Source organism: Ursus maritimus, unplaced genomic scaffold (assembly GCF_017311325.1).
Source record: "Ursus maritimus isolate PB19 unplaced genomic scaffold, ASM1731132v1 scaffold_3, whole genome shotgun sequence".
Classification (NCBI taxonomy): domain Eukaryota; kingdom Metazoa; phylum Chordata; class Mammalia; order Carnivora; family Ursidae; genus Ursus; species Ursus maritimus.
The window spans coordinates 26,179,925-26,252,013 of record NW_024425563.1 but is presented as its reverse complement, the minus strand read 5'-3'; the positions used below and the strand labels follow the sequence as shown (position 1 = coordinate 26,252,013).

The window sequence follows — 72,089 nt, the reverse complement described above, 5'->3', positions numbered from 1 at the left end:
ACAAAGTAGAGAGTGGAATGGGCATAACAAAGCGCAGAATGACAAACGTAAAATGTCTATTAGAGAAATCTCATTATAAGTGGAGAAGAAACATGAACCATTCATTCAAAAGGGGTGATGGAAAGAAGGAAGAGAGAAAGGAGAAGGTCAGAGGAAGAAAGAGAAACTAAAACGTGTTCAGAATCCTCCACGGGATAGGCATTTTTAAATATGTTTCCTTCCCTTTAATTTTCATGTTAACCACTCTAAGCACAAAACATCTTAGAATATTAGAACAGATGATTTTGAATGGACATTGTTTGCTTGCTACACTGGAAGCATTCTGCATATTACTTCTAATTTAAACAATTACACATGCTTATTGAAAGAAATGGGAAAAATTTTCTAAAATTTCCTGTTGCTTTCTTTTTACAAAGAAAATGTTTGTACTTGTGAACTGGAATGTATTTTTATAAGGCTAATAATGACTTTTTTTGTTTCCATTTACTATAAAGGAAGGTCTATACTTGAAATGAGGTCTATTAGACCTTGGTACAGATCCCTGTCTGAATCTTTTGGGTGCAAAGGAAGAGGAAAGGGAGACATCTACTTGACCAGCTGAGAGATCCAACAGACTGAAGGAAATAAAGAGGTGCATACTTCTCCTTTGAAGATGCTATGTTTTTTGTTTTGTTTTGATTGGCAACCAGAAATCAACTGGTATAGGGCACTATTTTTGTGTGCACAGTAAACCAGGACAGATTAACTGCGGAGGATGCAGCATACTCATTGTGACTTTAGCACCAGATAGTGTCACAGGCTCTGCAGATGGTGAGCATCAAGGGTTTCTTTGAGATGTTCTCCACTTATTCCCAGGTATACTTTCCTAAGAAGTGGCAGTGTACTGCCCTTCATTCTTCTCCTCACTCTACATGGAAAAAATCTCTTTTTCTGGAGAGTAGCCCTCACTATTCTATATCTAACTGCACTGGTGAAGGGTTTCTTTTCTTTTTTAATTTACATATTTGGTTAGATAATCCGCTGTTCATTTTAATGGCAATCTGCATAGAGGAATTAGATACGTGGTAATGTTGCCATCTTAAATCTAAGGCACTTTTGAGGAGACTGTCTTCATACATTTTTAATAAAATTAAGTCTCTCAAAACTAACAAATATTTGTGGGAAATCCTGTGAGGGCTTTTTTTTTTTTTTTTTTGACATATTTGCAAACCTAGAGGATATCTCAAAGTACTTTTAAGTACATCGTATTAATGCAAGAATCAGATTGTAAATGTTCAAATAAACAGATCTAATGTTTTTGTGTACCTTGTAATTATGGGTCACAAATTTGATTAAAATCTCATGGAGCCTGCCTGTATAGGAGGCTAAACACAGTGGGTCCTCCATACCTGTTTGCAGAGTTTACAGAATAGGAAAAGCACTTTTTTTTTTCTTTAGATATTGACTCAATCTACATGTTATTTAAAGAATTTTTAAAAAGTCATTCTAAAGAGTTATAAAGGAAGTCAGACCCTAAAAAGTTCTAAGCAAGTATTATTTATGAAGTTTGTTTACTGCTCACAGGATGGTTACCGTTCTTCTATCCATTTTGTTCTGTACCACTCAGGAGGAAGCACTTAAGCTCCCTGTTAAATGGATAATCTGTCAATTCCCCCCAAAGGCTGGAGTTCATGTTTTTTACAGCGGCGCCTAAACATTCTCACAACTAGTCCAAAAGACATGGACATACACTTACTGACTTCAATTCCTTTCCTTTCTCAGGATTTCCAGCCCTCTTTTCTCCACTGAACTCCTTCCATTTTTAAATTTTCTGCTCCTCATCTCTATATATTTCTTGGGTCTATTTGTTTTTTGTTTGTTTTTTTCTTCAGATAGCGTCTGAGTTTTCCAAGCACCTTCATCGTGTGTTTCTCCTCGTCTTCCTTCCCTTTTACGTTGCCTGCATTTATCCTCTTGTCTTTTTGTCCATCATGCTACTTTCTATCTTCGAGTCTTATTGCCCACATTCCGTGTTTTCTCCTTCCTGACCTCAAGCATTCATTTTATCCCTCTCCTTCCCCCGCAAGATGACATAGTGCTATCATTTTACCTCACCTCCCATGATACATTTAATTTCCACTGTAGTTTCTTTTGCTTTTATAGTTCTATTTTCTTTCCAAGGAATAAAAAGGAATAAACATTGAATTCGTAGGGAAGATTTATCATTTGCTTTCATATTAATTATGCTTGACATTTCCCCCTGATCTTTAATAAAAGAAGGATGCTTTATTTGGCCATATAACATACATTCGATTTGTATGTTCCAGAGCAGATCTCCCAGGAAATTGCTGATGGGAAGCAATGTTTTTTCCTGTTATAATATAAACTGCACTCTTCCTGGGAGGCACACGTGTTTCCTTAACACAAGCCAGCCTTCTCTTTATCACTCTTGTCTTATTGCCCTTGAGTATCTCCAGGCTCATCAGACTAGATTCCTGCCTCGTCTTGCGTGACTCTAGTAGCCTCACTAAACTCCGGGCTGTCATTACTCCTGGGAACTTGAACTCCCTACTCTGAGGAAGTCCTCGCTTCTTGTCTCTCTCAGAATTTGGCTTCCTCCTGCTTCACAGTGAACTCAAAGCCTTTCAAGTTCTATACCTTGAATGGTCCTCCTACTGAAACCACAAAAATGCTAGCTGTAACATCAAAAAATCTTTTTCAATGCCCACCTGACCTGGCACAAAATTGAGGAATAGAGTCAAAAACTGAACTGAAAGCAAGAACACAAGGAGGTAAGTGACCAAAATAAGCTTTATTATCAGTGGTTTCTGACAAAGCTATGGCAGGACTGGGTGGAAGGATGCGGGACGTAAAGCTTACAGCCTGAACACAGCATGGACCTCAGTATACTAAACTCTCAAAGTAAAGATGAATGAGAACTAAACTCTCTCTTTAGAAGATGATAATAAAGAACTTAATGTCTTTGCTGAGGATTTATAATCATTAGCAAGCTTTCACCTGAGCCTCTAGTCCAAATTATCACTTTTGTTGTCTGAAGAAAGTCTGAGTGGAAATTTTCATTTAAAGCACTTCTGGTTTTAATAAAAAAAAAAAAAAAAGTAGAACTTTGAGAAATTGAAAAAACAAATATTAAAGAAACCCAATAAAAGGATTATATAGCAGATGAATTGTTCAATGAATCCCAAGCAGAAAATGATAAATAAATTCATACCTCAAAATCTTATAATAATGTGGTAGGGACCCCCTAACAGCCAAGTAAAGATAGTGAGACACAATTTTTGCTTTCAATGGTCTCATTGTTCAGAGACATGTAAAAGGCCCTGCCTTCCTCATTTTATAGAATTTACTTGTGGAATGAGAGGCCCTCATGCTAATTGTTTCTATCAATACTATTTGGCTCCTGCATCTCACTCTTGTTTCTCCTATGCTCCTGTTAACAGAAAAATACACCCCTGCAGACCCCTGATTTCATTCTGGCTCCTGTCCTACGAATGCGGAACCTCAAGGATGGAAGTCTATCTAAACTGGGGTAGACACTAACCATCTCTCCTCTCATTACTGCTCTTTGTGATCCTCTGACTTCTTACATTTTCGATCTTCGTGCTTGTCTATGTCCATCCTGACTACATGGTACTTCTACCCTTGTCTATATACTGCTGACTACGTTTGGATACTTCGCTGACCTCTCGTTGTGGATTCATCTTCTTATCTTCACAAATAATCATCACTTCTATGAGCCAAAATTGGGACACAAAAACCATTCAGGCAGAATGAACATTATCCCCCAGTCTAGGGCCCCCAACACACACACACACACACACACACACACACACACACACACACACACAGAGGCACACATGCTTGCACACATTTCCCAGGATTTATACATGTGAGAACAGGGGAAACCAGTGGAGTAGGACTCCAGGAGGACTGGGATTCAACAGGATCCTATAATGGTGAATCAGCAGAGGCTAAATGAGGTAGAGATGTCAAAGATGTAACTAGGCAGGAAAAGCAGCACTGCACTCATCAGCTTCCATCTGGGAGACTTGGCAAGCTAGAGAAGAATGTCACCGAAGGAAATTTTTTTCTGCCTGCTCCGAGTTATAGAGACAGGCTCGCTTACTATCATGTCATTCAGTCTATACTAACCTCTACGCCTCCTTACTTCTGTCATCTATGGACTTCCGGGTAACTCCCTCTCATTCACTGAAGCCTTTAGTGTCTGACTCACGGTTTTCATTTCAGCCTCAAATTTTGTTTTAAAATTGAAAAGAAATGTGCTCTTCTAGTGCTCCACCTCCTGCCTCCTTGGCTCTCTGCCTCCCATGACCTTCACCTCCACTTCACTTCAGTCACAAGCTCCCAATGCCACATCCTGGGCTTTATCATCACCTGACTTTCCTCCACCTCTGAAAGCTTGACTTGAAAGTCCCATCTGTGCACAAAGTCTTCTTCTCCCAGCTCTCGTAATCTGTTACTTTCATTAAACATTAAGTTTTACTTCACAGTGACCTCGGTTCTCTTGAAACCACTTCTCTGAAGTCCTTTAGATAGTCACATCTTTTATAACACTTTAGATTCCAATGACCTTTTTTTTTATATTCCAAGTCCTACAATTCCATTTTTTAAATAGTTCAGGAATCTGCACTCCTCTCTCTATCCCATTTCACCACCCCTTTTCAAGTCACCATTACCTTGCACACAGATTAACTAACAGTTCCCACATAGGTCTTCTTGGCCTTAGTCCTTCCAAACTTACCATTCAGCCCATTCCCTGCAATACAGCCAGAGTGATCTTTCTACAACACACATCTGACCATGTCAGTCCCCTCTTTAAAACACTGTAATGACTTGAAGTTGCTTCAGGAATAAACTACAAATTCCTAAATATCACTTCTACATTTTTCATGACTAGGACACACTTTCTTCATGCCTCTCTCCCTCTCTAATTAGTTACCTTCTCACTCTACCTCACTCCATATTTTAGGTGGATTGAGTTATTTTGGGTTTATTGAATTTGCCATGCCCTCTCCCATCTATAGGCTTTTGCATGTGTTGGCTTCTCTTCCCGGAACATTCTTCTGTACTTTATCTCCTTCCCCTGTTGCTTCCCGAATCCTAATCATTCCTTAAGTTTCACCTTTGAGATCCCATCTCTCAGGAAGCTGTCCCTGACCTCCCAAGTCTGAATGACATGCCCTTTCCTATGTGCTTGTACTTTCTTATCACAGCACTTCACACAGCATTTCCTAACTCTAACTGCAGCATCTCTCATTAGATTGGGAGAGGTAAGGATAGGGATAATATCCCCATGGACTAGCACAGTCTGAAATACATTAGCTACTGAATAAACATTAAGTGAGTGAAAAAAAAAATCCCAACTCAAAGAGTCAGAAATAGAGACATTAAATTAAGTAGACATAACCCTAAACCAGGATATTAAATTAAGAAACTAGAGGATTCCTATGAGATTATGTACCTGGAAATATGGAACCTTATATGCCATCCTAGAAGGCTACTGGAAAAAAAAAATCAGTATTTCCAAAACGATTATTAAAATTGCTTTTACTTTATATTACATTAAGCAAGCATTTATAACCCAAATTTTCTACCCTTTTTAAAATCCACGTTGAGATTTGCACGTGTAATCTTCATGTTCAGCACATGCACATTACCACTATAAATTACTCTCATGACTTCAAATCAGTATATTTCCTGAAGAGATTTCTTTTACATTTTTGCCTCAACATGATGGAAGGTGACATCTAGAGCACAAGAAATAGGCTTATATCAAATCTCTCATGACTTGCCTGATGATGTACTGCAGGTCCCACTGGACTGTCTAGCATTTCTGACAGATTCTCCATCTTTCACACAGCTTTGGTTTTATATAAATATAGTAAGTGCCACAGTCATGTCTCCTTAAAGCCTCAATGCCAAACCTGCTCAGGCCATAAATGTGTGAGTTGACAGAGAACACTGATATTCCCTTGCAAGTCTCCTTTTCCTGTAAAAATGGAAGTGTCAGATTATGATAATTCTCTCTCCATCAAATGCCTATAAAAGGCAGACAAATTGAGGGAAGATAAAAGTTAGCAAGTGGTATGTAAGAATAAAAGAGAAAATATCAAGCTGTTAAGCTCTCCAAGGCTGTCGTAACTGCTGTCATTTTGATAACATAGTTCTTGCTGACCATCGGGCCATATCCAGCTTCTTCCAGCTGACAAGCCTGAGGTTCCTGCTGCTTTTAAAATTGAGAGATATGTCTGCATGGAGAGAATAGCCCAAGAGAGGCCTTGTCCTCTTGTCACAATCACAAGAAGGTTGGGGAAGTCGATTGACATCAGTAGTTTCAAACATAAGTGATCATCGTATTTGGGGGAAGTGAGTGTTCTGTAAGTTTCTGAATCCCACTCCCTAATTCTGATCCACTAGAGCTATTTTTGTTCTTTTTATTTTGTATTTTTCTAATGTTTTATTAGAGTAAAATTTTACATACAGTGAAATGCACAAATCTCTTTCTAGCCCTCCTTTGGGTTAACTATTAATCATCATTCTGTTTCAAATCTTTTAGGCTCTTAGCTCCACCTCTGTGTTGTTGTTGTTGTTTTTTCAGTAACTTACATATAATTACCAACTGCATCTCTAAGGTATCAGTCAACTTAGAGTAACATTTTTCCACTTGAATTATAATGCTAGAGCCTAACAGCATGACTCTCTTTATCTCCATTTTCTCTGTTATTGTTGACATACATTTCAAACCCTGCAATACAAGCTTATAATATCTGCATCAAAAGGCAGTGGTCTTTTAATACAAAGAGTTAAAGGGGGAAGAAAAAGATATTCTTTCACATATATGGCTCTATTTATCTTTCTTGCTGCTCTTCAATCCTTCCTGAAGATCTGAGTTTGCTAGTCGTTACTTTTCTTCAAACTGAAGAAAATCCTTTAGCATTTTGTCTAGTGCAAGTCTGCTGGTAGGAAGTTATCATTATTTATTTATCTGAAAAGTCTTTGCCTTTATTTTTGACATATTTATTCTGAAGATAGATTTTGAGTTGAGAGAATTTCCTTTCAGCACTTTAAAGATTTTGTTCCGCTGTCTTCTAGCCTCCACTATTTTTGGTGAGATTTCAATCATCTTTGAATCATTGTTTCCCTGTATATAATAATATTCCACTACGCGCACGTGCACACACACACACACACACACACACACTTCTGACTGCTTTCAACATTTTCTCTTTATTTTTTGTTACCAGCAGTTTGATTACGATGTCCTCAGTTATGGTTTTCAATGTACTAATTCTACTAGGAATTCTCAAAGATTTTGAAAACTGGAGTATATGTTTTTCACCAAATTTAGAAAATTTCAGACATTAAGTTTCGATATATATCTTTTCCCATCTTCTCTCTTCTTACCAGCTGGGATTTCACATGTACATACATTAGACAACTTGATATTATCCCACATATCTCTGAATGTCTGTTCCTTGCCTTTAAACTTTTTTTCTCTTGCTTTTTAAACTGGATAATTTTTACTGATCTCCCACCATCTTCAATCTACTCTTAAATCCATCATATGACATTTTTTATTTCAGATATTTTAATTTTCAGCTCTAAAATTTATATTACATTCTGTTTTCTGGTCAGCATTTTTCTGCTGAAATTCTCATGTTCACTCAGTATGACCATCTTTTTCTTTAAGCCCTTGAACATATTTATAAAAGTGGTTTTAAAGGTGCTTTAAAATTGGTTAAAATTAAATTAAATTTAAATACATTAAAATTATTAAAATAACTCCAGCATTTTATTCATATCTGGATCTGTTTGTCTGTTTCTATTGACTGCTTTTCCTCTTGATCTAGCATCATAATTTAATTTTGCATATTTAGTGATATTTGTTATATTCTAAACATGGTAGATAATACATTGGTGAGAAACTGGGCTCTATATTTTTCTCTGAGTGCTACTTTTCCCCCCGAGCAGTTACATTATTGGTTGCTCACCTTGAACTTGTGAATGTTTTCTTTTACATATTGTTAAAGCAGGCCAATTTTAGACTGTTTATATCTCAGGGAAAATCCCATAGGGCAAATCCTGTGATACAGGTTTTAGTCTACAACTATGGTGTTTGAATAAAACACCTAAGGTATTTATCAAGCCCTTTAATTTGCCACATGATTCTCACTCCAAATGTTTGTCTTCCCTATGGTGGGCAGCAGCTAACTTCTCTATTGAGCCTTTTAAACTTTCAAGCTATTGCTTTCCACTGATCTCCTTGGATTCTCCCTTATGATTACACAGTTACCAAGGATTTTAGGGAAGTTTATATTCATAATGTGGTGCTCCCTTCTTTTTTTTTTTTTTTTTAAGATTTTATTTATTTATTTGACAGAGAGAGACAGCCAGTGAGAGAGGGAACACAAGCAGGGGGAGTGGGAGAGGAAGAAGCAGACTCCTAGCGGAGAAGCCTGATGTGGGGCTTGATCCCAGAATGCTGGGATCACGCCCTGAGCTGAAGGCAGATGCTTAACGACTGTGCCACCCAGGCACCCTGTGGTGTTCCCTTCTTTGTAACTTTTTCCTTACTGGGGGGAAATTCTCAGACACATAGGCAGTCCTACATCCTGTCTCTTGACACTTAAGCCAAAAATACTGCAGCTCTCTGCTTGAGAGCTGTCTCTTGTTGCTCTGTACTATGCAAAGTAGTAGAAAAGAAGGACAAATGCAGTCCCCTTATGTCAAGGATCAAATTCTGCTTTGGTCATTCTCCAGTGGCTTCATCATTTTTCTTTAAGATTTTATAGTTTGTAACTATGTGAAGTGATAGATATTAAGTAAAACTTACTGTGATGATCATTTCACAATATACACACATATCAAATCATTGTGTTGTATACCGTAAACTTATACAGCGTTGGATGTCAATTATATCTCAAAAAAGTGGGGAAAAAAAGATTTTATAATTGTTACATAAGGTGCAGTGGGGGGGGAATGTCAATCAAATAAAACCTACTCCACCGTTACCAGAACCAGAACATCTGTTTGGTCAGCTGGCTGGTAGGTTTTTAAATATAGCTTCTCTTTTCTTCATTCCTTAAAAAATTTTTATTTGTTGAGCACATCTTACATGCTGGTCACTCTTTCTGACTGTGACAATGGAACAGTGAACAAAATAGAGAAATTCCCCATTTTTAGAGAGCTGAAATTCTAGTGAAGCATGGAGATGTTGTATTCTCATTTTAGCTTAAATGCTCCATGTGTCACACATAAGTAAAACTGTGAGTAAAAGAACCACTAAGAGAATAAATAAATAGATTTCTTAATTAGGGAATTCTTTTGTACTACCATAGTCCAAAAATATTCCCTGTGGCTATTGCTAAGGTGCATGGTGAAGTGGCAATGTATGTTTTGTTCCAAAAATAAGCTATGGGAAACAAGTCACTTTCTATGTGGCTTGGTCTCTTTGACAAGATGCGATAATTGATCAATGAAACAACTGTCATTGATTTAAGCTCCAAGGGGCTCTGACATTATTGCTGCATGCCTCCCTTTTGCTGTCCCACAGGATGAGAACAGTGAGGGTAAGTGACTCCCAGGACAAGCAGCATGGGTTGTTCATTACAAATCGATCCCTACTTTTGGAAACAACTTGAATTGCATGCCCTTTGTGCCTGCTCTGGTCACGTTTGCCCTTGTCCTCAGTTCTGCTTTGTATCCAGGGAGGTGCTGACCCCTTCAGTCTGCTTTTCCCAGGCTCCAGGACCATCTGCAGGAGGAAGGAAAAAGCCAAGGAGCTCCTTTTTCGGCCTTTGCAGTGGCTATTTTCACTTTCAAGATTCCACTTCCTGCCAGAAAAGCCCACCAGCTGCAGCCTTCATCTGGTAACTCACAACCATGGGTTACCATTATATCTCTGGCTCCTTTGTCTTTCAGCCTGAAAATGGTGTGAGCTTTGATTTTTGCCAATCTTTGGATAGCCTCATTGCCTCTGGATAGCTTCTCAGCTCCCTCCATCACCCATGAAATCCATTTCCTACACTAAATTCCTTATTTTAAATACTGAGAATGGTTTCTCCTTTTTTTGTTTGGTCCCTAAACAATTACACACTGCTAATGGAGGGTAAGGTTGTCTTTTTTTTTTTTTCCTTAAGAAGAGTTCTTTTTAAAATAGATCAATAAAAACCCATATCGACACACACACTAAGAAGAGGTGATAACACTTTTAATGCATTCTGACTAAAATGTTGCATAAGGTCATTGTACTTTGCTCACACTAAATTCTGTAACAAGATGTATATAAGAAAGAAAACTATAAGATGACAAGTTTTGTATGTGATAGATGGAATACATCCAAATCGAAAACAAGATCTATAGATTCAAAGAGTTGAAACATAATTTTAGATTTATGGTCAAGTGAATTATTCTAACCAATAAAAGATTAAAATTGCAAGAAACAGGACAGTTTTCTTGAAATCTGCCTGATTCTTAAATTTGAATATAGTTCTTACATGTTAAACAGATGATTGGTTTACAGATAATTAAATACAAAGACTCTTCAGGGGTAAACCGTATGAATCAGTGAAGGGATAGCTAAACTTTAAGCAACTGCATAAGCCCCAGCACGGAAGAGCCTGGCACCAATATTATGGCCATCTTTTCATAAGAAGCTATGTTGTTTGCCTAAATAGATTATAAGATTATATGTCATCAACATTTCCTTCCTTTGTAGAGTCAATCACACAATGCCTACTACATAGTAGATGCTAAAAGATCTATTACTATACGTGATTTAATAAATGAACTGACAAGGCCTGTCAGACACATGTTCTGTGAGTGTTTGCCTAAAATTGCTAATAGAAACATTACAAATAGTCCAGAATTGCAGTAAAACTATGTCAGAGCTTTTAATAGCTTTCAAGTTAACCCAAATCTTGAGGTTATAAATGGGAAAAGAAAAAATGAATGGACTCATAGACCCACTCAGGCTTACTGATGAGAGATGAAGACAAGAAGGCCTCATTCTTTCTTACCCATATTTTTAGCAAACATGTGCCCTTGATTGAAATGTTAACTATAAGAAGCACAAATTTTTATTTTATTTTATTTTATTAAATTTTTTAATTTTATTTTTAAATTTGTAATTATTAAAGTAAAGTAAATATTGTAGCTACCTAACACATTTTAAACACATTTTAAAAGCCTAACACATTAAAAAAATGTATCCCATTTTTGGGGGATTTCTTGGTGATCCTATAAGACTTGAATGTTTAAGTATTCATATTAAGAGTTGTTTTAGGAACAGATCAGAATTTATTACACAGAAAAATCACATAGCCTTATTTTAAGAGCCTCTCTTAGGTCTTCAAAACCAGTGCCTGAAAACTTGGCAGAAGTAAGTTTAAAAGGAGGCAAAGAACTCAGAGCACCTGGCCCTCCTGGCATGCATTAGCCTCAGGATCACATCATGAACTGCTGGCCCGTTTCCCTCTGCCCTCGGGAGCAGGTGTAACATACTTATCGTTAAGATCATCATCCTAACCCGCAATGTAGAATGCATAAAAAGGAGAAAGAGTACAACTTTCTATGGATAGACTTCCAATATCTTGAGAATATACATCCCAAGGCACTCTGGCTCTATACCTCCTTTACCTTCCCCATAAACCCTCCAAGGTCTCCTAAGTATTATTCAAAAGTCTTTGGACAAAAAAAAGTGAGAACATATGACAAGCCATTTTTGCTTCCTGCTCAGTCAATGCTCCTCTGAAGAAATGAAATGCAGACCTTGGATTTACTTAAACTGTGGATGTTGGAGGCAGGTAGATAAACAAGAAACATAAATCATAATCTCAAAACATTATCCAGCCTTTGTTCTGCCGATTTACTGAGCTGTTTTGATTAGTTCTAATAATTTTCCAGTTAATGCCTGGATTTTCTAATATCAGAGAATTTTTGCATATATTTAAATTTTTTTTCTTTCTCTATGTTTATGCTACAGGACCTGTTTATAGCTTAATACAGCAGCCATAATCTCCAGAATCTTAAAAAGCTATAGAATTTCACATTCTTATATTTTTCCTAAATAAAACAAAAAGATTTCCTATAATTCTCTAGGAGTTATCATGTTTACGATGCTGACTACAGTCATGAAAGAGATACTCTTTATCATGAGATCAACAGAAGGGGAACAGAAACTTCGGTTATAGACAAAATATATGGGATTTTATCTTTGTTTTGGTTCAGTTTTTGCACACGGTAGCGGTGGCATTCTAGTAAACTGGGAAAATTGCAGTCTTACCTCATGTTTTACACCAAAATACAGTTTAGGTAGATCAAAGATGTAAAAGGAAAGAATTAGACTATAAAAGTACTTAAATAAAATGATAGGATAAGTATATTTTTCTTAGACATCTAAGAAATTTCTACATATGATATAATAACCAGGAAGAATGAAAGAGATTATTACTGAATTTAACTTCATTAATAAAATTATTAATTATTTTGCATGACAAAATAAATAAAAGAAAACCCTGAAGCAACCGAAAATTACAATGACAAATAGGAAAGAATGAAAGAGGTTCAGCCCAATTTCTCATAATAGGAATGCTCTGATAGAAAAGTGGGCACAATTCACGATAAAGACAAATGAATTTGAAAAGAATTTCAGCATTGCCATAAATCAAATTTAAGTAAAAATGAGCTTTTTTAAGTCATGGAAATTAGAGAGCCACGAAATTTGGTAATATGACTGACATTGTTTGAATTCTAGTATTGCCACTTACTAGCTATGCAAAGTCACTTAACATTTCCGTGCTCCAGTTTCATTTGAAAAATCCATTCCAGTCACGCAGGGATCCATCCACTCATATACCAGTATGTTATCTGCAGTGAACTGTCACTATCCTCATGGCCGTCATGTCACTGAAATTAATTAATATATATGAAATACTTAGCACAATGTCTGGCACATAGGTACTCAATCAATAGCAGATAACTGAAAAGTTTAAAATTGTAAATTGATTAGGAATGAATGCAGCTGCAAATTACAAAGAACAAAAATAGAAGTTTAAGCAACAGGAGCTCATTTGTCATACAGAACAGTAAATCCAGAGGCGGGAAGTTAGTTCAGTGTCCCAAAGATGCTACTGGGGGCTCAGGCTCTTTTTTGATGTTGAACTCCACAATCTTCAGTGTGGAGGTTTCTATATTCATACTTAGTGCCTCATGATTGTAAAGTGATGCTGTATCTTTGGGTATCATGTCTCCATTCCATACAGGAAGAAGGAGGAAGGAAGGAAAGGCATAAAGGTTAGGTGGAATGCCAGCTCAGCTTCTTTTTATCAGGAAAGCAAACCCCTAAAAAACAGTAAACTACTACTTATAGCTCTGACTCAGAAATGTATTATATGGTCATCACTGGCTGAAATGTTGCTGGAGAGAAGGGGCTAGTATAGATAGGTATTGGGGCCACTACCCAATTGTGTTCCCCATAAACAGAAACAGTGAAAAAAAGACACTTAGCAGTGGCTTCACCTTTACACTCTTATCAAAACTCTTCATTGCTTCTCCCCCACACCTCCTCCCTACTCCAACCTCTGTTAACCGCTAACCTCTTTTTTGTATCTATCAGCTTGGTTGTTTTAAAATGTATATATATTTTTAGACTCCAATTATATGAGAGATCATACGGTTTTATCTTTCTCTGACTTATTTCGCTTAGCATAATGCCCTCAAAGTCCATCCATGTTGCTGCAAATGGTAAGATTTAATTCTTTTTTAATGACTGAATAATATTCCATTATATATAATAGTCTATTATATATATCTAATATTCCATTTACTTATATATATATATTCATCTATCCATGGACACTTGCATTGTTGCCATACTTTGGCTATTATAAACAATGTGGCCATGGGAGTGCTGATATCTTGGTATCTTTTCAGTTAAGTGTTTTAATTTTCTTTAGATAAATACCCAGAAGTAGAATTGCTGGTTCCTATGGTGGTTCTATTTTTAACTTTTTGAAGAACCTCCACACTGTTTTTGATCGTGGCTGTACCAATTTAAATTTCCACCAACAGTGCACATGGGTTCCCTTTTTCCACATCCTTGCTAACAACTGTTATTTCTAATCTTTTTGATAATAGCCATTCTAACAGGTGAGGGGTGGTTTTGATTTGCATTTCCCTGATGATTAATGATGTAGAGCATAGTTACATATACCTGTTGGCCATCTGTATGTCTTCTTTGGAAAAATGTCTGTGTGGATCTTCTGTCCCCTTTTTTTTTATGATATTGGGTTGCATGAGTTCTTTATATATTTTAGATATTTGTCCCTTATCAGATATATGATTTGCAAATATTTTTTCCCATTCAATAGGTTGCCTTTTCATTTTGTTGATGGTTTCCTTTGCTGTGCAGAAGCTGTTTAGTTTGATGGGGTCCCAATAGTTTATTTTTGCTTTTGTTGCTTTTTAACAGTAAGAACTAATCATTTAAAAAAAAACCCTCTGATATTTACACTTCTCTATAACCCTAATCCCACCTCATACCCACCTCACACACGTATCCCTAAATAAAAGGGAAAATAAGAAAAAATATATTGCAATATCATTTTGGAACTTGAAGATATTCATAGATTTTAATCTCTGTTGGCTGTAAAGTATTAGTGATTTTTTTTTTGTATTTGTGAGATAATAAGAAAAGTGGAGGCCACTCCCTCATACCAGACACATATATCTTTCTCTATAATAAATATGAGAAAATAAGACAAAAATATTGCACATGTACTCAACTGATTTCCTTAGTAAAGTTTCCCTCTGTTTCAAAATCCCACTTCAAGGATAAAGACCTGAGGAATTTCATACCTAAACCCCAAATAAGATTATACAGTGCAGTTTCTCACACTGAATTTTAATCTGATTCATTTTTAAAATTTATTATCCTAATTCCAGTATAGTTAACATACAGTATTATATTAGTTTCTGGTATAAATATAGTGATTCAACAATTCTTCACATTACTCAGTGCTCATTATGGTAACTGTACTCTTAATCCCCTTCACCCATTTCACCCATCCCCCGCCCACCTCCCCTCTGGTAACCACCAGTTTGTTCTCTATAGTTAAGAGTCAGCTTTTTGTCTCTGTTGGAATCCCTTCTTTACTCCTCTCCCCTCCATATTTTAAGTACATGGTGTCATCCTTTACATTCTTTTGTTCTGTGAATTCCTTGATTCATTATTTTTTTAAAAGATTTATTTCTTTTAGAGTGGGGGGAGGGGCAGAGGAAGAGGGAGAGAAAGTTTCCAGCAGACTCACCACTGAGTGAGAAACCTGAGACAGGGCTCCATCCCACCACCCTGGGATCACTACCTGAGCTGAAATCCAGAGTTGGATGCTTAACAGACTGAGCCCCCCGGGCACCCCTTCCTTGATTCACTTTTATAGCTATACTTAATTGTTTTTGTGCCTCCTACTTTTCTCACTCCTGCTTATGGTCTTTCTTTTCCAAAGAATCCCCTTTAAACATTTCTTGTGAGGCTGGTTTAGTGGTGATGAATTCCTTTAACTTTAATTTGGGAAACTCTTTATCTCTCCTTCTATTCTGAAGGACAGCCCTGCTGGATAGAGTATTCTTGGTTGTAGGTTTTTTCCTTTCAGCACTTTGCACATATCATGCTGCCCCCTTCTGGCCTGCAGTTTGCTGAAAAATCAGCTAATGCCCTTATGGAATTTCCCTTTTATGTAACTTTTTTCTCTTGCTGCTTTTAAAATGTTCTCTTTATCACTACTTTTTGCCATTTTAATTTCTATGTGTCTTGGTATGAACCTCCTTGGATTGATTTTGTTGGGTGCTCTCTGTGCCTCCTGGATCTGGATTTCTGTTTCCTTCCCCATATTTGGGTAGTTTCAGCTATTGTGTCTTTAAATAAATTTTCTGCCTCCTTTTCTCTCTCTTCTTCTGGGATCCCTACAATGGGAATATTAAGCTTAATGGTGTCACTGAGTTCCCTAAGTCTATAGACCTAAGTCTATTTTCATTTTTTATTATTTTCTTCCTCTCTCCTGTTCAGCTTGGTTGCTCTCCATTACTCTCTCTTCCAGGTCACTCATTCATTCTTCTGTTTCCTCTGGTTCGCTGTGTGAGGGGAAAGCTCCCACCAGGTGCTGGGTTGGAGGAGGCAAGTCCACAGGAGAACATGGGGAACAGGGCACACTGTTAGCAAGCTAGGTGGAGAGTGGTGGCACTGAGCTTCTTCCCACAGGTGTCCATGTGTCTAGCCTGGGGAGTAGGGGAGGGAAATGGTGCCCACCAGCTCCTTTGTTCCTCAAGTCTCCTAAAATTCCCTGCCCCTCTAGCACATGCTCTAAGATTAGTAAATAAATCTCTCTCCCATATAGCCCCAGTGTTTTTCAAACTTCTATGCTTTATTTCTGAGGGGGGTGTTTATTGTGTTGTCTCTTTAAGGGTGGGGACACAGTTTCCTCTCACCTTCCAGGCTCTCCCAGAGCAGAGCCTGCTCATTTTTAGAGCTACACCTGTTAAACCCCACTGATTGCTGGGCCCCTCTGTTTTTCAAAGCCAAATGTTATGGGGATTTGTCTTCCCTGTGCCTGGGGTGTCTGACTTGAGGACAAGTCTCCATGTCTGCAGCATCCCTCTCTCCTATTGACAGTCTCATGGGTCCATTTGACTCCTGACCATGTCTCCACCTTTGCTACACACTTTGATGTGGCCTCTTCTCTATATTTAGCTGTGGAGAGTTTGTTCCATCAGTCTTATGGTTGTTTTCTGGGTCACGTGCACTAATATGGGTGTTATCTAGTGGTATCCATGGGATGAGGTGAGATTAGGATCTTCCTATCCATCATCTTCCCTGGGAGTCCCATTCTGATTCATTTTAATCAGAGAATCTCTCATTTCTAAGAAAAGGTCATGAAAGAAGAGAATGACATACTGGAGAACCAGAGTTTCAAATAAATACATTAAGAGAGTGGAGAGAGGTCTCATCAATTGTTATGTGTGGTGAGAAACATAAAGAGTAATTATTTGATGTGATGAAGGTGTTAACTAATGCTATGGAACTAATCATTTTGTAATATACAAGTGTATCAAATCAACACATTGTATACCTTAAATTTACACAGGGTTGTATGTTTGGACTTTAAAAAAGGATGACTGAAGAGTGAATGGACAACCATCAAACTAAATTAGGCTATCTCTGCCTCTGCTTATCTGAAATAAAATCAGTATTAAACAAATCAACCTTAACACATTTCTTCTTATGTGAAGGAACACACCCATAAAGTATTTATTTTGCTATTTTGTTCTACTACTACAGAAGAGCAAAATCTGGTATTTAGGACAAAGTTGCAAATAATCTTTGTTATTTTTATTTAATTTGTGGGGGAAATTTAAAGGCCAAATATATTTGCATATGAGATCAGAAAATGAAGATTCCTGAAACCTTGAGAAAAGTTTTCTGCTGACCTTAATGAAAATGGTTTGCACTAATTTTGTAACAAATAAATACCTTGATAAGCTTTACAAAAGCATCTTCTTTAATTCTTATAAAAGTTCACTGCAGAAGACAGGTAGTTAATACTGCTTCAAAAGATGACATGACAAATATATTTACACCTGAACCTGGAAAAAAATGCAGCCCAAGGGAATATTCTTCTGTGGTAGATCACACAGTAAGTTAATGCCAGAACCAATAAGATATTTGAGTCCAACTGACTTTTCTCCATTCTAAGACCATTCCTGGCCTACTAGAGATTTCCATTCTTACTCAGAATCTCACACAGAGTTGCTGAGTTTGTGCATGATAACCACAGCGGATTATGAATTATTATTGTTCCAGCAGATACTCATGCATACACGTTAAGTGAAGGGACAAAAGACTCTCCTAAATGAACCACGTAAACTATTCAGTAAAATTCACTGAGTAACAAAACTTTCGAGACTAAAACTATGGAATCAAAGGTTCCTAAACTCATCTAAATTCATGCCTGATTTTCAAATTTTAGATGAATATTGGCTTTCTGATAGACACAGTTTTCTTGGGTTTGTTGTTGTTGTTTTAGACTATTTATCTGGATAAGATCGGGCAAGAACAAGAACAATTTGGGTTGAGTTTAAGGCAAGACTAATCTCATAAAACTTCACCTATGATACTTTTACTCGGATTTATTTGGAATCAAAAGGAGTTGCTCTCTAAAGAGATATGGATAGTTGCTGTACAGAAAAACTGGTTAGTATTCTGACCTTCATTATACTCATGACTCAAATGTTATGCATCTGAAACAAAGTATTTTAAAGTTTGAAAGCTGAAGCACATCTCTGTTACATGTGCAGTAAGTTTTTATCTGGCATCACAAGCCCCAAATATATCCCCTTTTCCTTGGGGAAAGCAATTTCAAATAAATTTCATATGGAGGAATAAACAAATCCATAGTACACAAAACACACACATCTGCTCAGAGTCAGTGAAGCAGCAAAATTTGAGTATTGCAGAAAAGATCAATCTAATAGATTATTTTCTGCCTATCAAATCCAAAACCACTAACGTGAAGGCAATGACATATATTAATAATCATAATTTCATGAGTAAGGCTTAAATGGCCTATTGCAAGCAGAGATTTGAATTTCTTTGGTGATTTCAAGTGTAAGTGTTATTTTTCTCTGTAGCATGATTTTGATACCTATTTAAGGGTATAGCAAAATTTAATCATTAAAATCACAGCCTTATTCACAACTAAAAAAGGCAGCAAAAATTCCTGTCAAATCTTTTAATATTAACTTGAACTTCTATTCATCCACAAAGTCCTAACGAAAATTAACTTCATCACCGAGGACATAAGAAATAATAAATTTTGCTTAATGTTAACCTTATGAAAAATGTGTAAGACTTATTTTACATAATGCTAGCTTAAAATCAGCAATGTTTTCCTTGAATTATGCAGTACATCTAAAAGCCCAGTGGAATCAAAAGAGTTTTTCTAATGATAATTATGAATTGATATTTCAACTATTTAGTAACATCTTTAAATGGGATTTTCAGCTTAATTAAAAATGATAGACCATACATAGTATTCTACTTTATTGAGTGGATATTAAATTAGTGATTTTACGCAAGTTCTGAACAGCCCAAGCGTTAGTAATATATTAGAGTTCTTCCATCTTCCTATCAATTCTCCCTGGAACATTTGATTCATTTTAACATAATGCCTCTCTTAGGTGAAAAATGGAAATACCAAAAACCACAGTGCTCTTTTTATTCGTTTCTCTATCTTAGAGAGTAGCAACATGTTGTGAAGACTACCATGAACACTATGATACACTGAGGTTGCTTTTCTCAAGCTGCTTCAGAAAACCACTTTTATTCTGCTAGGGTCTCTTCTCAGCTATGCATAAAGTGACTAAGGTTACAACATGTTTATGCTGTAGTCCAAGTATGAGTTGATACCTGATCCTTCTAGGATCCTGAAAAATATAGATAGGTTTAAAAAAGGAAACGGACACCAAAATCCCAAGCTGTCAACATTCCGATTGGTTCTGCCTGTAATTTTTAGCATGCCTGTGATTTTGAGGGAAGGGACTGCCTTGTTTACTGCTGCATTCACAGTTCTCATCTCATCATAGTGCTCTAAACAAAATAAATGCTCAACAAAATTTGCTCACTGAATAAATGCATTTGATTTCCATGCCAAACTGTTAATATATTTCTTTTTTCACATAACAATAAATGTAAGAATGTTCTTAGATTCTTCTAAAACATGATCTTTGAAGGTTGCATTATATTCCTTTTTTTTTTTCCTTAGGTGATCAATAATTTATCTAATCAGCATTCTGGGGACAATATAGTTGCTTCTATTTTTTTTAAACATCATTTTTTGGGCATTATAGTCATTCTCAATTTTTCATAGTTTGTAAAAAAGGAAAAACTGACAGCAAGAGGACAGTTTTTAAAAAGCTTGAAATTTCTGCCAGTAAATAACCTTACAGAAAAAGTCCAACTCCTAACGATACATGAAGGTATTTTTAAAAAATCTATCTTCAGAAAAAGAATTTCTGATACATAGATGGGAACAAAAGAGCACAATATTTTTTTATCTATTGTCATTGGAATGAAGGACCTTTTGAAGGTTTTCTCATGATCTCCTAAAGAGGTAGATTCTAAATAAACACTGTAATATAGTATTTATCTCTTTATTTAATTCATACCACATGCCACATACATAGAATCATACTTGTGAATTCTTTCTTCAAACAGAGAAAATCAAATTAATTATTGTTCCAAGGTTGGAGGAGGTACCTAAGAGAATCTGAACACTATAAAAGTGTATTATAAATTGTAAAGGGTCATTCAAATGTACATTATTATTTCTTTAAGTCTGTACTTTTCCATTTAAAATATCACCTCCTTCCTAAATGAACTGCCAGGAACTTAAACAGTATTAATGATTACATTTTGGTTTGCCAGAACACTGGTGTTTGACCTACTAAGATTGGAATCAATAGTTTAAAAAAACCTCCATTCAGATGAAGAAGGAGCTAAGTAATTGATTTTCTTCTTCCTTAAAACACTGAAATGACTGCGGACAACTTAAAGTTCTCCAAGACAGATCCTTCAGATGCCAAAGAGATATTCTCATTTTGGAAGAGGAAAGAAATGGTTTTAAAAATCATCTGGTTGGCTGGTTTACATTCTGAATTTCTGAACTATTGGAGGATTTTAGAAAACCAACAGGGAGAACAGTGAGATTTTTAAACTATTTTCCACATTTCAAAAAGCTTTAAAAATTGTAAAATTACCCATGAGAAATCTGCACCGATTCCTTGCTTTTGCTTCGGATTAGATGAATTTAGTTAGCACTAGTTATGTCAATCAGACCAAGAGGTATGAATCAGGTAATGAATGTTTGTAGTTTGGATTTCCATCATAAGGGCAGTAACTTGGATTGTACCACGGGGTTTAACCACCTCTGCCATGATCCTATGGGTGTAGTCCTGTCTGAAAGATGTCTTATCACTGCCTTACGATAACCAAATGTTGTGCCATGAATTTAAAGACTGAGGAATTCATGGAAGCCAGGTTTCAGTAAATTTTAAGTACCTAACGTGTCCTCTTTATAAGAATGAAATCTTATTTTCTGAGGTAGACAAATTAGGTGTCACATGTTCTTTTTGTGATCTTAGAGTAGAAAGTAATTTTGCACATTCAATATTGGAAATTCAGTGCTTTCAAATAGGTGTCAGTTATGGTCTGTGGAGCCATAAAATAAGCATTAAAGTATCTCACCAAATATCCTGGCATAAAAAATGCATTTTGATTTGCATTTAGATTTAACTAAAACCATAGGGACTCAACACTAGTAGTGTATTACATCATTATTCTTTGTTTAAACCTCTATTAGAAGAAGAGACAGGTACACGGACTCACATAAGCCTATTCCAAAATTAGATCCTACCAAATATTAAGAAAAAACTTTCCTGAGGACTTTCTGAAAAACAGGTGATGGCTGGTGAATGACATTAAATATAACCTCTTTTGAGTAATGAAAGCACTGGGAAATCCATAGCTTTATTTGTATTTTAGCTTTAAGCAACTCGAATAAAGAAACTGAAGAGACTTTTATAGACTGACTATACTGCCAAAGATTTTCCACATGACATAAAATTTACACATGACATTTTCTTCCTTTTCTACCATTGTTTCAGAGTTGTGTATTTTAATCAGAACAAAAATACTTCCATTTTTTTTAGTGCTTGCACACTGTTCTATTTTCAAATTCCTCTGCATGTCAGTCAAGCTATCCCCTATTTTAAAGTAAGTATCGGCCTTTCTGGCACATAATGCTGGATGTTTATCTTGAACTTCTTTTATTTCTGTTCCTTCTCACAGTAAGAGTGAGATATTGAGAAAATGGGATTTGAAATAATGAAACTATCCAAAATGACCATCTCAGCAGAGGATTCTTTGGTCAATTGGTCCAATGCTATTCACTCTATTCCCTTCCCATTTTTGTAGCAGCTTCACTAGATTGGACCTGAAATGACCCCAGTATGTAGCTGTTTCCCTCTGTCACCACTGCAGCTGGGTTTGCTTGGACATGAAGGAATAAGCAAAGTAGAATAAAATCCCGAATCTTCTTTGTAAGAGAGTAGCAGTAAAGAGGATTCGTTTTTGTCACCAAAATTTAGTAATAATATCGAATCCTTTATGAGGGTTTCCTATGTGCCAGATTCTAAGTGTTTTTCATATATAATTTCATTTCATCAACCTTGGACCCTTCCATGGCCTTCTGAGGTGTCCCAGAGAGGATAACCAACTTACCTAAGGTCAAAAAGCCGGTGAGAGTGTGGCCAGACATTGAATCTATGCAGTCTGGAAGAAGAGCTGAGTGTGACATCCCAGGTCATGATCCTTTGAAACTCCTTCCCAAGATGATTAGAATACAAAGCCAGGCTTAAGAACCACTGACTGGTCCAGATGCTATATCGAGGTCGGTGAGAGTGTGGCCAGACATTGAATCTATGCAGTCTGGAAGAAGAGCTTGAGTGTGACATCCCAGGTCGTGATCCTTTGAAACTCCTTCCCAAGACGATTAGAATACGAAGCCAGGCTTAAGAACCACTGACTGGTCCAGATGCTGTATCGAGGTGCTTCAGGATCGGGCAGGTAATATAATGTCTGAAGTAAGCAGATACAGACCCCATCCACTAACTTCTAGAATAATGGTACTAAATCTTTTACCTGCCAAGGAATCACTTAGGGAAATTGTTATAAATGCAAATTATTAAGTCGCAGCTCCATAAAATCTTTGTTCAGTCTGCATTAAAACTATCTACGTTTTATCTTTAAATGCAAATTTCTGAGTCCATGGTAACCACTGCTCTAAAATCACTTTACATGCTAATACATTCTAGTATTCTCAGGTTTTGAGTTCTGGGCTCTCAAATATCATTTTATTCATTTATTCATTCATGATCATTTTCTTCATTCTAGAAATATTTCCTGAGCATCAATTATACAAAAGGAATGTGTGGGCACTGGGTAAACTGCAGGGAATAAATCCAACTCCTTCCCCAAGGAGTTCATATGCAGCTGGGGAAGGGAAACAGTATGAGCAAATAAATATATGTCACACGAGTAAGTGCAATGGATAAGAGTCAGTCAGGGGTAGGCTTTCTGATAAGGTCACAATGGTACAAACCATGTGAGAGAGTGAACCATGGAACCTGGAAGAGTTCAACAACGTCCAGACTGAAGTAACAACAGAAAGGTACAAAGTCTGTGAAGGGAGAGTTTGCCTGGTATGTTGAAAAAATGAGACCAGTGTTTGGAGAAGCGTGAGAGAGGAGAAAAGTGAGAGTATAAGATGTTGGAGAGGTAGTAAGGAAAAGGTTCACACTGAGTGCTGAAAGCCATGGTAATCTCAACTCGGTGTGACATTAGAAAAGACTGGAAAATGACATTATCTGCTTTATGTTTTAATGGATCAGCCTAGCTACTGTAGAAAGGACATACTGTGTGGGAAAACTGCAGGAGCACGAAGACCAAGTGGGGAGCTATGGCTGTAGTCCAGGCAAGAGAAGATGGTAACATAGCCAGCACGCTGGTAGAGGAAGTGGTAAGAAGTAGTCAAATTCTGGATATATTTTAATGAGTGCACCATGATGATTTTTCAAATGGATTGGATATGGGCCATGAATGAAGAGAGGGATCAAGGATGACTAGATCTAATGTTTGGGCATTTAGAGCTTAGTAAATGTGGTATAGGTAAAATACTCTCCCAGCAAATTTCCAGTTGGGCACCAGTGTGAAGCTTGTTTTATTTATAATGTAAGCAACACCTTCCATGGAGCACTGAAGGCAAAATATAGGAATACACATCTTCCAAATGACTGTGATTCATTAAAACCCATATTTTCCTGACTTGAAACACTGAAAACAAGACAGTTATTACCAGTAACTAGAATAGGAAAAGGTAAGAAGAGCTCATTTTCTCAGTGATATTTATATCAGAAGAGAATTGATTTTTTAATACCAGAAAAACATAAATTTTTCCTGTGGTACCTAATGCTTCTAATAATTGTTGAGTCTGTGGAAATATTGGAAACATTCTACGTTCATCATTAACAATAAAAACAAAACAAGAAAGTGCTTCAAATAAGAGCCAAAAGGTGGACAGTCCATGGAAAATTCCCCTATTCCATCTTCAGAGTTTATATCCTACCATTCTGGATCAAATTTCTGCATTTTTAAACTACTATTAGTTACATAAAATATTCTGTTTAGTTTGCCTAATATAAAAATCCACCGTGTTACTCTTACTGTTGAGATAAATAAAAGGTTTGTACGTATTAAAAATACAAGAACTTTGTTAATAAGAGCAATGTAACCTGTTGCATTTTCGTGTGTAATAGGTTTTGTTCAAAGCCTATAGCATCCCTTAGGTTAGGAATAATGAATTGTTTTAATAGTCGCTCCCCTATTTGGCTCTTGTCTTCTTGCCCCATTTCGAAAGGTTGTGTGCTATGTCTGTCTTTTATTGTAAACCATATGAAATTCTTTATGGATACAGACACAGTATGAATAAAAAATGAATTAAATGTATGAGCTGACTTTTAAATACATACCTATTTTGTACTCTGTATTCTTTTTCTTAATTTCCATTCAAGCTTTGATCATTGTGCAGAAATATTTGTCAATGATACCAAAATTTAAGTACAAGTTTCTTGCTCCTGAAACTAATCTAATGGGAATAAACACACAGGATTTCCTATCCAACCAAATAAAACCACAACCATGCCTATCCACTGCAACCTATGCTTTCATGTGACTTACAAGTTAATACTTTTGATTTTAAAATGTGTTGTCTTTCTGTAGTAAAGAGAAGGGCCATATGCACCCCAATGTTCAGAGCAGCAATGTCCACAATAGCTAAATCGTGGAAGGAGCCGAGATGCCCTTCAACAGATGACTGGATTAAGAAGTTGTGGTCCATATATACAATGGAATATTACTCAGCTATCAGAAAGAACGAGTTCTCAACATTTGCTGCAACATGGACGGCACTGGAGCAGATAATGCTAAGTGAAATAAGTCAAGCAGAGAAAGACAATTATCATATGATCTCTCTCATCTATGGAACATAAGAACCAGGAAGATCAGTAAGGGAAGAAAGGGATAAAGAAAGGGGGGTAATCAGAAGGGGGAATGAAACATGAGAGACTATGGACTATGAGAAACAAACTGAGGGCCTCAGAGGGGAGGGAGGTGGGGGAATGGGATAGACCGGTGATGGGTAGTAAGGAGGGCACATATTGCATGGTGCACTGGGTGTTATACGCAACTAATGAATCATCGAGCCTTACATCGGAAACCGGGGATGTACTGTATGGTGACTAACATAATGTAATAAAAAATCATTAAAAAAAATGTGTTGTCTTTCCTATTTACTGTTACGGAAGCTTGAGACAGAAAGCCTTTTAAAGGGTAGTGAACTTGGTACAAGATTTTAAATTCTAGAAGGACTTTGCCCTCCAATAGAAGACAAAAATCTTCTGAGGAACAGAGTCATATGTAAAAACAAACTGGCTTTTATCTGTGAGTTCATATTTCAAAGAAGGGAAAAATCATTCTGAAGGTATAGGAAAAAATAAAAAAGAAGGTACATACCACAGATTCAGCGTTGTACATAAAAAGGTACTTGTTTAGAAACTCTAACAATATTTGATGGAATATATTAATAAATAAGAAGGTTTTCAATGAACACATGCTCCAAATCTTCAGACTACTGTCAACAGATGAAATAAAAGAAACTTTCCACACAAGCTGAAAATGTCTTTGTTTGGTAGTTGTGGACTAGGTTGTCAGGTAAATTCTAATATCATACCCTGCAAAGTGAACTCAAAGCAGAGAATAAAAGAATGTGCACCAGGCACACACACGCACGCTATACCAATGGGCCTCTAAGGCCTAGATTTCAAGGAGAAAGAATAGACATTCATTAAGATGTCGCTACAGTCTAAATATAGCAAAGGAGTCTCTGAACTATCCATATTTCACCAGCTGGCACATCTGAGGGAGAGCTCCCATATACATTAATGCATTATCCTTATCACTGTCATTGATACCTAACACTTCTCAACCCATATGCAGTCCTCAATGGAAGGACATTTATCTCCATGTAAGATGACCATCACTTCGAAACCCTAAGTGATCTCAAATTTCATAACAGCTTAAATCACAATACTGCAGAGAAAAATGATACATGGTGCTACTGATTCCCTGGCTGCCAAACGAAGATGTGATCTCACATACCTGCACAATGCAGACTTCCTGTTTAGTGAGTTCTGATCCTATTTCCAAGTACCACAGGGAAGAGAAGAAAGATCACTAGGCCCAGATTTTACTAGCTGACTAGTTCTTTTTCCTGGAGTGGGAAGGAGGCTTTGACGCCATCCGGAGATCCTGCAGGGCAAGCACAGGAAGAGATACCTTTATTTCCCCTTTACTGATGTTTTAGAACTTTAGAGTGACTCATCATGCCGTCATAGAGCATTTTTTGTAATGAAAAGTGTTACAGGAGGCATTCTCCTTTCTTACATTAACATAAATTATTTTTTTTCCTATAATGAGTCCTTTGAAGCATGAAAGAATATTTCAAGACAATTGCGTCATGGCAGAGCCCTAATCTGTACTAGAAGTTGGATAAGCCTTCAGGGGTGCCTGGGTGGCATAGCGGTTAAGCGTCTGCCTTCGGCTCAGGGCGTGATCTCGGCGTTATGGGATCGAGCCCCACGTCAGGCTCCTCCGCTGTGAGCCTGCTTCTTCCTCTCCCACTCCCCCTGCTTGTGTTCCCTCTCTTGCTGGCTGTCTCTATCTCTGTCGAATAAATAAATAAATAAAATCTTAAAAAAAAAAAAAAAAGTTGGATAAGCCTTCAAAATTCTGAATACCTAAGAACCTCCAGTAGATACAGTGAAACCAGGTTCCAGGGGTTTCAGATTTATTTAAAGGGAAAATAACACCAGACAAAACAGACTAACGTAATAATAATAAAATATTATTATGAATAACTATAAGGCAATAAAGTCAACAGAATAGGTAACATGAATACATTCTTATAAAAATATAAAATTCCAAAACTGTTTCAGTAAGAAACAGAACACTTAAATAAACCAAAAACCACGACAAAAATAGAAAGTGAAATAACCAGAGAATTAGCTAAAAAGTTACTTATGCTGAGTAATTACAAACAAGTTTCTCCTTCTATGTGTATTGACATAAAGAACAAAGTCTACTTTATAAAGTGACAAAAGCAAGTTGCAGAAATATATTTATAGCATGAAGCTATTTTTAAAAAGTATATATACATATATTTACCCATCCTTAGGGAAAACAGTCTGGAAAATTATACACCAAACTGTTAAAAGTGGTTTCCTCTGGGATACTAGAGCAAGAATTAGTTCAACTTCAGATACTTTATATTGTTTCAATTCTTACAAATACATATTACTATTATCTTAAAAAATTCTGGATACAAACAAAACTTGGTGAAATACATGGTCAAAATTCAAAACACTGAAACTAATCACAAGAATCTAGCTGTTTCCCCAGATACCAAGGAAAGCTTCCAGAAAGTGTAGAAGAGAATCAGCTGGATTGAGAGTCACAAGTCGAGACAAACTCATGCTTTGACTTTGGAAACAGCAGAGCACAGCTGGTTAAAGACTGCGGCCCATTGCTACGACCTGCAAGTAGCTACAGCACGTCATCTACCCGGACTCACACTGCGCAGCCAGTGCCCTAACGTGTGGAGACTGCTTTCCCAGGTAGACAGAGGTGTATCTGGCTTCTTTTATTCCATTCACACCAGTCTCTCTATATTCATTCAGAAACGACTCCCAATGTGCAACATGACCAGGGGTTAAAAAAAGAGGGGGGTAAGGGGAATGATGTAGTGCATCTCAGCCGGTATAGTTCCCTCGAATAAAGCAGTATAATGGAGGGCAGGGACAGAAAGAGCGTGTGAGCCGTGCATTTTTCGTTATTGTGTAATTGACTACCTCAGTTTTTCTAAGCGACGCCTTTTCTTCCTCATACAGAACAGTGCAGGGGCTAAAGAGACAATCCAGTGGTATCTAATGGGTGCTGCAGAGACTGGAAATTGAGTAAGAGGGTGTACACACACTATGTTCTTAAATTTACATCATTTTAAATCTGACAGGAAGGCTACCAGGATTTACATGGACAGTAAAGGGGACATGGCTCAAATCGGGCCACAGTGAACGGCCGTCTACTTGTTGCTCCAGAAATAGAATTCTCCTAGCTTTCTGGGCTCCTGAATAAGGTAAGGTGCATACATCATCACTGGATAAACACAAGGTCCTAACAGAACTCTTCAAAGAGAAATGACGTAGCACTGTAAGGATTCATGTGAGGAGTTTTATTTTATCAACTTGGAGACAACACTGTGACCTGCTGTACCTTCTGACCCCTCCTCTTCTAGACTGGGTGTTTCCTGAGGAGAAAACGGCTCTCTGGCCTTCGTATCCCCAGCACACCATAGGTACTGAAATCTATCTGTTCATTTATAGGGTTCCTAAGACTTTCCCCTGAAGATGTTTTGAACTAAGAGTTTACATCCCCAAAACAGTAGCATCAGACTCTTTCCTACCATCTCCAACAAGCTGGTAATTCAGTGATGGGAGATGGGTAGTTAGGTCTGGGGATGGGACAGGAACTAGAATTTGGAGTTATTATGAGCAGAGCAAATCAGATATTTGAACCTTTTTGCCAATAAAATGTTAAAAGCCTTTTGATAGTGTAAGAAAACAACACCGACTCCTCTCATAACCTGTTTCCAATGTTACTTCAAATACTTAAGGGAGGACTCATCTGCAGAAAACCCTATGCTAGCTTTTGCCCCAGAATCCTGGAGTGATTAACAGTGCAGCCTCTGAACACATTACCTGAATGCGAGTACCGACCAGCATTCAATAACTGTGTGAACTTAGTGAAGTCAGTTCATCAGTCCTCGGTTTTATCAGGAAAATGTGTTGTTGTGAAACTCAAATATATGTTAAATGCTTTGCACAGCACCTATTGTATAGACAGTCTTAAATATCTGCTATATTGGCATTCCTGCTTTGATTCTTCACCTCCACTCATGCCTTGACTCAACACAGGACAAACAAAGAAAACAGGTGAAATACATGCATTAATTTATTTTTCACTAATATTGAACTAGGCAGATCTGCATGTCTCAGTCTTTACCAAATAATATACATGTCTATACATATACACAAATATATAGAAGTATTTGTATAAAATTGAATATTCATGATTTTAAATTTCACGAACACTGTCAGATAAAAAGCAGACTACTGTATTGAGTTAATATCTCATTCCATGTTCAATCTGAAATATAGATATGTATTACATAAGACTATTAAAAAAGGGTAATGTTAGTAAGTCAGTAACACTGTAATAAATCTGACTGCTTTATTAGATCAAGGTGGAATGCAATAACTTCTAATATCAGGTAGAGAAACAAGCAATCAAAAGCACATAATTCAGGTCTTAAAAAATGGATTTATCCTAAATTGGTCAATAGGACCAAAAGAAAGCAATTCTGCCACATACACTTAAAGTAAATCACTCCTGTAAGTACGCTGTAGCTCGCTCAGAAGAGCACTTCTCAACAAGACTACTTGTTGAAGCAGATGCCTTTGTACAGAACCAAATTGATAGCTGCTATATACCCCACACTCAGTAAAAGCTGAGTGAATTAATGTAAGGACATTTTCTAACCCATACCCATGTTAAAATCATAAACATTGCTGATATAAAAATCAGGGCAGGAAAAGAAGGTCAAGCACGGATGGTGGAGGGCAGACAAGTCAGTGGCTGACACATGGAAAAACTAACAGGGAAAGTGATTTTTAGTGTAGGGTTCTAAAATAAGTTTCTCTGAAAGGGCTGCAAGGGTTAAATGAGACAGTCCTTCTTTATTCCCCTTTCTCCTTTATGCCCCTAGCAGCCACCATACTGGAAATTTTGAGCAAAAGGAACATTTTTAACTTATTCAAAAGAAGGCATTAAGATAACACAATGACTATTTGTGAAAAAAATTTAAATTGTGGTTAAAATGGAAGATAAACTATACAGTTAAACCTTTTACATGTTTTATAACAACCTCACAGAAAATAATGTTTTCTAAAATTACAATATTTTACATATGCTAAGCTGAATGACAATATTAGATTACATCTTCTGCAACTGTGGTGTCAAAAATCTGATAGCAAATTTGCTGCTCGGTTCCACTTGTGACATTATACGACTTGATGAAGCATTCCAACCACGGATATGCATCTACAAATGAGAAAAGATGTTACTTAACCATTGAAACTAAACAAATATCTCTGAAATATGTATCTAAGCATAAGGCTTAGCTAGAAAAATTAACATCTAATTTAGCTTGAAAAGTATTTAAATACACTTACCAAATTTAATATTATCTACTCTTCCAAATACACACTGGGTTCTTGTTACTGTCTTGCAACAATTCTAATTTGATTTTTTTCCCAACAGAAAATAATAATTAAATGTGGGGTTTTTCCAAATGTTTGATAGCAAAGGTAGCAGCCATCTCATTCCCAATTTTTCTTCCTTTTCTTCCTGCTGCTGACCTCCCCACATTTGTTTTTTTTTTTTTCTTTTCTTTTTTTTCTTGGTTGACTCCAAAGAAACTGAACCTGAGGTTCACATCAGCTCAGGCTCTTAGACACCTGTCTGCTGAAACTCCCATCAGGTACTAGGCACTGAGTCCAGACAATGTTGGCAGCTGTAGATGCTATTTCCAAGCTTCGGTCATGACCGCAATAAATCTATTTAAAACTTCTAGAAAAGTTTCTTAATGCCTCTTCAAGTTCAAGTTTGAAAGACATTTAATACAGTCAATATTGGCAAGAGTCAAGCAAGACAGGCACTCTCCTCCACTGCTGGTAGAACTATAAATAGGTAAAATATTCTTGAAAAGCAATCTGGCAGCATGTATCAAAAGCCTACCAAACCCATGTTTTTTAATGAGAGTTTTATTTCCAGAAAGCTATCCGAAAGAATTAAAACCAAAATTAAAGCGGACATCAAATAAAAGTATGTAAGTTAAACCTTGTTACAGATGAATAAAAGCGAGTGTCTTTTTGGAATTGTTACAAAATGCAAAGACTGACCAGGGGAAAATAAAGTCTGTTTAAAAATAACCTAAAAAAGTTAAACTGACAGCAGCTAAATCTGCAGCTGGCAAAATCTGTTACTGATGAAAAATTGTTAGAAGAGTCAAACTGTCTTACTACGATTGAGGTCTGCAAATTTCAATGTGAACAAAAACAATGGCCGCAAAAGGAAGTCAGTGGCAGTAAATGCGATTTGACCTGAAGATCTGGTTGATGAATCAAATGTTACCCAGAGAACAACTAAAGCTGATAAAAAAACAATCAGTAAAATAAAAATGCATAAAATCTGAAACTAGTTAATACTGAACAGAAATTCATAAATGAATTAAACTGGCCAAATGAAACCTGTTACAGAAAATGTTTCTTGTCAAAATTTCATATCTGTTGGTATAATTTCAAAAAAAATGCTTGTACGCATAAACACAGTATCAAATGTGCTTGTGATCAAAACTGCCTCCCCTTCATTATATCTCAAAAAATTAAAAAAATCTTTTCATTTCAGCAACTACTATTTTATCCCTGCCACTGTCTTCATCAAAAGGCAGATCAGACAATAATTTTATTTAGTGAATCTAAATCTTATTTATATAAATTTAGTGAATCTAAACTTCAAAGTTTTCATACCTCTAAGTCTACAGATTAGATACATGTTAAATACTGTTTCAAGAAAAAGAATGAATGAGATTGTTAAAAATATTATTGCCTACCAATTTTTATTCCTGAAGGACAAAACATATCCATGATCATATCCATACTCTGCTGAAGGCCATCATTGATTAGGACTTCTGATGCTGGGATCTGGAAGAATTTGTCCTTAAAAAAAATTATAGAAGAAAAAAGGAAATTAATCTTTTAAAAAAAATTTATTTATTTCAGATAGAGAGAGAGAGCACCAGCGGGAGCGTAGGGGAAGGGAGGGGGAGAAGCAGACTCCCCACTGAGCAAGGACCCCCGACAAGGGGCTCAATCCCAGGACCTTGAGATCATGACTTGAGCTGAAGGCAGATGCTCAACTGACTGAGCCACCCAGGCGCCCTGGAAGTTAATCTTTTAAAGTTATAATTAATACGAAAATATTTCAGTATTATCTACTACTCTATCAAGATTGTAGAATTCATAGAGTTCTAGTCTGAACTCTTAAAATCGGATTTATTATTTTAATCTAAAAACAGCATTGCGATAAAAATCCAATTAAACCGCTTTGACTTAATGATAATAAGAATAATGATATTTAGAAAAGAGTGAGGTCTATCATTCTTTTTGTGTATAGGAAAAAATCCAGTTAAGTTTAAAAACAGTATAACAATATGTTGTATATTTATTTAATTTTTCTCTCCTCTGATTATATTACCCTTTCTAAAATAAAGAAGGGACCTTGTTGGCTTTGTTCACTGCTCCAACCCCATCATATACAACAGTACCTAGCACATAGCAGGTACTCATTAAATATTTATTCAATAAATGGACAAATGAATAGTTTAGGCAGGAGGAAAAATTCTCTCAACCTTACCCCAGATTGTTTCCCAAAGTGTACAGTAAAAAAAATTCAATCTTACCACTAACAGAAATCTGGCCTCCTCCCTTGGCTTCTGGAAATAATCTCTAAACCCTCAGAGTATGCCTGTTAGGAATGTCCTTGTTTGTCACATTAGAGATTTAGGGTGGGGAGGTTGGGGCATATGGTATTAGCTTGATCTTCAGAGGAGCTGAAAACTGACATCAGCTATATGGGCTGTCAACAATGACTACATGACAGAGCACCAATAAGAACTCTAGACACTAAGGCTCAGTGGGGCTTCCCCTGCTCTCAATACACAATACACGTGTACTGTTACACACCACTATCAGGCCAGTAACGCTGTCTGCTACTCCATGGGAAGAGGACAACTGGAAGCTCTATGTTTGAAACTTCCTGGACTCTGCCCTATGTACCTCTTCCTTTGGATGATTTTAATTTGTATCTTTTAGGTGTAATAAAACATAACAGCAATAATAACGTATAGGAAGTTAATGGGAGTCTTTCTAATGGATTATCAAAACTTAAGGGTGGTTCTGGGAACGCCCAAACTTGGAACTGTTGTTAGAAATGAGGGAGGCTTATGGATAGCTCCCTAGCTTCACACAATATAACCACCTACCTTCCAAAGTAATTTAGTTCCCACTAATATGGAAATGTGGGGACTTCAAAAACCTAGTGAAATGCTGCTAGACAGAAGGTGTGGTCATACCTCTGCCTTTGCCTCCTAGAGTAAAACTTCTGAAGAGTCTCTCCTCAAATTCCTATTCTTCGATTTTTCATTATGTGGATATTCTTCAAATTTACAAAGTCAAATCAAAGCAGGATATATACAGACACTTTAAGATTTATGTGCTTGCATTTTATTTTTTTTAAGTTGCCTTAAATCCTCTCAGTAATAAATTAGGAATGAAAAAATACATTAAAATTAAAAAAATAGTTTTAGTTAGAAATATCTACACTTCCTCTGTTACTTACAGAATCCATGAGATAAGCTTCCAATACTCCTGTTCCATCATCAAGAGTAAATGTCATTACAAACACATGTTGAAGGGGTACAATACCCAGTACTAGTGAAGGGAAAAAAGATCAAACCATATGAATCTTCTATTCCTTATCATCAAAGTAAAGTAAAAACTGTTTTATGATGTTATGTTAGTTTTGTTTACTAAAATAATTTAAGAAAAAACTCTTACATATATGTCTTTTGTTCTCCAATAACAATATATTAAAGTCATTTAGCAAATTCATTTTAGAACATCACACTATACCTATGTAGGGACAAGGACTCATGAGCATTGGTGAAATATTAATATAATGTATCTTTAAAATGAGTTGAACTTGATAGAAAACAAAAACTGATTCATGAACTATAATTCATTGCATGTTAGCCTCATGAAAGATGAAATTAATATACCAGAATGTTCTAAAAAATAGCATGTGATTCAATATTCACGATTTTGTAACATGTCTCTCCCCTTTGTATTATAAACATAGGGATCACTTATTTTTTAAGATAGCATCTGGTTGAATGGACAAAAATGTCAGAAGATGGGATTTCATGATTTGGTAAGATGAAGAAGAAGAAATTAAAGAGATACTAAATGATTTGAAAATTCATAGGTTAAAATGGTACTTTGTGTTTGGAAATGGGAGACATTTAATGTTTATAAAATGAAATACTGTCTTCCATTTGTGGAATCCATATTTAAAAGGATTAATTAAGAGGCAAGTAAGAATAAATCAGGGTACAGAGAAATGAATTAGGGCATACAGACTTGACAAAAGTTGTTAATACAAAGGAATTGATTTATAGGATTCTAAAGGTTTCCATAGGTTAAAACTGAGCTAAAAACCAGGAAGGTTAAAAGTTAAATCTACCCTGAGGGACCACCCAAACAAAGGACTCCATTAAGAATGGAATGGGGAGACCACGCTAGAAAGCAGGGAGCTCACATGAAAGGAACCTGGAATTTCACTGGACCACAAACAAAATAAGAGATAGCAGTACCATATAGCTAGATTACAAAAGAAAAAAAACAAAACCAAGTATACAAATATTGATACAATAACATTTTCAGGCTAGTAGAAGCAAAGTGTACAATTTTAGAGAAATAAAGGTTTTCTTTATATTCTGAATTGGCCAACATTTGCAGTCCTATTTTCAGCTTTTAATCCCAAACTTTGAGAAGAACGTTGGTAAGGTAAATGTTTACTAAGGAGGAGAAACAAAATAGTAGGGAATTTGGGAAAATACCAAATGAAGTTAGGGTGCCTTGTTGGAGAAATAAAGACTCAGTGAAGGCTTGACAGATTATCTTCAAATGCACGAAGCCTGTTAATCTTATAGAAGGCATGTACTCTAATTATAGTGGACAGAACATGGTTTATGTTAAAATTATAAGTAGGCAGATTTTGCTTCACTAAGAACTACTTAAAAATTAAAGGGTATGTTGCTTTGCAATGTAATGAGTTCACTGTCACTGAAAGAGTTTTAAGCAAACGCTGGATGATCACAGATAAAGAATATGATATAAAAAAGTTTCTTGTTCCAGCTAAGGATGTTATTGGGTAAAGAGCTGTAATAGCCATCTCTAAAACTGTTTTTAATCCTAAAACACTATGATATGTAGGGATTTTTCAGAATCTGTATTTGTCATTAATAATACTAAAACGAATTTATTGAATTAAATTGTAATGATTAAAGATACTGGCAGATGCCTGGAAGCAAGTTTTCAAACATTTTAAACTTTACTTTTTACTTTTATTATAATCACCGTGAATGGTTTTGCTTAAGTAAAGTTAAACTTTAGCTCAGTCTTTGCTCTTTACTATGTCGACAACTGAAATATCATCAGTGAGGTCACCTTATACGAAGACAGTAACAGTTGCAGGACACGGAAATTTGCTAACCTTCCGCCACAGAAGAAGGAATCCATGGTGTTTTATTAACCAGGGAATTTAGATTTTGTATTGGTCTCAAAGTAGAACACTGTTTACATCTGAAATTAATGACAGAAAACAACCATAAGCATTTAAAAATAATTATTAAAACTCATTTTATTATTATAACTTATCTTTGCTGTTCAAATATGCTTAAAATTTTTATTATTAAACAATAGTATTGCACCTTCCATATTGTAATGCACATATTACAAGCAGAATTGTAAAAAAATAAGCTTTTTACAACAGACACAATCAAAAAGATAGCATGGCTCAGAATAAACAACTAAGTTGAAAACAAGAGAGAGGGTCCAGATTCAGATTGTTAATTAATTTGGCTAATTTCACTGGTAAAAAGAAAAAGTTGAAAGAGACAATCTCTGAGGGCACTTTCATTTGATGTCTCTGTGATAGCAGCTAAGGTCATAAGTAAATATAACCAATAGGAGAAAATTATTCTCACTAAAGAAGTCAGTACTAGCAAGACTTTGGATAATATATTCAGTGAACACGTATTCAGAGGTTCACAGTTTATAATGCCTAATACTATACTTATCTTTTTAAGATAAATCAATCTGAAACTATACAATATACTAAAAATGCACATTATTTAGTACAGGCATTCTGCTTTATTTATATACAAACATACTTTAAGTACAAGTAATTTTTTTTTATTATATATCACCATAAGATTAGGAGATGTCAGTAAGAAAATATAATTGAATAAAAATATAAAAATCAATGTCCAAAAGGTTCACGCAGACTCCTTTTCATTTCTAATCTGGGGAAAAAATTTCCCAGTATAATATGTCCCTATATTAAACATTCTCCTCTTCTACCCTTCAAATATAGATATTTCTTCTTTAACAGAAAAAGGCAATAAAATGAAGTCATATTATTTCCTTAAAAATAGGCTGTGACATTAACTCTAGACATTGATAAAGCAAGTATGCAAACTAAAAATTGAGTATACAAAAATGTAAGCGTAACAAGTAAAAATTAAGTAGGAGTTCATTACTTCCAGAGCAGTAAAAGTGGAAAAAAGGGAAAATTAAGAATATTTTTATAAATGAATCCAATAGAAGACTAGAGGAAAAAAACAGGCTAAATAATAACAAAAAAAAGGAAGGGGAAAGGGGAAAAGAGTAATAGTGTGAGTGGAGAACAACATAAAATGTAGAAATAAAACCTAAATATATCAGTAATTAACATATTTTAAACTCATCTATTAAAAAACTAAAATCTAGTCCTAATTATTTATTTCTGAGACTTCCTAAAATGTAACAACAAAGAAACATGAAAACAAACCAGCAAAATAGCCTCAAAATATACAAAACAAATACTAACAGAATAAAAGATCACAAACATACAACCACAGAAGACATTAAGCACACTAAGAAGTGATTAAATAGACAAAGTTACAAAGGAAAAGCAGTTCTGAATATGATTAACAAGCTTGTCTAATGGACATAACTAAACATTATTAGACATTAAACACAACTATTAAAGAATACATGTTCTTTTTAAAATATAGGCAATATATACAAAATCTGAACAAACATATTCTGAAGCTAAATTAATCCAAAAAATCATTATGAGATATATCAAGCTATTTGGTCAAAAACTAATCTAACTAAAATACAAAAAAACATAGCACCTAAAATGAGACTACAAACTTTAAACTTTAAAAAACTTTAAAACTTCAAAATACACAGCTAAATAATCCATATGTTATCAAAAGAATAAATATATACCAGAAAAATCTAGTACATATTAATTAGTATTCAGTAAGTATCCATTGAATATATAGCAACTACTAGGATAAAATAATAAAAATTATTGCTATGCAGTTTTTAATTCTCAAAATTCCCAGATTTGAAAGCATACCCATAGTGATGTATTTTTCCTTGTATAAGGAATGGCGCTGAAAGATCAAGGACTTCCAAGTCTTCAGGGCCAGATCTCACAGGAATTACACTATGAAACTTGTTTGCGAGTTTGTAGATTTCACCGAGTGTACCTCCTATTAACAAAGAATAAATAAATCCTTCAAGTAGTACAAATATAATGAAGGCAAAATCGAGTGTCTATTAAGTAAAACATGAGGTATAGTAAAAGGGGACTGAAAGAAAAAGACAATGAAATCATGAATTTAGATAGTTAATACATTTATACATTTATTGTAAAATATAATAATTTATAAACTTAGTATCCTGCCTTGATTTAAGAAACCACTGCACAAAAATGCTGAGCCTTGAGCAAAATACAAGGCTTGTGAAATTTTATCCGTTTTCTTAAATTTTTATACAAATTGCTGTTTTATGCCAGAATACTTTAAGTATTCAAAAGAAAATAAAATTGAGAGCCAAGTATAACAGGATTCTCATTATTAAATTTGCTATTCACTAATAATGTCTAGGTGAATTCAGTCTTGAGTTTGAAATAAATCTTTTAAATTTTCAGGTCAACATTATATTTAAATACAGATGTAAACAGTTTGTGTAATAAGAATTCATGTATAGTGTTCGATCGTTTTTCCTGAAAAATCCTCATACTTTCAATTCTATGACAAAGTGGCCATTAAAGCCATCATGTTGGCTGAGAAGAAAGAGGACACCCAGTGGTGCACCATTACTCCAAGGCAGTATTCTCTCGAAGAACTCAAACCTACTGGTACTTTTTCACCTCGATTAATAATTCTTCCTCTCCAAGGAAAGAGAATATGACTTGTAAAAGTAGTTTTGTGTACTTTCTAAAATTTGTAACGTTAAATTCATTTGCGAAGGGGAAGCACTTCCAGCACAACAGAGTAAGGACGTCCAAAAACACGCTTCTCCATAAAAGGAAAAAGAACATTAGCAAAAACTTTCAAAATTGACTTTTTCAGAACTCCAGAAATTAACTAAAGTCTTGAAACAATCCAAGAAGTATTTGTTCAGTAAAAGGAGATAAATCTTGGTAAGGATGGCAACTTGCCCGGGTCCCGCTCCTCTTTCCACAGCTTTGTGGAAACCATAGCTCTGCCATGTCATACTGCAGTTAGATCCCAACTATGACTAGGGTTATAATACTCAGAAATATGATAAAATAAAAATAGCTTACATTCTGATGAAACACTTTTAAATTTTAAAGTGCTTTCAGATATATTTTCATTTGACTTTCATTCAAAAGCTGTGTAAGATAAAGTGTTACTATTCTGGATATACTTATTTACTCAATATATATTTACTGAGAACGAGTCACATGCCTGTTGTCCTACCCTAGGTGCTGAAGATTTATAAATTAAAATAAACATGTATCCTACGCCTTAGGGCAGTTACATTCTAACAAGCAAACAAGTCTATAAGCAGACAGAATACAAATTTAATACAAGAAGAAAAGTGATCTACTGAAAGTTCGTATGCTGTGCGATAAGAACCACTCAAATCAGCCCAGTGAGTCAGAAGAGTGCTTGGTACGTGTAGGTGCTCAGTACGTATTTCACATGAATTGCTGAGTAAAGGGAATTATTGAGTTACTTACGAAAATGTACTAGAGCAAAAATCCTAACCATAACATAGGAGAACCCTATGTTATACTTGACATCCTCTTAGCTCTATAAGGACAGTTCTTACAGAACCTGAATAGGTCCAGGGCTTTATTTTATTTTTAGGGCATACAAATAGTCTTACTCCATTTTTTGTATGTGCATGTGTCTGTGTGTTTTGTTTTTATACCTACTTCCTGGTAGAGATTAAAATATTGCTAATGGAATAAGATACCACATTTCACTTACCACAGTGGACAAATTTTCTTAAGTGCTAGTATATAATGATGAGGATGGGGGAACAGATAATCTCATATGCTACTAAAGCACAGGAATACCATGACAGCTTTTTTGGAAAGTAACTGGGCAACATTTACTTAATTCTTTGTGCCCCCCTTATTACACTTCATCCAAAGGGAAGATAAAGTTCACTGTAGCGTTATTATGTCAAAAAAAAAACAATAAACAATTCAGTTCCACTTACTACCTGTACTGGGAAAGACCTACAACTTCTCTATGATTCAGTTTTCTCATGTATAAAAAATAGCTTATAATAGTACCAACTGAATAGGATTATTGTGATGACTAAATACATAGAAATGAAAATCATTTCTGGTACACCATAAATGTGTCAAAATAAAAGATGTTCATGAAAATAATATCAATGATAATATTCCTGTGTATTCACAACACACACACACACACGTGTATATATAGACTAAAACAATTACATATTACTTTTATAAACAGAAAAATATCAGTAATAAAAATGATCATAATCCACTGTAATGAAGGTCAGTTCATTTATAAAATGAAACTAAAGATTTCTCTCAAATTAAAGATGCTGTTTTCCTTTTATTATGGAATGTTCTAAAGGAAGAAAAGTCTCAAGGAAAATAATGAAACTTTAAAAATTTGGCATGGGAAAAATTATGTGGTATATATATACGAGATAAACATCAGATTAAAATTAGACAAAAGTGGAAAGGAAATGAAAAAATAAATGATTCAGTTTCATTCTTTTAAAACATGTCAAGTTATCTTGTTTCAAGGGTCCCTTCCTTGACTTACGTATCAATAGATGACTTTCATTCTACTTAAATGGAACAACAGTGACATCCAGAGGCCAAGACAGCAGCAAGTGTACAGAACAAGCAGCCTCTTGATTAATATTCAGTTTGACAATGAGCTTGCATCTGATTAAGATGATATCCAAAATCCAAGACGGACAAATGCAAACACTTGAGTTCAATGTACAATTTCAAAATGTTATTCAAATTAATTTATACATGTGTGTATGTATATATTTAAATCTACCTGTTAGATACAATATATTCCATTTTATGGAATTTAAAATAACGTTTTGACTTTACATTTTAGGTTGCCCCTAAAATATATTTCATAATTATTAATCAGAGAAAGACATAAGCAAAAGCTTTATTCTATTAAAACAGTAACTTAAATACTTTACCTTCAATCAAAATCAGACAGTCATTTGAAAGTGGAAGAATACCATTATTTTTTACAAAATGAACAGCTACTTTTCTTTCTCCTTGATCTGTAGTGGTCCACATTTCTGAATCATACAATGATGTATTTTGTAGATTGGTATCCGGGGTTTTACTTGCACCCTCTTGTAAAATTGTATCCAAATCACCCTCATGGGGAACTTCTTGCCTAAAATCATTGACAATGAAATAATACAAAACAACTGATATCAAAGCTTAGAAATTCAAATTTAACAAACTATCCATTTAAAAAAATTGTTTATATGCTGATGAGCCAGCTACTTATTTTAAAATATGCAGATAATTCCCTTTGCAGAGTAAATGACTCTTATTCAACAAAAAAGATATTTGATGATACTTCATGGCTAAGTAGATCCATATCATAATTACATTAACTACCAGTAATTTCCTTATCTGCTTTTAATACCAAGGATCTTATATAAATATTTCTAGCAGGAATTCACTCTCCGCTTGTAAAGAATGTTAAACTTCTCTGTGGGGGGAAAAAAAGACAGCTGCCCATTAAATATCCACTTGCCACCTAAGTAATCCCCCTTTCATAGGGCACCTACTTTACCAATCAATATTCTATTAGATTACTTATCACCTAGAATAATAATTTTAAAAAGTCACATGGTAAAGTATGTACACAATAGAAATGGCATGATCTGGAATCCTTGTCCTGGTTCTCTCCCCAACTAGCTGTGTAACTAGAGGTAACACCTCTTAACCTTTCTGAGATGATTTTATTTGTTTAAAAAAAATGCTGAGAGAGGATGATTTTGTTTGACAAAGCTATATGACTTTAGAGAATTTGACAAACTGTAATTTAATAATACTTCAACAAGTACCTAAAATCCGTATTTATATTTTAATTATAACTACCATTTTAAGCTTAAATGGGTAGCAGATGGTCCCCCATTTTATTTAAGGTTTGATGATCAAAAATCTCTACAAACAGTACTATACTTAGATTTCAGAGGGGAAAATACACATATGTTACTATTAGTGTACACAGACGCGCACACACAAATATACATACACACAAATATGTACTTTAAAATGGAAATGTACTCTATTTACACATTATATATTTAGAGGGAAGACAAACTGTATAAAAAAGGAAGAGATTAAAATAATTTCAGAACACGTCTTGAGCTAATAAGTACATTTTCATTCTAATGTCTTATAAAGTTATTTGTGTGTGTGTGTGTGTATATATATATATATATATACAGTAATTGATGTTTGCAATAAAGTCTGTGCCTGAGAATTCTCAATGATTAATAAAAATTTAAATTATATTTAGTATATTGTAAGACAGAAATATTGCCAACAAGGCTTTCTCTATCACTTACTTAGGAATTCCATCTAGGGGCACCTGGGTGGCTCAGACGGTTAAGCATCTGCCTTTGGCTTAGGTCGTGATCTCCAGGTCCTGGGACTGAGCCCCATGTCAGGCTCCCAGCTCAGTGGGGAGTCTGTTTCTCCCTCTCCCTCTGCCTCTCCCCCTGCTTGTGCTCTCTCTCTCAAATGAATAAATAAAATCTTAAAAAAAAAAAAAAGAAATTCCATCTAACCAGAATTCTCTACTTAAAAATTTCAGTTATTAAAGGTTTATTTTTAAGAAGTTTTTTTGTGAAAAAAGAGAGTCTCCCCAAATATATACATACATTTAAGATTTTATTTATTTGAGAGAGAGAGAGAGAGAGCACGTGCACAGAGGGAGAGTAAGAGGGAGAAGCAAACCCCCCACTGAGCAGAGAGCCAGACGTGGGACTTGATCCCAAGACCCTGAGATCATGATCTGAGTCGAAGGTAGACGCTTAACCGACTGAGCCACCCAGGCGCCCCCCCAAATATTTTTATAGTTTATTATTTGTTTCCATGTATCAGAGTTACTAAATTGAATTTCAGATTTCAAAAAAGCACCTACTTTTATTTATCATTACTAAGAAATATGAGAAGGATTTACTGAGACTTTAGTATTTTCTCTTAAAAACGTTACCACTGTTTCAAAATACAATACACGAAGTCATAGTTTACTCATTGCCAGGTCTTAAACTAATATATACGAAAACGTATATTCATAAACACTATAAAATAAAAAACTTGTTTTATTATGGAAAATACTTACAGCACATGACATTTAGGACAATGAAGTTTAACAGACTGAAAGAGTATTCTGGGCTTATATGACCTTAATTTTGCTCGGATACGATACTGTTGAGGAGCTTTTTGTTTCAAAATAGCACATATTGGGGTTTTCTCCAAATACTGATGATCTGTAAGTACTAAAAATATTTAGATTAAATTAGAATAATCTATAAGAATAATAAGAATATTCATAATATGAACTTTCCCAAACCAGATACAGAATTGAATTAAATTATATTGTCAGCCTTGTTAATATTTTGCCACATTTATCATCATCATCTGTCCTTAACTCTCTCTCCATATATATCTCCTTACAGATTCATATATATGAATCATTTGAGAATAATTTCCAGGTATCATGTTCCTTTATCTCTAAATATTTCAGTGTGTATTTCACAAGAAATTTCATTGACCTATTACAGTGGAATTTTCAACCTCAGAACCCATAATGTTGATGTAATATTATCACTGAATCAACAGACATTATTCAGATTTCTCCAACTGTCCTATAATGTTCTTATTTAGAATTTTATTTTCGGGTCCAGAATCCTATCCTGAACCATGCATTGCATTTATTTTTCCTGTCTCTTTGGACTCCTTGAATGCAGAACGGTCCCTCAGCTTTTCTTTATCTTTCATGACACTGATAATATTAGAGGAGTAGAGGCCATTTATTTGGGTGTGTCTGGTTCTGCTCATGATCACATACAGATCATAAATTTTTGGCAGGATACTATACTATAAGTGATACAAGTATCCTTCTCTGTATCACATTAAGAGGCACATATGTTGTCAGTGTTTTCACTCCTGGGAATGTTAACTTTGCTCAGTTGGTTATGGTGGTATTCAACAGGTCTCTCCACTATAAATTTATTATCTCCCCTTTAAAATAAGAAAGTACTGGGGGAAATATAAATATCCCATCCCTCAGTAAATATCCTGATAGTTTAGGACCCACTGATGATTTACAACTAAATCAATTATTACTATCATGGTTGCAAAATGATTTTCTTCCCTAATTTCATCATTCCTTTTACATTATTGTCATTCTATTGTAACTAAGAGCTTTCCATTCAATCCCATTTATTTATTCATTTGTTCTTTTATTTACTACCCACATGGATTAATAGATTCCTACTTCATTTTTATTCCATTGCTAGTTTTTTTAATTTGATACTCAAATTGTATCAGATTCGACATGCTCCATCATTAACTGAGAACTTCTTTACCTTCTGGCACAACATGTTCCAGGCTCATCTTGTAACTCTCCTGTCCCAGTCCTGGAGTCCGCTATTTCTATAAGCAGCCCTGATTCCTTTTAAGGGGGAATATTTATAAGCCAAGATTTGTGAATTAGGTGCATTCATTGCTACTGGGCCACACCATTATTTCAAAGCCCTTTAACTGGACAGAGGTAGGGTATATATGTTCATACCTCTACCTACACACATGCACCTATACATGCATGAATATGTATTTGAATGAATACATGTATACAAAGACCTATCTACATCTACTTCTGTGTCTATCTGTAAAACCATGAGTACATACTGACAGTTCCCATTCCAATAACATTACCACAAGCTTTCCCCCATTTCATAGGTATATGTTCTTTCTCCAATAATGAGAAACTCATATTTTTATAAGAGTATATTACAGAATTTCATTTAATAGACTTGTGCTTAAAAATATTTTTTCTTATTTTTTTTTATCTTAGCTGAAGCAACAGAAGGAGGGCATCTGACAGATTTACTATCATTGCTAACATTAAAGTTTTGGGGTATATTGTAAGGAGCTCCTTTATGGGCACACAGCTAAACGCACACTGTGAACAGACAAAAATTATGACACATATTTTACATTCTCAAAATAAGACCCATTGCCTGTTAAATAGAATATGTTTTATAAATCTTACAGATAGATGACTTAAATATATAGTCAATGTAAAAACATGTGTCTTTCTGAGTTCCATTTTATGCCACTTAGGATGAGGGACAGAAATAAAATACAAATAGGGCTATATTTTTGCCCTCATAGATATCTGCTCTCAATATTAGATAGGAACAAATTATTGGTAAGAACTGACTTTACTATACACACTATTACACCTATATTTAAAAATGAAACATGGTCTTACTTGTAGCTGATAGTTGCTGACATCTTTCTACCTCATATAGTGATACTGATCCAGAGCCTATAGGAAGGAGAAGGGAAAAAGAATTACACAGTTTTAAAATCCATTAAAAATCCCATGTGGCATTGAAAACTATAAAACAGTGCTGACAGGAACTGAAGAAAATCTAAACAAGAGTGAAATTTGCTATGTTCATGGACTGGAAGGCTCAAAGCTATTAAGACATCAATTCTCCCCAAACTGATCTGTAAATTCAATACAATCAAATCAAAATTGAGGAGGCTTTATTGCAGCAAAAGACAAGAGATTCTATCATTTAAGTGAAAATGTGAAGAACCCAGGATAGAAAATATAATCCTGAAAAAGAACAAAACTGGAGGACTTCAAGACTTATTATAAAACTACAGCAATCAAGGCAATTTAATACTGGCATAAAGACTGACAAACCTATCAACAGAATTACAAAGAAAGCCTAGAAATAAACCTGCATTCATTTTTGATAAAGGCGGCAAAGCAATCCAAAGGGAGAGCAAAACTCTGGTACTACAATAACTGGAAGTTAGTATGAGGGGAAAAAATGCTTACTTCACACCATACTACGAAGTATTTCCAGCTGGAAAGCCCAGAAATAAACTCATATTTATACTCACTTGATTTCTGACAGACACCCAAGTCATCTTACAGACAGGAAACTAAGGGTGCTACAATGACTGGAAATCCATATTTTAAAAAATGTCTATCTCCTACCATACTAGTAGGCATTAAAAAGGAACGAACTACTAATATATGCAATATGGATGAATTTCAAAAACATATAGTGTGTAAAAGAGTACATAATATATTATTCCATTTATTTGAAGTTCTGGAAGAGGCACAATTATCTACGGTGGAAAAAAATCAGAATTTATGGGACTGGACTGGGGATCAGAATTGACTGGGAAAGAGCATGAGGGAACTTTCTGCAACAAGGGTGATGTTTTAGATTTTTAAAAGGATTTAAGTTACACATATTAGCCAAAGCTCATGGAATGGTACACTTAAGTTGTCCATTTCACTGCATAGAACTTTATACCAAAAATTTAAAAAATCCTCAACAAATACTGAATTCTAGTTAATGATATTCATTCTGAAGTGTTTAGGAGATGTATTTATGTCTCTAACTTATTTTGAAATATATCAAAATATAAGATGGACTGACAGATTAAAAGAGAGAAGTACATGACAGAGCAAAGAGAATCCAGGTAGTAGGTATTATGAGTGTTCACTGTACAACTGTTTCAATTTTTCTGTATGTTTGAAAATTTTTGTTATTTTAGAAAAACACATTGTGAAAGAAAGAAAGAAACGAAAGAAAGAAAGAAAGAAAGAAAGAAAGAAAGAAAGAAAGAAAATACACTTATTAAATTGAATAGAATGACTTGATGAATACCATAAAATAGGATTTTACTTTAAGAAGAAAGCAGAAGTAGTGAACATATCAGTAAGTTTTAATACTGCTTTCTAAAATGAAGAATTTGAGACCAAAAAAGTATCCATATTTTGCAATTACTTTAGCTTACCTTCTATTACATGCAACAGTATGTTTTTATAATTTATGTGACATCATATATATAAAGATATGATTAATTGTCCTTCTTTCTCAACATCACTAATAAATGGCATAAGAAGCCATGACAAGAGAACCTGAAAGGACAACTTAAGCTGGCAAAGTATAATTTCAATGAATCTGATTACTTAATATCAGCCATTCTGCATGAAGTGAAAACAATGGCAAAAACCTACTACTAAAGTAGTCAAATAATAAGAAAATCAGTGTAAAATATACACATGGTCTCCCACAAACTGATTAAAAAAAAAAAAGGTTAAAAAATCCCACAGAAAATCAGATAAAGGCTAACAGCAGACAATTCAAAGAAGAGGAAGTAAAAAGGGCTGATAAATATATAATATTGTCAAGTTTCCAAGTACTCAAGGAAACTAATAAATAAGGTATCACCTCATACCTGCCAAACTGTCAAAATTTACATATACTGCTAACTTCCAATACCACTGAGAGTGTGAGGAAAGGACATTTTCCTACAGTGCTATTTGCATATGAATCCTATGACATTCTGTCATATAATGACAGAATCTATTAGAATAAAAGATGTGCCTACCCTTTGATTTATCAACCCCTCTTTTAGAAGTTTATTTTAGAGAAAGAAAAGCAGGAATGTACAATTGTTCAAGGATGGTTTTTAAAGCATTATTTGTAAGAGCAAAAAACTGGAAACAACCTGAATGTCTACTGAATGGAAAATAGCTGGATTTACAACATTAGAGTCACAATATAAAATATTGTGTACTATTAAAAGAATGAGCTTGAGTAACATGGATTAGCCCATAAAAGGTCTATGATCTACTGAAAAAGAAAGCAGCTGTATAGTATGGTCTCATTTCTTTTTTAATTTTATTTTTTTTTAAAGTAGGCTCCATGCCCAGCGTGGACCCCAATGCAGGGCTTTAACTCACAACCCTGAGATCAAGGCCTGACCTGAAATCAAGAGTCAGACGCTCAATCAACTGAGCCACCCAGGAGCTCCATTTTGATGAATATTTTCAACAGAGGGGAAAGTCATGTCTATGTGTAGGTATGTATATTAGGATAAACATGAAAGTGTTGAAGAAACCACACTAAGCTGTTAACATTACATCAGGAGTGGGCACAAGGGCATGGGGAAGCTGTATAACTTGGTATCATGACATGTATTAACTTTATACTTTAAAAACAATTTAAAAATCTTTGTAAAAGGAGAAAAGAGATTTCAAAAAGTATAATTACAAATTATGTTGTCCACAGATGACTGTCAATTGAAGTAAATTGGCCTGCTGATGGTAGTTTAAGTAATCACAGATCATGCTAAAATGCCATCACCAAGGTTCTAGGAAATATGAAGAGTTTCAAGGCAGAGAGAGTAAAGAAATGAAATATGTACAAAAAAATCAAATAAGCTGCACTTGAATCTGACTGACTTTGCCATCAGTTAATAGCTAAGTAGTCCTGGGCGAATTACATGACCCCTATCACTCAAAGCCTCAGTTTCCCTTCTGTAAAAGGGACAAAATAACTTCAATCTCAAAGGAGTGTTTGTTAGGATTAGGCACTTAGTAAGTGCCAACACCAAGCAATACATGTTAATTTTAATGCTTATCATTACTGGTATAGAAAGAGAAAATACTCATAAAATAGTTTATATCATAGTAGGGAAGGAGTTAGATTGAAAAAAAAAAAACATGACATAGATTCTAGCCCCAGAAAGTACCAGCAGATATTAAAGCAAAATGGTAAAGGAGAAAATCTTACAGATTTTTTAAATTTAGATTTGAATAGTCACCTATTCAGGTCGGCAATAATATAAATACAGAATCAAGTGTTCGTTTAAGATCTTGTAACTAGGAACCTGATGAACTTGATAAAGACTGGGAACCATGTGTATCTCTAAAATATGTACGATCAAAAAATAATCTAGCTCTTTGAAATAAAGCAGCAAAAGCAACCACTGTTCACTTTAGAAACTGACAAGCAAGGTGGTTGCCTAGGAAATACAGAATTTTAATGTATATATACACATACATATATGTGTATATATACACACACATGTAAACATACATACATAAATACTACATATATCACACATCCAGGAATCCCTACCTTTCTAATTTGAAAATGCAATTATACAATTAAGGGAGAAATAATGTTTACCTTTACATAGGACACATAAGATTTAGCCTGTTCCTTTACAATGAATATGGATTTAACAAAAAAAAGAGAGAGGCAGAGATGGGAAGATACTAAAAAAGAGAACTAATATTCATAAAGCCATTTCAGTTAGCAAAGACTGAACTGTTAACATTAAAAACTGTCCTTACTTGAAAGAGTCCGAAAGCTGCCCTCGTGTTCTGAATGACATATACCATCAAAACACTGATTGGCTGTCAAATCGGCAGATTCTAAAACCCTACAATTGAAAGAATATAATTTCAAACCAAATTGCATAAAACACAGTCAATATGATCAGTTTATTCTACCCTTAGAAACCAAGAAATCACTGAAATTGTATAAAAATTATGTGTGTGTGTGTATAACTTCTTCAGTAGAAGGTCTATGGCTTTCCTCAGATTATCTTGGAGTTCTAAGGTACCCCAAATTTAAAAAACCTGATTCTAGAAAGATATGAGTAAAACAGTAGGATGATGAAATGCCGCAAACCAAAATAAACTGGGAATTTAATGATGGCATTCGGTCAGAACAATCTCATTCCAGAATCCAAAAGTGAAATACTATGCTCTATTTAAGGCAATATGAGAAATAAAAAAGTAAACCTGATACAAAATTATTAAAATAGCGAATTTAATTGGTTTTAAAAGTCATGCTGATTTTAATATATTAAAATGTAAAAATATTATTTCAACTTACTGAATGGGTTTATTTTCTAGAACTCTTTGAAGATATCCACAAGATTTATTTTTACTTCTCTAGAATACTGGTGAAAAGTTTCTGTATACAGTTGAGTACTAGGGATACTTCAAAAAAGAGAACTGCCTATGTAGCAGGACTTAAGGTACTATTTCACTTTCTGGGCACAAAAAGTTTTTAAAATATGATACTCCAAATCACTTCTGTTACCTATTTTATTAGTCATAGGCACATTAAAGAAATAATATTTTTTCATGGCAGGATTAAGTATATTTGGAGTTCTAGTTACGTATCAAGTTTCCCAAACTCTAGCTAAACTCCAGTTTCAACTGCCTGTTGGTTTACTGGGGAAATGTGTCAAATGGTGGAAGAAGAGCACAAGCACAGAGTAGACATATTGGAAACCTTAGACTACATCCCTAGCTCTGCTACTATTTAGCTATTTGAACCTACAATTGCTTGATTTGTTTCATTTGGTTTATCTACTTAATCAAATGGATAGTTGGCACAGGTTATGAGGATCAATTACAAAGAACTTACCAGATTCATCCACCCCAGTACAGAATAGTAGTATCGTGGAAATCAGCTTAATTAATACTTTATTCACAATTTCTAAATAGGCATATAATATGCTTACTTTTTCAGTTGATCCACATCAGAGTTACTTTCTGGCAAGACTCTGATTCCCCGGCCGTAACTGGTACCCCCATGGAGATGAAACTCTAGAGCTAACAATGTTGCCTGGTTCTCCGAATTCATTGATTGAAGTTTGGTATGGAGGCTATAAATTCTAAGAAAGCTTCCAACCTAAAAATACATTGTTTATTATTTAGAAAATGAAGAAAAATTGAACAATTTCTGATACATAAAATACTTAACAATCAATATGGGGTATAAGACCAACAATCAGGGGTGCTGACTAATCAGAAAGGATCCTGGTGTGTTATACTAGCGTGTACTAGGTATCAGCCCCAAGGACACTGTATCAAAACCAAAACATGTGTTTGTGTGTGTGTGTGTGTGTGTGTGTGTGCACAACTGTGTATACATATAAATGTATATGGATGTATATATATGCATGAATTTATGTATATGTTTACATAGACCCATGTATACACATCTACATCCAATATATATGTGCATATATATCTGCATATATGTATGTATCCATTTATATCTATATTTTTCAAATGGAAGACATATTTCCATGTCGGAGATATTAAAGTGTGAAATAAGATTGAGTCTTAGCATTGATAAAATGCAGTCGTTAGGAAACCCGTTACCTCAATCAAACTCAAACTCAAGCCCTCTATTTGATTTGGAAAACTGTTTACTCTGAAAATAAATGTTTTAGCTACTTTAAGGTGAGATTTGGGGTGCCTGGGTGGCTCAGTCGGTTGAGCATCTGCCTTCAGCTCAGGTTATGATCCCAGGGTCCTGGGATCGAGCCCCGCGGCAGGCTCCCTGCCAAGGCTCCTGCCAAGCAGGGAGCCTGCTTCTCCCTCTCCTGCTCCCCTTGCATGTGCTCTCTCTCTTTCTTGCTCTCTCTAATAGACAAATAAATTCTTAAAAAAAAAAGATTTAATTAAATATGATTGCTAAAATACTCTCATTATGAGAATACCAGAAAAATTTTTAATGTAATATAAATATCCCCCTATTCCACAAGTTTTATGGAGAGAAAACTTTTTCAATAAGCACTGTGTCTGTACACTATAATGTAAAACACATTCTATGAGTTCAAATACAAGATTAAACCAATTATGAACTAAATGTTCTATTATTTTAGATGTTTTGTTTAATCTTAAAAATGTCTTTAATTATAGAGTATTTGGTATTCTTCTAATGTAGAAGACTTCAAATGACAGATGCAGAATGTTTATCAAAGAAATTGACACCTACTCAAAGGAAGAAGCTATATAACCTTTTTCCTCCCAGTCATGTTTTTGTGAGGAGGAGGCAGGGATTTAGGTCTTTTTTCTCTGACTTCTTCCACTGACAGCTACAACACAGCAGGGGAGCAGGGTAAAAAGAAAGAAGGAAAACACAGAAACAAAAAAGAAACAAAGACAAAACTGATTTTCCCCATGGTCTCCAAAGTAAGATATTGGAAGGAAAAAAACACTCTATTTCTATTTACTTTTATCTCATTCTTTCTGGATGTTTATCATTCTGTGATTCTCTTTAAATACAGGTAATACACTAGTACAATACAGGTATATACAAAGCACTTCAAGAAGACCTAAACACATGCGGGTACGTGGCTGGCTTAGTCTGCAGAGCATGTGACTCTTAATCTCAGAATCATGAGTTCCAGCCCCACACTGAGGGAAGAGTTTACTTAAAATAAATAAATTAATTAATTAATAAAAACCACCTCCCTCTAGATAAAATGCTCTGTATAGATACAATTTTTTTTAAAAAAGGCGTAAACACATGGAGAAAGAAATCATATTCATAAATGAAACGCTTCGACACTATAAAGATAGTAACCCCCCCAAATTAATCTTTAAAATCACTGTATTTTCAATCAAAATCCCCAGTGTCTTTTATGGAATTTGAAAAGCTGATTTGAATGTGACTAGCAAGGCAAGTTTGAAGACTACACTGGAGGAGGAGGAGGGAGGTTTGATCTACAGAATATTATTTAAAAATAAAGCTATAAAAAATAAAAATAAAGCTATAATAATTAAGACCCTGTGTATTAATGCAGACACACATATGAACATGGATATATCCTAAAAATATAATTTCAAAGAAAGCAAATTACAGAATAACACATCATATGCATTTTTCAGAGATAAGTACATAAAATAAAAGCATAACAAACATGGGTGTACATACCTACATACTAGGATAAATAGAAAGAAGATACTAGGAAGCAAAAAATGAGAATGGGCAGAGGCAAAGATTCAGTATGTAGAGATTTATGTCCTAAAAATTAAAAGTACCTGAAACGTGTGGCAAAACATTTAAGAATGTTAAGATGCCAGGCACATGGGTATTTATTACACTAACTTTTCTACTGTTGACTTTCATAATAAAACAATAAAGACCAAGAAAGAATTTATTTATATAAATAGTCTATCAAGGTGGCAAACTGTTATTTCCAGAAATTCCTTCTGGAGGCAGCATTGTATTCTTTTTTTAAGCTTGCTAAATAAACTATGAAATATGCCAGATGTTCTACTATAATAGACACATATTGCTTAGTCTTGTCAATAATGGGATAAGATTCTAAACATGCAAGGGAGGGAGTCATAACCAAAAATTATAAAAATATACTTCCAAAATTGTGATAAAAATCCGTTTCAGTAAACATCAAAAATAAAGCAAAGCAAATACAGCTATTAAGAAATTACTATCCCTTTAATTTTAATCTTCTTTACAAACTATCAAGAAATTCCCTTTAAGTTTAATGTTTTTAATTACATGTATATGTCTGAAAATAACCAGTCGAACTACAGCTCTTGGGTTACTGAAGGCCAAAACATAATTATGACTATATATTTTTTATAATTATTTTTAAATTGTGTCAAGATAAGACTGATGATTGGAAATACAATGCTTTAATTTCTAGACAAAAAGTCTGAAATGTCTGTTTGTGTATGTGTGTGCCCATGAATATGTGGATTTGTGCTTGTGTAACACTTAAAAAAGCAAAATTGAGGAAAAATGTTAAGAACGATTTCAGTTGTAAAATGTATATAAAAGCCAACTATATTATAGTTTAAGATTCCCTTAAATATTCTCTGTATTTAAAAAATATTCTTTCCTGTTTCTGTACAACAAAACTCTGGTCCACATATTTCAGTAAAAAAACGCAATTTCAAACAGTTGTCTTCAAGTGCTGATAAGAATTCATTTGTATCAATGTCATCTGGGGATTTCTTAGTATTAAACGGTATAAAGGTTGTCTTAGAACAAATAAAATGGGATGTCAATATACATTAAATAAAAGCCTACAGTTACATTACTTATACAGAGAAAATCCTTTTCATTTTTCTATTATATTGCACATAAATAATCAATGTTATGGTTATCTTCAGAAAAAGATTAAGTGCCCTATATTTTCTCAGTAATGTGTGCTCAGAGCACCCTCTAGTGGGTGAGATAAAGCAGACAAAAAGGGAGCTGAAAAAAAATCTGAAAGAAATTCACAGCCCTCATTGGTTCACTCATTCACTAGTAGATATTATTTACTTCATCCTTACTATAAGGAAAGCACTGTGCTAGGTATTGTTCAGGATGCGGACAAGGGAATCGGGATAAGCGAACAGAAAGACCTGTAAAAGCAGCATAAAAGAAAGAGAAGGAAATTAAATTGTGAAAGAAGAATCTAAAATAAAATGTAAACCTTTTTCATTCCTAAGAACGCAATCTGTATTTTTTTTTAAGATTTTATTTTACTTGAGACAGAGAGAGTGCACAAGCAAGGGGGGAGGGGCAGAGGGAGAGGGAGAAGCAGGCACCCCACTGAGGAGGGAACAGGATGCAGGGCTTGATCCCGACCCCAGGATCATGACCTGAACCAAAGGCAGATGCTTAACCCACTGAGCCACCCAGATGCCCCAAAACTCTATCTGTATTTTAAAAAGACTTTGAATTTGCTTTATCATTACATTTATTTTTGAAATAAAGTAATCAATCTAGAGAAAATCAGGGAAAAGCACCAAAAATGCATCTTCAATGGTCAATTTTCTCTTGATATGTTAGGTATGAAAGCACGTACACACACACATACAGGACAAGAAAGTTCAGTTAGCACCTTCCTGGACCCTGACTTTAACCTAATTTATCGATTTGAGTTGGGTGGGCTTATTTGTGGGTATGAGGAACTATTTCCTTCTCCAAGAACATTTATTTACAAAGGGAAACTGGGCATAAAATTTGTATCTAAAACAACTGCAATTCACTTCTACTATTTTCTTCCTATAAGTAGGCCATATAACTTTCTATAAGTAGGCGGTATAAGTCCCTAAAGGTAGGATGGAAGCTATTTGCAATAAAGAAAATAATTTCTTTACACTGCTTAAAAGGACTGGCTCTGGAAACAAACACTAAATTCAAATACTGCCGTCACCCAAGTAGCCATGAAATCTTGGGCTTAACCTGTGACTGCTCAGTTTTCTCACTTGTAAAACAGGAATGGCGACCATACCAACTGCACAGGATAGTGCTAAATACATATGATATACTTAACAAACGTTACTATTATTATTGTTACTATTAATGATGCCACTTGTTGCTAAAAAAGATATGTGCAAATAAAAGAATTTAAAAAATAAAATAAATAAAATATTCCCAATATTAATAATCAAGAAGTGCCATATCTGGACAGCTTATTTTTACCTAAAATATAACTCAAAAACAGTGAGCAAATTCTAATAAACTGCACAATACAAACACACAATTTATGATATATATTAGAAGTGGATTAACAATTTCTTAAACTAATGAGTACAAAGTTGTGGCTAAAAATCAATTAATAAAGCTTAACATTTAAGCTTACAAATATTTTATACAATTTCATACAATAAAATTTTTCCTATTTTCATAGTAAAATTGTGTATAGCATTAAAATATTCAGGAAATGTTCTTTAATTTTATTTAAAAAGTTGCTCAAACCACTATAACTTAATGCATCTTCTAATAATTTAGTGTTTTCTAATAATTTATTTTCAATATATTTTACAAATTAAAAATTAAAGAAAAAATAAATTTGGAGTTAATTTCTAGACCTCAAATATCATCTATAAACGTGATTTACCCCACATTTACAAAAACAAAAAAAAGAGCAAACATTTGCTCCTCAACATCACCTTCAGAGATTTTGCCACTTGAACATGATTATCATAGACTAAAATGTCTATTGTCAGATTCTGCAGCCGATGGATATGACTTAAATCTCCTTCAAGTACAAGATCTTGTATTAAGACTCTCCAAGATGGGAACGGGGTCCTGGTGCCATCCCATACCTGCCATAATAGGGTAGAGCAAAGTTTAATGATCTTTTTTGTGTAACTGTGGAGACTTTTAAAAGACTTTTATTTGTTGGTAATATAACTTAAAAGTAATTAAATGTATTCCCCCCAAATATCTGCTGAACTTTAAATATGGTGTATATTCTGACTGTAAAAGGACTGCATAAATATAGGACATGTGGAAAATGTAAAGAAGAAAAAAATTCACACTACCCAGAAAAAAGTACTAACATATTGTTGAATTTACTTTATTTCCTTACCATCTTATACATAAACCCTTAAGACTATATCTGCTAATTTTCTTAAGTATAAATCCCTAACTTTTAGGAATGTATTCTAAGCTTTGCTCATTTTTTCACTTTGTTCTAATGTGGAGAAGGCCTTTACAAGTACAGACAGGGACATTCTGTTTACGTTAGAGGTTATGAATACAAATGAATGAAAAAGTCATGGGTGCTGGAAAAGGAAAAGATATAGTGGATTGCTACTAGGCTACGCTGAGATAAGGATGGGAACAGAGGCACAGGACAAGTGTACCCCACCCTCAACATGTGAGCTAGCCTATGCTGTGCTAGGCTTTTAAGAGATAGCTATGTTTTGTTATAAAAGGGCATGACAAAAGACATCTGGCATGAGGTAAGAACGCCTCTGTATGTAAGAAATTTGGCTGGAAAAGAGAAATAGGCTCACTGAACAGAAAATGCTGCAGTTCTACAGAGAGACTGTCTGCCAGGGTCAGCTTACAGAGGAAGTATTCAATAATGGTGGTGACTATGCCAAGTTTCAAATAAAAAATCATTGAGTTTGGGTCACTCACTGTTCCCTACATTATTCAAAGAAACAGGACACTTTGAGAAGAGTTACATTATATGTCACAAACATTTTTCTCCACTTGGAATCTGTTCCTTCATTTTGTGTATACTGTTTTTATGACTAAAATAGCTTTACAGACAACTCTACCAGTTTTTTGGGGGAGGAGCTGAGAGAGTAGAGTGCTGCTACATTGCTTTTATGCTTCAGTTTTAATCACTTATGACTCAGTCTTTTTTTTTTTTTTAATAAATTCTGGAACTTTTGCAATTTTGTTTCAATATTTAATCTGTTAGGAATTTGTATATTATATATAGATCTGATTCCTTTTTCCAAATAGATAACAATCATCATTTAACAATCTGTCTTCATCAATTTGAAATGACACTTAATGTTATTTTTATCATGCATATATTATATGTACAGTATAAGACTGTTTTTGAGGTTCCCAGTCTTTTCCATTGATCAGTCTTACTATAATCTTAATTTCTGTAATTTTATAATATGATTTGATATCTGATACGGAGGTCTCACTGAGTTTTCTTTGTCAAGTTTTCTTGTCTTATTCTTGACCATTTAATGTTCTAATAAATTTCAGAATTATAGTCAATTTAGAAAATATGGTTTTAATTAAAATGGCATTTTATTTTAAAACACTTTTAAAAAGAATCAAACCTTTTAGTAATTAGTCCTACTTTTCTTTTATGCTCCTGCTTTCTAGGTTTCTTCACAGAAGTTCAGGGATTTCTTGCCTGAATTGTCTTGTTTTACAGTCATTGTGACATTGGGAGAACTTTTGTTCAATTATATGTTCTATTTATTATAGTATGTAGCAAAGCTATATTTCACTAATGTTTAAACCAGTGATCTCACTAAATAATTTTATTAATCCACATAACTTTTCACTTCATTGTTTGGGTTTTTATATCTTGTGAGTACTGATCTTTTTTCCTTTCTTTTAAAAGTGTTATGTCTCTCATTTTTTTCTTATCTTAGTGAATTCTTGAGATTTCCAAACAACATTAACAGAGAAAATAGTGGGTATTTTTGTCTTGTTCCTGGCATCATTGACTTCAGAATTTTACCACTAAATATTTTGTTTGATTAATTTACAGGAGAAATTGTTTATCAAGTTAAGGAGGAATACTTCTAATTCTATTTTGCTAAACATTTTCACAGATATATTTAATATTCACAAAGAGGATTATAATTTTCTTTAAAATTAAACCATTTCTGATTTCTAAAAATAAACTGTGGATTACAGTATATTATTGTTTTAATATGTCATTCGCATAAAGAATAATTAAAATAAATTAGTATCATAGTTACTAATATAGGAAACAAAACTGGTATCAAATCCAGGCTGAGAAAGGAAATAATTATGCTACATTCCATGCTTTTCAGACCTCACCTGGAGTAATGTCTGGTTCCTTCTGTGTTTAAAACATAAAGTTATTTCTGGTATGTGATAGGAAAATCAATTTCAGAAAAAAAAAAAATCACTCAAAATTTGACTTCCCAGAGATAACATAAGTAAATTATTGCTACACATTCTTTTTAATGTAATTTTACTATGGATATAATACATTTTAGTATATAAATAAAACTGCATTAATTGCCAAAAAGAATATTATGAGTATCTATCTTAATAACTATGTCTACCGTAGTCATTTTATTGTAAGAGTATTCCATAATACATGAATACTTCACAATTCTCTATTGTTAGTAATGAGTGTTTCCAATTTTTGTTACAAGAAATATAAGAATATTCTTTTAAATGCATTTTTCCAAACTTACAAAATAAATTTAGAAAATTTACAAAAATAAATTCACTTCTGAATGTAGTATTTTAAAATAACATCTAAATGAAAGCTGTTTTCACTTATATGAAAAGGCTATCTATAAAAATTGGATACAAGCGTATATTTTGTTGCTTTAGAGTGAATGTAGATCCAGCCATGTCAGCTAAAAGGTGGCAGATTTTTTCTCAGGATTTAAGAATTTTCTAACACAGCAGTCAAAAGATGGGGTATATCTGCACAGTAGATTACTTGTCATTGGAAGCATTCAGTGATTAACAAATGCTCATCTGTTAAGGATGTCACTTTGGGCAAAAAAGTATGACCTTATGACCGGCTGACCTAGGATTCCTTCTAACTTTGGAAGATTTTACTTTGCTTTAACTTTAGCTGTCATACTTGACTTAACTTTTTTTATAGCATGCAATTACTTTTTTCAGAGTATTTCATGTGTATATAAACGTGCTTTCAATTTTAAAAACTTCATCTTTTATTCAGGGATTTCTATCTTCCCCGTTCCTTAATAAGGGCAAGGTATAAATGGTAATAAAGCTAAACCCAACACTTGTGCCTCTGTACTCTGTTTCTTGTCCTATTGTTTCAAAGAGTCAGAAGCTAAAGAAAAAACCACAGGAACAGAGCTGAAGCAGTGTTTGTTTAAATGTATACTCATAGGATGGGTAGATGAGCATTAATATAGACAACTGTCTTTTTCAGAAGCTATTCATGAGTAAATTGGGGTAGGTATAAACAAAGATTATATGGGTCTTATGTTACTTTTTAAAAATCATGCTGATTTAAAAACAAAACAGAACAAGAACAAAAATAAACACTTTGAAACCTTCTGTGATCTACTCAATGAAACAGGCAGTGAAATGACATAGGAAGAGAACCCAACATGAAGGAGTCAAGAGAGTAAGTGAGAGGGAAGGCCACCTTGACAGGGAAGCAGAAATATGCATATGTACAACTGTACCTAAAATATAACAGTAGAAAACAACTTTATATTAATACTAAAATAAGAAATAAATAAAGCATAAACTACATTTAAACTATTGAAAATACTATTTTTCTCTGGAAGTATAAAGAAGTTCAAGAGTAGAGTTGCATGAATATCTAGGCTCGTCAAAAATGGTAAGTTAGATTTAAAGTTCTTAATATAATACACAGTATGCGTATTATCCTACCAGAATGAAATATAAGCTCTTTTTAGGTATGTAGGTGGTGCTAATTTATAATTTCAGGTATTTAAAATACTTACCTTTAGAAGAAATGATGCTCCATCCACTTCTGCTTTGCCCAAGAGCTGACAAGTCAGGTCAAAATACTGCAGTGGTTGAACATCACACAATTTTACTAACGTCGAAGAAGGTGAAATATGAGTAGATGCCCAAACACGTAAAGCTTCTACCATTTTGTGGTCCTCGGCGGTGAAGTTAAAATACTTGCTTGAAGTACGAGGTATGATAGGAGCTCCCAAAGTTCCCTCAAATGTCAAAGCTGCAAAGCCAGAGCTAGTGATACCCTGAGTCTCCTTTTTATAAACTTGGATCTAAGAAAGTTGGGCAAAACAGAAAACAAAACAGCTTATTGATGCAGAACCCCAAAAATCAAGAAATTTGAGAGATTATAAAGTCTTGCCAGCATAGTTAATAGAGGATATAATTATTTAATATATTTTTACTTAATTAGCATACGAAATTATAAAATCCACTGGGCTGTATATCAAGATCCACAAGCACCATGTAAACTGTATAACACTATGTAATGCTTATTTCTACTTTTCAAAGGTCTAGTGGTCGACTCCCTGATCCTATCAGGCTTGCACTTTTACATTTATTACTTCTCTTACTAACGTATAATTTACAAAAGGAAAAATATACTAAGTGACAATTACTTGTGACCATTACAAGCAAAACTAGAACACTTAAAGTATAACACTTCAAAGTGAGTAAAATGCAGTGAGGTTGATTTCATCAGTCTGACTGAAAGCCAAGATAAGCCACAAAGACTCTGGCTTTCAAATTCGGAACCTCGGCTAACAGATGCACATGCATTTACCATGGTTACATCTTCATTAAGCAATCTTTTTGTCCTTATGAAATGCCCCCCCCCTTTAATCTCCTGTAATACTCCATCTGATATTGATACAGTGTTTTCATTTTCCTTATGCTTATTGTTTGGTTGGTGTATCTTTTCTACAGTTTTACTTACAATGTGTGTGTGTCTTCATTTCTTGTAGGAAGTGATTATTTGTTCTTGCTTTTTTAGTCTGTTTTTCCTTACAAAAGAAGTGTTTAGTCCATTTACATAAAATTATTGATATGGTTATATTTAAGTCTACTATCTTATTTGTTTTCCTTTTGTATCCCGTTTGCTTTTTAAAAACTGTTTTTCTACTGTTCCTTTCCTGTCTTATTTTGAACTTATTAGTATTGTTTACCTCCTCTGAGCTCTGAAAGAATCCTTATCTCAAAGTCTATCTGGAACTAATAGAGTTCTACTACATAATCCCTACTTTCCATATCATATTCCCCACTTGCCCATATCTCATTTTACACTTTCTACTGAAAGTGTAATAACCTCTGAAGGTACATACTAACCTTTTGGTGGTTAATTCCACTTAATCATTCTAACAATCCTTTGTGCTATCATTCATATTCTTCTACATATTTTATTAATTCCATCTTCCTAAATGTTACTATTTTTCTTATAAATAGTCATTTATCCTTTACTGAAATTATGGGAAGAAATACAAAACAGCATCTTTCACCATTTATTCACTATTTCCTTTTTGTTTGTTTGTTTTTGGTCATTTCTTAACCATCAAGTTTCTGGTTGGTAGCATTCGTTTTTGTCCTGAACACCATCCTTTAGCATTTACTTGTAGCAAAGATACGATGGCAGTGGATGCTTTCATTTTTGAAAAATATTTTCTCTGGATACAAAATTCCAGGTGATCAATTTTCTATCACCACTTTAAATTTATCATTGCTTTGTTCCTCAAGTGCCAGTATTTCTGATAAGAAATCAAAGATGGCTGGTATTACGGTTTCCTATGTGGAATGTGTTATTTCTCTGCCAGCTCATTTCAAGTTCTTTTTTCAAATCTTTTTCAATGGTTTCACAGTGATTTCTTCAGGTGTGCTTTTCTTTGTGGTGCCCTGCATGGAGTGCACTGAGTTTCTAAAATCTGTAAGTCAATGTTTTCCATCAAATTTGGAAAAATTCTGGTCATTTCTATTCATTTCTATAAGTATTTTTGTCTCTCATATACACGGTTTTCTTGTGCATCTCAAATGACATGTTTCACACTTTGATATCATTCCACAGGTCCCCAAAGCTCTTGTCAATCTTTCATTTATCCTTGTTCTTCAGATTAGATAACTTCTATTGATCTATGTTCAAATAAACATAATATAGCTAATCTATTTAGCCTATCCAGTAAATTTTTCATTAATAAAAATATTTATATATATTCACTAAAAGATATGTGTTAGACTGTTTATAGCAGCATAACACCCTCAAACTGAATGTCCCACAGAATATATAAATTCTGATGCATTCACACACTTACCAATGAAAATGAACAAAGTGAAATTATATGCAGTAATGTGGCTGAATCACACAAGCACAAGCCATACATTAAAAAACAAAACGTATAGTCTATTCTCTTTAAAACAAATAGAACTGAGAGATGCATATCCTACTTCAGTTAAACAACAGCAAGAATAACAACTAAAAACATCAGGAGGGAACAGTACACTGAAACAACAGTGTGTGAGAAATAAGTTATCTTTTGAAGTTGGGATAAATTCGCTATGATGATAATATCTCTATTTCCTTTTTAACTTTACACAAATATTCTCTACTACTCTTCTATTCTCAGGGTAAGGCATAAGAGATCAAGTAAGGTAATTCTCACCAAAACTAAGAACAGAACACACTCAGAATATTCTGTTCATTTATGAGCATCACACTGACCATGAGGGACACAGATAAACTGAAGCATTATAAGAAAAAAGACAACCAAGATAATGAAAGAGCTTCATGGAAACCCATATAACAAGAGGAAAAGATGAAGGACTGAAATGTTTAAAACCTAAGGGACTGAAAATATTACTTAATTTTTTAAAAAAAATTACATACTATTTAATAGCTTTACCTTCATATTAAAGGTTTCCTTACATTTAATTGTTTGACTGATAGCATAATTTTAAAAGTACCAAAATATCTATTCATGGGGGCACCTGGGTGGCACAGCGGTTAAGCATCTGCCTTCGGCTCAGGGCGTGATCCCAGCGTTATGGGATCGAGCCCCACATCAGGCTCCTCCGCTATGAGCCTGCTTCTTCTTCTCCCACTCCCCTGCCTGTGTTCCCTCTCTCGCTGGCTGTCTCTATCTCTGTCAAATAAATAAATAAAATCTTAAAAAAAAAAATCTATTCATGTTTTAATACATTTTTCATAAATGAAGATCAACTTACTTTGATTTTATACTTAATATCTCAATGCTTTCACCATACTTGAATTAACACAACAAATGGAAAAATAATATAAACTCTCGATCACTGTATAATTATTTTATAAAAGAGTGAAAAAAATATAAATAAAAAGCCCTGTTGGCCTAGGGCTTTTTTTTTTTTTTTTAACCCAGCTCTACATGAAAACCTTTAAAGCATCAATCTACATTCAGAAGTGAGAAGACAGAATGCAACTAGTCTTAATTACGCCATCTAATAAATTTCTTGTGGAAGGAAGGCAGTTTGTCCAAATGAAGAGGTTTCCTAATATTAATTATTTGAAGTCTGGTATTATTTACATTTCTTCTTGTCTCTTGAAATGCTTGATGCTTTGTTCTACCACAGCAACCACACAATTAGGGCTAACTAGTACTAGTGAAAAATACAGAGTTCTCTTCAAACAGATATGAGTTCTGGACAGTACGAATTATACCTTCAGCCTATGAAAGCGAACAATATCTCCATTTTTATAAATTATTGGAAGGGCTTCATAATTTCCACTAAAGAGCAGGCAGGTTAACTTTACATTTGTCTGGTCCACAATTGTTACAACTGAGCAATAATCTGGAAAACACAAAAATATTGTACCTTTTAGTATTTCAAAGCATTTGACAAAATAAGAATACGGTTGAATTCAAAACACCAAACAAACTCTTATCCCTCCTTTTAATTAAGCCTTCTGAGAACAGGATCAAAACACAGAGACAGTTTCTTGGCTCTCAAAATGCATTGCCAAATTATACTGCAAGAGTGTTCCACAAAAATTAATTTTAGAAAGTTTAGTAAAACAAAAATAAAATTCTTAATATAAATTACCTGGAGGGGCGGTTAACTTTTGTATTACTTCAAAGTTTAGAAATTATGAAGCAGATAAACCTATTCAAATAAAATATAATTTATAAAATAAACAAAATTAGGGTGGAAACAAAGACTAGAATATATTTGAAGCAAATGTGATGAAGAGTCAATATACTGCATAAAGATTCTATGAAAACTGCTTATGAAACCCAGGACTTCACACTGACTATAAAATTCAAAGGAACAAACAGTTCATAGAAAATTATATTAACAACAAAGTCAAAAGAAAAAAATGAGGATTTGCTACTTTCATAGAGAAGATTACATATTAGAACATGAAACATATACACTTTAAATTTAATAGCTGGGTTGCTATGAAAATGAAAACTTCAAATACTGGTGGTAGTAAAAACTGTAATAGATGTTGCCTTTTGATATGCATATTTCAGGAAGTTACACACTGAGAAAATGTGTTGACTTCCAGTCCTACCCATTACCCTAGTAATTACAATATCAAGATAGAAAAGAATAAACCCAGAACAGTGAAAGAAGAGAGGAGAGGGGAGTGGAGTAGCAGGGGAGAAGACAGCAATATGTTTCAGGAAGACAGGAAAACAAAGGGTTAGGGATAAAATGAACAGGGGAGACAATCCAGAAGATACTATAAAGTGGCTACAATAAAGATGGGAGTCACTGGGATAAGGGTGGCAGTGAAACGTAGAGCCAAAATCAAGGTTAATTAAAAGTTTACACACAGAACAACTGTTTCAATAACCACCCATCCTGACCTCTACTGCCAGAAAAATGATTTCAGATTGGGAGGCAGAGTATTTAAACCAACCACTTCCAGGAACACAGGCTGTTTTCCAAGGACATTTCACTGATTAACCAGGAAGTGCTAAGGCTTCCAGTGTGGGGGTTACCACCCAGAATAAATCCCTCTGCATTATCACAATAGGGGCCCTTACAGCCAGATGGGCACTCTCTTTCCACCCACACTACAGTGACATTGTCAATCAACATGCCATATGAAAATTCTATTTGTCTCTCAGATTTCCCATTGAAGGAGGAGATCAAATAGGAAAAGAAAGGACAAAGCTGGAGGTATCACAATCTCAGGCTTCAAGATGTACTACAAAGCTGTAGTAATCCAAAAAGTATGGAAAAACAAAGTACTTATACACAAAGCAAACAAGATGAGTGTCTATCACCTAAAATAAATCATACCTACATTTTTAAATGTAAAGACAGTCAACAATTACCAGATATAGAGCAAAAATAGAAGGAAGGAAGGAAGGTAGGTAGGAAGGATGGAAAGAAGGAAGGACAACGGAAAGTGTTGGGGAGAGAAAGAGGTGGAGCAGAAGAGAGCAGGAGTGGAAGGATAGGGGGAAAGGAATAGGAGGGGAAAAGGAGGAAAGGAGGGGAGGAGAGAGTGAAGGTAGGAGGGAGGAAAAGAAATCTGATTCCATGAGGAGGGGAAATAATTTTAGAGAACATTAAAAAAACTTAAAAATAAAATCAAAACCTCAGTAAGTATCTTTAAAGAGTAAATAATATTACATTCTCTTTTCTTAATACATTGGTAGGATCCACTGGAACCAAATTTGTATTCTGAGTTTCCCTTTTCAGTAGCTCTGTTTGTGAGGAGTACTGTTTCCTGACATTTTTTTTCTCTTAGCAGTCTTACAAAATATCAAAGATCAATTTTACTTATTTTTAACAGAATGACATATTCTTTTTCTTGCAGTTATCATATGGCTCTATTGTACCCTTCTATAAACCTAAGATGCACTATGTGTATATATATATACACACACACACACAAGAGAGTAGCAGTCTTGGCTGCACACACAATTGCATCTACACTCCGGCCTTTTCTTAAAAACCAACAGAAAGAGGGACACATACGCCACTTGCAATGCACACATTCCTTCTCCAGGCCCTTCCTCCTCCTCATTCCCCCAGAAGTATCTGTGTCAGGTTCAGAGTTGGGGTAGAAATGGACTGCCGAGAGACAAAAGCAACCGCGGGGGATGCCCAAAGAGCATCACAACAGTGTGTGTGTCCCAAGTGTGTAAGTGCACGCTCAGAATTCTGAGTGGGTAAATGGGACGGCTCCATGTGCTGTACAGCTCTACATGTGTAGAAGAGGGCACTCCCCGGCTGCATCAGGGCTTCACTGACAAGCCTGAAATCGCCACACTTGCAAGTGGTCATATAAGTGACTCTATGTGGATGAACATGGCATCTCCTTAAATGGAGCATATTTGTGCACCACTGATCTGAGCTATCATATCAATGCTAAGTCCCTGTTCCTTACTCTTTTTCTCTTGGCTTATAATTTTCTCTTTTGAAAGTATCACCCACAACTTTTAGCAAGTTTAAGCCAAAGAGACTCATCATGAGTTCAAATCCTTTAATATAATAAGATTTTACTAACCAAGAAAGAAGGAAACAAAAATTCAGATTCAAGAAAACCAGTGGCATTAAAAAAAACAAAACAAAACAAAAACCTGTCCATGGGTGCCTGGGTGCGTCATACTCCTGATTTTGGCTCAGATCGTGATCTTGGGGTCCTGAGATTGAGCCCCGGTCAGGATCCGTCCTCAGCAGGTCATATGCTTGGGATACTCTCCCTCTCCCTCTGCGCCCCCCCCCCGGACCCCTGCACACAGATGCAGGCGCTCTCTCTCTCTCAAATAAATAAAATCTTTAAAAATCTGTCCAATAACTTGCTCTCAATAACAAAAACAAATAACAATCTAAATGAAATATTAAATACTTTTCAGGTTCTTTCAATTAGTATGGTTCATGACTAGAAACCAAGCTACCCATTTTAACAAATACTAACGAGGCAAACTGCTAAATGTTTTATTTTACTGCTTCAAGGAAGTGACGTGTCTTACCAAATAAATAATACATTAAAAATGGCTACATAAAATAATAAAAATACTTACTTTCCCCATGCCTCATTTTAACTCATTCCCAAATAGAGGAAAAATAACTTGTGAAATTACAAACAACTTACAAGTTCATATTTTAACAATAAAGTTACAAAACTGAAAGATAATAGTCCATTTTCTTGACAGCTAACACCAGCAGGAAAGATAGGAAAAGTAGAAAGAGCTTTCACAAATCAGTATTCTCACCTTACCTACCAAAATGGTACATTTAGGTGCTAATGTAATATAAAAATAAATATAAATTACTTAAACTGTATTTTAAAATATTAAAATATATATTTAAAGTTGATAAAGTCTTGACTTTAATGTTTTAGTCAGACTTCATATGTAAACTACTGACAAAGTATTCACTTTAACTCTTAAATTCATGTAACTTGATATAAAACTGGAAAAGATAACAAATGATAAATTAAGTCCCATATTCTGCAATCTTGAGTAATTCACCTAATTTCATCAGCATGATTAAGTGTAAATTGCCTTGGAGTTTTATAAGGGAAAGCTGGTAATTCATCTAATCAAAGAAGCATGCATGTATAAATTATACAATTCACAAAAAAATTTCTCCATGAAAGTTGTTTCACCTCATTTTTATCTACTATAGCACTGTTTATAAATCAATCAGTATTTCAGCAAGTTTCCATTTGTATAAAAGTTTATTACTGAAACACACAGGTAAAAAATATGAAAGCAAATCATTGAATCAAGACAATATTATATACTACAATCTTACTAATTTTATAAGGAAACTTAACTACTTATAGTAGCATTCGCTTTATTATGCTGGTGTGAAATTACATAAATTTCCCCTACATATATACAGATCAAACACAGATTAGAGGGCTGTCTGCATGGCTCAGTTAAATGTCCGACATGATTTCGGCTCTGGTCATGATCTCATGGGTCCTGAGACTGAGCCCCGCGTCTAGCTCCATGCTCAGAGGGGAGTCTGCTTAAGATTTCTCCCTCTGACCCTCCGTGCACTTGCGCTCATTCTCTCTAAAATAAATAAATAAATAAATCTAAAAAAAAAAAAAAAAAACCCACAGAATAGATAGACAAGTATGTAGGTTGATATTCTTTGAGTTCATAAATGTTATTCTGGAATTATATCTGGAGTTTTACATTTTACTCCATGTACTGAGCAACCACCATAGATGTTACTCCTAGGTATAAGGATTTATAGTATACTTAGCAATGATCTCTATCTTCACAGAGCTTGTACTGAAAATAAGAAAGACAAAACAATTAGAATATTTTTTTAAATAACTATAAAAACATACTGATATTCGGCAATAAAAATGAATACATGCTACAACACGAATGAACCTCAAAATTGTTATGTTAAGTGAAAGAAGCCAGAAGCAAAGACCACATGCTGTATGAGTCTATCTATATGAAGTTTACAGAAGGGGATAGAGACAGAAAGCAAGTTAGTATGAATACTGCAGATGCATGCAACATATTCCTGCAAGTCTTAAAAAATACTAAAATGATAAATGAAGAACTAAAATACTGAGTTTAACAATAAGACTGTATTATTATATCTCCAAAAAGATCATGTGGAGATTGTAGCAAATACTCCAATGATTAAAAACTGGACATCTGAATAGTCCTCCTCTTAATTAAGGAGAACTATCACAGGGACACATATTGGGAGAAGAAAATTCATCTCAGGCTGTCTGTTAAGTGTTGCTCCATAGATCTTTATATACAGGTATATATATTATATGTGACTTATACATCACATTTAACAAATGATTCTGAAACAAGTGAGCTGCGAACAAAAAGATCATTTCACACTACATACAGAACAAAATTCCAGGCAATATATGCAATACTCGTTTTTAAAAATTTAAAAGAATTTTAAGAAAATACGGGCTAATATTTTTTCAGATCTTGTAATGAATGGGTAAGCCTTTCTAAAAAAAATTATGACTCCAAATGTATGTTAAACATTTGTATTTCAAAGACCATCTATCTATATGTAGCACTAAAACTAAAATGCTGGGAAAAGCATCTTAACACGACAAAAAAAAAAAAAAAAAAAGATTAATATCATCAATACATAAGAAGCCTCCAGAAATTGCTGGAAAAAAGACAACCAAACTGAAAAAGAGGCTATATTTTGATTTTCTCAATCATGATGTGTAAAGTGGAGGAAAATTAGTAAACTGAAATAGGAGAACTTAAAAATGCAGATGGAAATCAAAGCAATTTGTAACTTGAAAGTAATTTTTGTGAACCTAAATATTACTAGAATCCATTTGACCTGGGAAGTAATGTAGTAAAGCATTCCATTGATAGCCGCTTAAAACATTTTTTTCTGTAATAATTCTGAGTACATCATCTTTCAAAGACCAATTGCCAACTATATTATAGTTCTATCATATAAATAAGGTTACTGATTACATATATATTAAAAAATCAGTTTTACCATATACAGAAACTATAAATTAAGTAAAAAAAATACTTTTATGGTCTAGAATATAAACAAAGTGTACACCATGAAGTATCATAAGTCTTTAATAATGATCCCTGAAAAAGCCTGCTACAAGAGAGTAATATTATGTATCAATATTCTGCAGACATTCCATTGCTTAAAATTATATTTAACTTCTTCAGCAGTTAGCTTTTGAAATTGAAAAGTTCACATTTTCATTATAAAAGTCTGACAACTGTTGTTGCAATTCCAAAGGCTAGAATGTTGGCCTCTTCTTCCTCATCTATCAACATCCAATTTATCCTCAAAAGTTCAGCTCAAATGCAGTCTCTCTTAGAAGGCTTTCCCCTGTTAGCATTAATCTCCCCATTCTCACTCCCAAAGCACTCTGCTTGTTTCTTTAGTTATAGCATACAAATGTGACTAGCCAGTTGATTAAATTTAGGTCTTCCTCATCTCCCTCATGATCAACTCTCTGAGAGTCTATCACTTTATCACTATGGACAACAACTAAGTCCAGTACAATGCTATACAAGACTGGCAAAGAAATCATTTAACTGAATGAATAAAAGCATGTAACCTAAGTTTTAAGAAAGAATGAGGAAACAGTATTGATTTTTATGATCCATTAATGCAATTCAAATTATAAACTAATGAAACATAAGGGTAATTTTCTGAATTACCAGGTTAATAATTTCTTAGAGGAAAAGGTCATAAAAGACAGAGTCAGTCCTATGATATGAATTGAAAGCCAGATGGAGACCTCAAGCTTCATTACAATCATTCCTGAATATAAGCAAGCAAGCAATACAAAAGTTCAGTGACAGGGGAAGAAAGATCTTTCTCCACCTTCATTTTCCAAGTGGAAACCAACTTCTTACTGGTGTGGGCAAAACAGCAGGAAATAGTTATGAAGAGAGGCTTAGTTCACCTTTCCAAAGCCTTAAAGAATTAAGTAATGACTAAACATCCCCCGTAGATGCCTTCCAATCCTGAAAGATAGCCAAGCGCTTGTGAAGTCTCACCTCACTCAACTAGACATAATTCTTTAGCTCTTGGGAAACGGAAAACTCTATACCTGCCCAATCCACAACCGCCATCCTTTAGAATAGGTAAATCCATTGTTCAGCTTTAATAAATAAACTCAAAGGGATGGTATGTTTTACAATGAAGAATCTATCTTACATAGCCAACAATAAGTGGAAAAATAAAAGTGGAGTCTTATAAATTGAGGAAAGACTAAAAACAAAGTGAAATCATAAACAATTATAATCATACTATTGTAATTATTAAATGTCTTAAACATTCCTTGAGGGTAGAAACAGTGACATGTATCTTTGCATTTCCCAAGTCTAGAATAATATCTGGCATATAAAAAGTACTTGATAAATGCTTTTGAGTAAATGAGCAAATAAGTGAATGAAAAAACAAAACTATATTTATTTTAAAAAGCATACATTAAACCAAAATTGTATGTGTGGTTTTGATATTGGCTGAATATTCAAATAACATATGAACATACCATAGATTAGTAGTTTGCAATCTGGGGTTCACAGGAGGGGGGTGTGAACTTTTGATATGGTATGTTTAAGTCTTTGGGCATGCATGTGCATTTCTGTGGGGCAACCATAGCCGTCATCACATTTTCATATGGGTAAAGGACTCCTAAAGGGTTAAAACTTCCAAAGATGTACACAATTCCAGACTTCAAGCTGTATTACCAAGCTGTAATCATTAAGACCATATGGTACTAGCACTAAAACAGACACACAAATCAATGGAACAGAATAGAGAACTCAGAAATCAACCCTCAACTCTATAGTCAACTAATCTCTGACAAAGCAGGAAAGAATATCCAATGGAAAAAATTCAGTCTTTTCAACAAATGGTGTTGGGAAAATTGGACAGCCACATGCAGAAGAATGAAACTGGATCACTTTCTTACACCAGACACAAAAATACATTCAAAATGGATGAAAGACCTAAATGTGAGACATGAATCCATCAAAATCCTAGAGGAGAACACAGGAAGCAACCTCTTTGACCTAGGCCACAGCAACTTCTTACTAGATATGTCTCTGGAGGCAAGGGAAACAAGAGCAAAACAAAAGAAAACAAAAACAAAAACAAAACTGAACTACTGGGACACTTCATCAAGATGAAACCTTCTGCACAGCAAAGGAAACAATCAACAAAACTAAAAGGCAACCTATGGAATGGGAGAAGATATTTGCAAATGACATATCTGATAAAGGGCTAGTATCCAAAATCTATAAAGAACTTCTCAAACTCCACACCAAAAGCCAAAAAATCCGGTTAAGAAATGGCAGAATCTGGGCAACTAATCTTTGATAAAGCAGGAAAAAACATCCGGTGGAAAAAAGACAGTCTCTTCAATAAATGGTGCTGGGAAAACTGGACAGCTACATGCAAAAGAATGAAACTTGACCACTCTCTCACACCATACACAAAGATAAACTCCAAATGGATGAAAGACCTCGATGTGAGACAGGAATCCATCAAAATCCTAGAGGAGAACATAGGCAGCAACCTCTACGACATCAGCCAAAGCAATTTTGTCATGACTCATCTCCAAAGGCAAGAGAAACAAAAGAAAAAATGAACTCGTGGGACTTCATCAAGATAAAAATCTTCTGCACAGCCAAGGAAACAGTCAAAAAAACTAAGAGGCAGCCCACGGAATGGGAGAATATATTTGCAAATGACACTACAGATAAAGGACTGGTATCCAAGATCTACAAAGAACTTCTCAAACTCAATACACGAGAAACAAATAAACAAATCAAAAAATGGGCAGAAGATATGAACAGACACTTTTCCAATGAAGACATACAAATGGCTAACAGACACATGAAAAAATGTTCAAAATCATTAGCCATCAGGGAAATTCAAATCAAAACCACACTGAGATACCACCTTATGCCAGTTAGAATGGCAAAAATAGACAAGGCAAGAAACAACAATTGTTGGAGAGGATGTGGAGAAAGGGGATCCCTCCTACATTGTTGGTGGGAATGCAAGTTGGTACAGCCACTCTGGAAAACAGTGTGGAGGTCCCTTAAAAAGTTAAAAATTGAGCTACCCTATGACCCAGCCATTGCACTACTGGGTATCTACCCCAAAGATACAGACGTAGTGAAGAGAAGGGCCCTATGCACCCCAATGTTCATAGCAGCATTGTCCACAATAGCTAAATTGTGGAAGGAGCCGAGATGCCCTTCAACAGACGACTGGATTAAGAAGTT

General features: G+C 34.6%; 1 protein-coding gene across 1 annotated transcript; it reads right to left on the bottom strand.

Annotated features, from left to right (window-relative positions):
* Positions 1 to 29,233: 29,233 nt before the first annotated feature.
* POT1 (protection of telomeres 1) lies at positions 29,234 to 63,450 on the bottom strand. The gene is made up of 14 exons (XM_008705829.2): positions 63,436 to 63,450; positions 63,053 to 63,183; positions 59,358 to 59,648; positions 55,326 to 55,481; positions 50,141 to 50,310; positions 48,957 to 49,045; positions 45,051 to 45,107; positions 42,894 to 43,050; positions 40,720 to 40,925; positions 37,610 to 37,745; positions 35,693 to 35,781; positions 33,758 to 33,849; positions 31,971 to 32,076; positions 29,234 to 30,400 (listed from the first exon to the last, which is right to left on the bottom strand). The coding sequence occupies exons 3-14, from the start codon at positions 59,508 to 59,510 to the stop codon at positions 30,288 to 30,290; spliced, it is 1,524 nt and encodes a 507-aa protein (XP_008704051.1). The 5' UTR covers positions 59,511 to 59,648; positions 63,053 to 63,183; positions 63,436 to 63,450; the 3' UTR covers positions 29,234 to 30,287.
* Between the last annotated feature and the right edge of the window lie 8,639 nt (positions 63,451 to 72,089).

Coding starts and splice junctions, on each gene's coding strand:
- POT1 (XM_008705829.2), bottom strand. CDS start 59,510: ATGGTAGAAGCTTTACGTGTTTGGGCATCTACTCATATTTCACCTTCT. Junction 37,746..40,719: donor CTGTCTGATTTTGATTGAAG/GTAAAGTATTTA, acceptor CTTTGTTAATAG/GAGGTACACTCGGTGAAATC. Junction 30,401..31,970: donor TCCTTCAGGAATAAAAATTG/GTAGGCAATAAT, acceptor TCTCATTTGTAG/ATGCATATCCGTGGTTGGAA.